The sequence below is a fragment of the Marmota monax genome, unplaced genomic scaffold (genome assembly GCF_021218885.2).
Source record: "Marmota monax isolate L192 unplaced genomic scaffold, Marmota_monax_Labrador192_F-V1.1 WCK01_AAM20220418_F8-fsc00036, whole genome shotgun sequence".
Taxonomy (NCBI): domain Eukaryota; kingdom Metazoa; phylum Chordata; class Mammalia; order Rodentia; family Sciuridae; genus Marmota; species Marmota monax.
This window is the reverse complement of record NW_026694491.1, coordinates 341982-394074: the sequence shown is the minus strand read 5'-3', so window position 1 is coordinate 394074 and position 52093 is coordinate 341982. Positions and strand designations below refer to the sequence as shown.

At 38.8% G+C, this 52093-nt stretch overlaps 1 protein-coding gene across 1 annotated transcript; it reads left to right on the top strand.

Annotated features, from left to right (window-relative positions):
- The first annotated feature begins 959 nt into the window (after positions 1–959).
- Positions 960–48821, top strand: Slc17a8 (solute carrier family 17 member 8). The gene is made up of 12 exons (XM_046419361.2): positions 960–1310; positions 16628–16880; positions 22725–22843; positions 24855–24969; positions 27436–27523; positions 36015–36101; positions 36461–36600; positions 36732–36881; positions 37860–37992; positions 39389–39499; positions 45270–45397; positions 47097–48821. Exons 1-12 carry the CDS (start codon positions 1210–1212, stop codon positions 47439–47441), a joined length of 1770 nt encoding a protein of 589 aa, XP_046275317.1. The 5' UTR covers positions 960–1209; the 3' UTR covers positions 47442–48821.
- Positions 48822–52093: the final 3272 nt, after the last annotated feature.

The window sequence follows — 52093 nt, the reverse complement described above, 5'->3', positions numbered from 1 at the left end:
AGGTTACCAGTCAGGTCTTGCCAGAGCCAAGGACAGGAGATTTGCAGGTGCAGGGGAGGGACACCTCACCTTGTCTATGAGGCTTTGAAGAGGAAGCGATATTTCTGTGAGACTTGAAAATCTCCAGAGGCTACCCAGGGGAAGGGGGAAGAGGGTTCACCAAGGCAGGGGTATAGCTTAAGAAACCTGAGAGGCAACAGGGAACTTGCTAAGTTCAATGAAGTTGTGCTACTGAGAGCAGAGGGACAAGAAAAAAGGCTTAGGGTTCCATGGAGGGGCCTTAGGTGCTATGAGAAGGGTTTATTTATAAGGAGGACAATGAGGAGCCAATGCTTAATTCTAAGCAGATCTCAGATCTCTCAATCACATGGTCTAATGGCATCTGTGTGCCACACCTTGAGAGAATCTGCTCTGTTAATGAGGAGCAAATAAATGTCCCCTAGATGGTTGTGGCTTGGGGTTTGCATTCACCCTACTCAAGTGCAAGTGCTCCTCCAGAGACCACATCCATGCTAGTGCCCGGCTGAGAACAGTTTCACAGCTCCCACAAGGAGAATAAAAGTCACGAAGTGGTGGCTGGGAGCCTGTCTGCAGTGCCAGACTTCAGAAAAGCAGAGGACTTTTAAATGTTTCATAAACTTCACTGTGGGTGCCTGCTCTGGCTGAGAGCCCATTAATAAGCCTGGGTGGCGGAGGGGCAGGTGTCGTGCTGGTTACTATAACATTACCTGGGGAAGGATCACTCGGAGAGAGCCACAGGCAAGCTGGAGAGAAGCAGGAGGGGCCGGAGCCCAACCACAGATGCTGCTGCCCGTCTGGGGACCCCTTGTAGGCTGGAGCCCACGTTAGCTTCTCCAGCTGCAGCTAGGGAGGGAGAGAGGCTGCGCTCAGTTTGAGTGGCTGCCTGAGACAGCGGCCACAGGCTGCTGCTGAGCTTGTAGCTTTTGCAAGGAGCTGAATTCCTAGCTAGAAACCCCTGGGCCTCCTTTTTTTTTTTTAATTGTGGAGGGAGAGGAGAGGGTTGTCTCTGCTCGGAGAATCTGGGTTGGCTTTCATCTTCTTTTTTGATTTTAAGTAGTTCCCTCTATGAGAACTGACTTCCAGGTGTTCATCAAGTGAAACAGTGCTCCGTACGCTAGAAATGAGAAAGAATGACAGTTTCTGAGACTGACTATTATTAACGGCTCATAGGTGCCCCCGCAATTCAAAATGCCTTTTAAAGTATTTGATACCTTCAAAGAAAAAATTTTGAAACCTGGAAAGGAAGGAGTGAAGAATGCTGTGGGAGATTCGCTGGGGATTTTACAAAGGTAAAGTTTGAATGTAAACTTTAGGTTTATTTCTGAGTAGCATCACAGTGCCAACTTTGTATCATGTTTATAAACCACATTTTAATGAGGAGGAGATGGGTCAGATTTGATGGCTTCTGGACCCCTCTTCTAGAATCAATATTCTGTGCCAGAAAGGGAGTGTGGGAGATGCATGAAAAGTATTGGGTTGAATTAGGAAATATCAAGACAAGTATTGTTTATCCAGCAGGATTAGCACTTACTGGTAATGGTAATGTTACATATGGTATGTTTGGCATTGAATTAGGGAGACAATATTTCGTGTTAATTCAGTGGTAATAACAATTGTAAATTATGCTTTGAGCTGAAATACATTGTTTTCCACTTTGGTTTTCACTATACATGAAAATTAAATATTTATGATTTTGTTAGCTTGTTATAGAAAATATGTAAAGTGGTTCCTGATTGTATAGTTTTCAAAGAGAAAGACAGTTACACAGTAGTTTGAAGAAGGTCACTTAAAAGATTTAATATTCATTAAAGCAGAAGATCTTACATGTAGCAGTGGGAAATGTTCAGTACTATCATATAACTGAATGAGATTTTAGTCCATACCCAAAGTAAATATTTTTAAAGGAAAATATATTATTATTGGCAGGAGCATTTTCCATAAGTGGGTGAATTGATGTGACATTTTAATTTGTTAAATTTTATGGATGTAGTAAATGTCATCTCAGGTTTTATAGATGAATTAATCAGTAGTCCTTATGTGTAAAGTAGAATGACTCCTTCATCTCTTTGATATAAGTATATGTGAGAAGTACCCTTTATAAGCTTTTTATGTGTTTGAGTAATTATTTCTAATCCTGGTGAAGGAAAATGTCACTGGGCATTTCCTTTTAACTTTTCTATGTTCTCTCTTAAATTTAAAAACTTTTACATTTAAAGGATTATTTCTCAGCAACCTATTTCTGAGATTGTATGTTTTGTGTTTTATAACATACATGCTCCTGTTGGAGTTAAATATTTCACTGTATCACTCTTGATGAGCTTTGGTAAGAAGAGAATGACGTTGGGTTCATTAGACTTTAGTAATTAAAAACAAAAAGACTTTGATCAGCTATGCAGAATTATCACATAGAGGTGAAAACCTCGCTCAGTGACTGCACCACAAACCAATCAAATATAGAAGATGATTATAATAACATTTTTTAAAAGAGTGCTTTATCCTTCTGTTGAACACTCCCCAGGTAACATCTTATTGTGTGGCTTTCACTTGATTAGAAATGCAAAAAGAAGGCACAATGGCTTAATTGGCTTATTCAAACAATGACAAAGGAATCTGGCAGAGTCAGGAATAAAAACCATGATTTGCCAAACAAACCCCCAAAACAAAAATATTTAGTAATTTTCTTTTGAAACTGCAGTTTAATTGTTTTTCTTTGAAGTTTAATTACTTTTTTAAATAGGAGATTTACCTAAGCACTGGTTTTACTATGTTTGTTTAGATAATACACACCAAGATCTCTGTTTACCAAATAGATTTGCTTAGGGATATAACAAAATTAGTAATTTCCAAGTTGTGTGACCTCAGCCCAAAATCGAGCTATGTGTCTAGGCTCTTTGAGCAGTTTCCTCTGAATTGCATCACAGGACAATAAAAGAAGTGACTAGCAAAATGCTTGAGGCAGAGAAGGCACTGAACACTAAATGAAGGCTAGATATTGTCTTTGCTGTAGTAATTATGGAATGACTTTAGAGAAAAACAAAGCTGAACCAGAATCTTTTCTTTCAGTAATCTCTAGGTAGAAATTATCAGCTGAGGAAGGAAAATTAGACATTACTTAACTGACCATCCAAGTTGATCCTCAGTTCTAGTGGTATTTTAGCAGAACACCACAATTCGCTGTACCCTGCATTTGGTGTGAATTTTAAGTCTTTAAGATAATTACATGCAAAGTGCCCTGCCAAGTGGGATTTTCCACTTTACCTCTTTGATTTTCACATAAGATCAGTTGACAGAATCCAATGTTCAAAACAAACAAATCACCACCACCACCACCACCAACAACAACAACATCAGCAACAACAACAACAACAAAAACCCAAAAAGAACTGTTTCCTGATTTGTATGGGGTGATTACAGTCAGGCATTGTTAGCTTTCCTGGAGAAAAGTCATTGATAAGAAGCAGTTGAACAAGGAATCAGCTAAAGGCCCAGTAATAGTTCAGAAGTATAGGATAATATTCCAAAGTGTAGTATTAGAATACATAGATGACACAGAAGGCATTGAACCTGGAAATGAATGCCCATAAATGGACTTGCAGGTTTGTTCAACTTCAATGACAATATGGATAAATTTTGATTGCTTATGTGTGAAAAATAATAATGGCAAAAACATAGCATAATACAGACACTGTAATCCATTTAATTCTGTTAAAAACCCACAAAGACAGGACTATTATAATTTTATAGATGAGGAAACCAAGATACAGAGAGGTTAAGTAACTTGTGCAAGGTCACGGGGCTTGTAAACCGCAGAGCTGGGTTTCAAACCAGATGTTCTATGCCCATATTTTTGTTTTTAGTTTATTTTTCATTGACAAATAATAATTGCATATATTTATGGAATAGAGTGATAATTTGATACAATGTTAAATGATGAAATCAGGACAATTAGCATTTCCATCTCCTTAAACATTTTTAATGTCTTTGTATTAGAGTCTTTGAATTCCTCTCCTCTAGCTCTTAAAAAAACATACATATATATATGTGTGTGTGTGTATATATATATATATATATATATATATATATATATATATATATATATATATATATATATATATATTTGTTGTTGTTGTTGTAGATGGACACAATACCTTCATTTTATTTATTTATTTTTGTATGGTGCTGAGGATCAAACCCAGTGCCTCACACGTGCCAGGCAAGTGCTCTACCACTGAGCCATAACCCCAGCCCTCTCGCCTCTAATTCTTTATAAATATGTACTAAGTTGTTGTAAACTGTGACCCCCTACTGTGCTGTAGAATACTAGAATTGATTCCTCCTATCTAATGTATTTTGGTACTGGTTATCCAACTCTATTTCCCCTTTCCCTTCCCTTCCTAGCTTCTAGTGACTATTGTTCTCCCCTGTACTTCTGTGAAATCAATTTCAAGCTTCTGCATATGAGTGACATCATGTGGCATTCGTCTTTTGGTGCCTGGTTCGTTTATTTATAATGTCTTCCAGTTCCATCCACATTGCTGCAAATATCTATGCCTGTATTCTTCATTTCCATCATACTACCTCTCTAATCAAGTGTCTTTCCTCTTTCCATTTTGAGATTAAATTACTTGTTTAGGTTCAGGGAGTTACTTGGACTGCATTATAGCAGCCACTGCTAAACCTGGTGGGCTTTTCTTCTAATTGAAGAAACATTACCATTGAAGCCTTTCCTCAAGGAAGGCCAAGATGGAGTCTGATCTCTTTAAAGTATGATGGTCTTCCCTTTAAAGAGATGGAGCTAGTCCTCACATTGTGTTGGCCCTCCGCATTCAGCAGTTGTGTGTTAAAACCTCCCCATGGTTTCCCACTTCACTCTGACTTAAAGCCAGTGTCCTTTTATCTGGTCTGTAGGACTTTGAGAAGTCTCTGACTTCATCTCTGACAGTCTTTTCCTGCTTCGCTCCACTTTGTACTCATTTTTCCTCACTCTTATTGAAACTCCCCACACCCGTGTCTGATTGGGAACCTGTGTATAGCCTTCATCTCTGACACCATGGTTACTTCATTGCTGAGTCTGCTGCTGTCGCCACTGGGTGGCTAAGGACAGAATTGGCTAACCTCAACTGGCCAAGTCAGCCTGTCCATGTGTTGTGTAGTATCTCTTTCAAGTGGACACTGTGTGGCCTATGTTGCTGTGCAACCTAAAGATCTCACACTTTATGTCCATTCTTACTGGTTGATCCACGTGTTTCTTCCCCAGAACTCCTTCTCAGTCTTCCAATATTACCCTTTATAGACTCTGTCGTGCCAGCTAAGCCATCACCACTGCCTACGAATCCACACCTATAATTATCTTGTAATGTTTCCCTTTCTATACAAAATAGATGGTCAGGTGACTGCTCAAAACTCTACCTGTTGGAAAGATGTCTCTTTATGGCTTTCTTTAAAGGCTACCCCTGAGTGGGGTTTTCATGCAGCAGCAGTCCATTTTAACTGGTTCTGACTTACCAAACTGATCATCTGTGAACACACTCAGTTTTTTTTTCTTTTCACTTCGTCATTTGGTCAAAGGTGTGAACTGATGGAGAGTCATTGGTACAGAGTCATTGGTGCAAGAGTTAAAGGTCACCTGGGAGTCTATACCCTCTGACGTAGGCTTTGTGATGCTCTATTGCCCTGCTTGTGTTTGACCCCAGATGTACCACTTCCATTTTGTAATGTGCATTATGACTTGGTAGGTTTGACGGTACCTAGCTCATGATAGGTAGTTTTGGCAACATGATCTTTTGATAGTCTATGGTCAGATGCTCCAACTTTACCAGGGTTCAGTAACATGCCAGGAGTTATGTTTTGTATGTTGGGTATTGCTCTACTATAGATGGCATGGCCTTGTTCCAGAATTTATGCTATGTTTCTTCTATTAGGTTTTACCAGAAACCTCAAGTGGTGTTTTTTCCTATACAGATTCCTGTATACCAGAAGTATGCTAGATAGCATGGCCCTAGTGGCAAGATTGCTCTTACTTCAGCCTGGACATGCTGAGGAACACTTTCTTTTTTTTTGGGTACCGGGGATTGAACTCAGGGACACGTGACCACTGAGCCACATCCCAGCCCTATTTTGTATTTTATTTAGAGACAGGGTCTCACTGAGTTGCTTAGTACCTTGCTATTATTGAGACTGACTTTGAACTTGTGATCCTCCTGCCTCAGCCTCCCGAGCTGCTGGGATTATAGGCTTGTGCCACTGTGCCCAGCCAGGAACACTTTCTTGCTTTTGGATCTCATTAATAAAAACTAGCAGCCTTTAATGTCACGGAACAAATGGGTTACAATATTATTTCTTTCTTTTTTTTTTTTTTACAATATTATTTCTAAATGTTGGAAATAATTAGTTATTTCTAAATTTACTGCTTCCCAAACTCAAGTATACCAAGTATCATGCTTCCATCTTAGTGGTGGAAAGTACAAAGAGCAGTGACTTTTCCTTTACTTTATTTCTTAAAAATTTTTTTATATATATATTTTTAGTTATAGACGGACATAATACCTTTATTTTTATGTGGTGCTGAGGATTGAACCCAGTGCCTCACACATGCTAGGCAAGGGTTCTACCTCTGGGCCACAACCCTAAACCCAACTTTTCCTTTACTTTGGAGGAAATGACCCAAACCATTAGGCTTCTCTCTGGAACTTGTTTTTTTACTGAGACATCAAGAGACTTGTTACTTTTTGCTTATGAGGTCTAAACAACATGTTGGTCACCATAGATCAGTGTGATGTTCTGCAAAAGGTCCAGAAGATCTCTCTGACTATAATAGAGAACAATACCATGAATATATATAAGCATTATTCATAATAATGCTGGTATAAACTTCTGATTCTCTTTCATAATGAATATGAAAAGAATGCACTACACGAGATCTAGAGAGGCAAGCTATATACCGAAGTTTGTGGTAGTCCACTATCATCCGCCATGATAAATTTTTTTTGTAGGAGACAGACTGGTGAATTAAATGGAAATATAATGAGGACTACCACTTCTTGCAACCTTTAAGCTTCTAAAACTTAAGCTAATCTCTGTCATTCTGTCTAATGTGACCCTGTTTTTGATTTATCATCTCACCCAGCGATGGCAGTTTCAAGGATTTCCCTTTGGCTTTTTGTACTACAACAGCTCTTATTAAGTTAAGGAACCAATATAAGGTTCCCCCCCACACACACACAAATGCTAAGTGCCTCCATTCTAATTATGTATGTGTAAATTATACCTGGGGAAATGACCCCTGGGTAGGTCCTTGGACTAAGTGAACACACTTTGATATAGACTTGGGCCAGGCCCATTTATTGCTTAACCCTTATGAACCCCATTCTAACAAGAGGGACATGATGGTGCTGTGGACCCCGGATTACCAACATCAACTTGCCCCTTTACCCAACAGTCTTAAAAAAAAAAATCAAGGTATTCCTTTTTATCCACTATATGTTTTCCAATGGCTATAGATTTCTTTGGGGAAAGGGCTGAGAGAACCCTTCTACATGCCCTTCTGTGGATTACAGTTTTCCTTTGTCATGGAGACCCAGTTTCTTCAATCAATGAATTCTGGTCTAGAACCTCAGCAAGACAGTGTGACTTTCCATTGGTATAACCAACCTTAGCCTATATCTCCTACTTCAATTCTTGAAACTTTTCTCATTATATATAAGCAACATCCTTGTTGGCTGCTCATTTATTTTGTCCTAAGAGCATCATGTCATCTGTGAGATTCCACTGGATCAGGATCCCAATTGTCACTGCACATCTGCTGCCCTTGCCTAGGATAGTGAAGTGCCTCTACTGGCCTCTTGTGTTCCAGGATCCTATTAACTCAGTTGCCACTAGTTTTACCATGAAACCCATCTTGCGGAAGACAGCAGCCTCTGATCTACCCAGTGTGGCTGGTGCCCCATCACCACAACATTCCTTATTATCTTAGTAAAGGGAGTATCAAGCCGAGTAGATCATGACCTGATTTCATTGTGTCCCCACTTCAGGTGTTCACTTAAAGGGGGAAGTCACTGACAGTCAAATCTACTTTGAGATGTGGTCATCTCATTTATGGAGCCACAGGAAACCCTCAAGTTATTTTTTAAATAATGTTATAGCGGCTATAGCCTGTATTTCTGAGCAAAATGCAATAATGACTAGAAATCAGTATGCAATTGCATTTCAAAAAGTAATCAGATTCTCTTGATGTGTATTTTGTTTATGCTTTTAGGAGCCACATTAGCAAGTTACTAGATCCATTTTTCTAGCCTTTGCCAGGATGTTAAATTTTGTGTCATGGGACAATCAATGCTTCCAGATTAGTTTCCCAGGGATGCTGTAACAAGGTGCCACAAACTGGGTGTCTTAAAACATGAGAAATTTATTTTCTCAGAATTCTGGAGGTTCAAAGTCCAAAATCAAGGTATTTACAGGGAAATGCTCTCTCTGAAGGAGATATCATCCTTGCCTCTTCCTACTTTCTGAGATTGCTGGTAATCCTTGACATTTCTTGACTTGTAGATGTGTCAATCAAATCCCCATCTTTTTTTTTTTAATAAAAAAGAACAAATAAAAAGTTTTTTTATTTGTTCTTTTTTAGTTATACATGACAGTAGGATATAATATGTACTTCTGTGAAGTGTCTGTTCAGTTCCTTTGTCCATTGACTTATTGGGTTATTTTTGTGTGTGTGTTTGTGTTTAGTTTTTTGAATTCTTTATATATCCTGGAGATTAATGCACTATCTGAGGTGCAAGTGCGAAGATTTTTTCCCATTCTGTAGGCACTCGCTTCATGTTCTTGCAAATCCCTGTTTTTATTGTTACATGGACTTCTCTCCTATGTCTCTGTGTCTGTGCTCAAATTCCTCTCTTCTTACAGGGACACCAGTCATTCTAATCTAGTGCAACCTCATTTTAATAAGATTATATCCACAAAGATTACATTTCCAAATAAGGTCCAAGTCACAGATATTATGGGTTAGGATCTCAACATATCTTTTTGGAGGACATGATTTAATCTGCTTCTCCATATTAACAAACTATCCTGCTATGGTTTTGAATGTGTCCCTGAAGTCTTCAGGTGTTAAAATATAATCCTCATTGTGAGGTATTAAGAGGGTATAAATTTAATCTGACTATGGTATTTAGTCTTTCAGAGGTGTTCACTATAAATAAAGTCCTTAGTGTGGAGCCAGGTGGCTTTATAAGAAGAGGGAGAGAGACCAGACAGAGAATGATCAGGTGGCTTTATAAGAAGAGGGAGAGAGACCAGACAGAGAATGATCAGGTGGATTTATAAGAAGAGGGAGAGAGACCAGACAGAGAGATATACAGACATGAATGCACATTCCCTATGTCTTGCAATGTGATGTCTTGGACTTTGCCAGTAGAAGACCATCATCTGATGTGACCCCTTGACCTTGGACCTCCAGAACCAGAAGCTTAACTAAACCTCTTTCTTTATAGCTCAGACATTTTGTGGTATCATGTTATTGGCAATAGAAAACAGACTAAGACATTTCCATTATCCAACTGTACTACTTCACCTCTCCCAAATCCAGTACATTCAGAATTCAGTCCCAGGCATACGTTCCAGCTTCTAAAATGTCAGTCACATCCTCCTCTGATCCATGGTAATTGGTCTGATGGCTAGAAGGGAAGGTGGAAAATAGATCCTGAAGAGCTCCAGAAGCTATGAATAGTCCACCTTCTCCTCCAGTGACCTGCTCACAGTCCTCATTGCCAGCCAGCTAGTGAGCATCAAACTGAGATCTCATTTTGGAGTCTGTTTCCAAGGACTCCTCACCTAAGGGTTTAGTGCAAGAATCAAGATCCAGGATCTCTGAGCTTTTAAACCCTCATCCTTTCTTCTAGCCTGGGGGAGGACACACACACACACACACACACGCATGTATGCATATACACAGATTAAACCCAGGACCTTGTTCATGCTAAGTACATGCTCTATTACTAAGTTACACCCCAGTCCTAACTTTCTGTTTTTAAGTCTTGCTCAAGCTCACCATCCTTCTGCTTCAGCTTCCTAAGTAGCTGGGATTATAGACATTCATCAAGTGCCTTTTTTTTTTTTGAGATGGTGTCTCCCTGTGTTGCCTAGGCTGATCTCAAACTCCTAGCCTCCAGTGATCCTCCTGCCTCAGTCACCTGAGTAGCTGGAACTATAGATGTGTGTCACCATGACTGTCTCTATTTTCTTGACTAAAGTTTATTTTTGGCTTCTCCCAACTTTTCCCAGATATTTTTATAATAACCAAATTCTGAAGTACTTCTTAAAGCTTAGTGCAATGGCCATAGGTTCAATACAGAAGGAGTGAAGCACGTCCTAGTGTATTTTGACATAGATATATTTTATATATTAACAAACAGAAATAGTCTGCACCTCTACAAAGAAGTATGTTATATTGAAGTTGTCAATTGTAATCAACACAGCCCACTTTAGCTAAAGTGGTATGCAGTTTAGGAGAGCTTGTTAGGAAACACTCAAGACTCCCTGGGAGGACCAGTCTGGATGCTCTACTTCCAGGAAAAAAAAAAAAAAAAGCAGAAAGCATATTATATATCATCCCACTGGATTGTTCTGGGTAAAATTCAGCTGCCTCCACTGGCAGCTCTTAAGTACTGATTATACTTATGATTTATTTCAGAAATTCAGCCACAGCAGTCATGGAGTTGCTTCTACTATTGCATTTACCGCCATTTGCATTGCTATTTCTCCTGCACACTGTATCCTCTTGTTCCTTCTTTCCACATCTGAAACTCACGCAAGCATTTCTGATTGATAGAGTCCACCTCTTTTTTTTTTTTTTTTTTTTTTTTGCACTGGGGACTGAACCCAGAGGTGCTTAACAACTGAACCACATCCCTATCCCTTTTTAATTTAAGGACTAAGTTCTTAAGTTCTAAGTTGCTGAAGCTGACTTTGAACTCACAATCCTCCTGCCTTAGTCTCCCAAACTGCTGGGATTACAAGTGTTCACCACCATGCCTGGCCAGAGTTCACCTCTTAATTCTGCACTTCAATTCAAGAAATCTAGGAAAAGTAATTTTATCTCTGTTGTTCAGGCAAGATTTCATATCTCAAGATGAAGTTAAAACATTGGAGAGGGGCTTGGGATATGGCTCAAGTGGTAGCGTGCTCACCTGGCATGCGTGAGGCACTGGATTTGATCCTCAGCACCACATAAAAATAAAATAAAGATATTGTGTTCACCTAAAAAACTAAAAGATAAACATTAAAAAAAACATTGGAGAGCTACAAATGATGATTGTCTACTACATAGTTTTCTCTTCATCTAATTTGGTAGAAATTAGTTTTAAATATAAGTTAAGAAGCTTAGTTGTTTTATTATATAATATTTTATTTTTTAAAAATTTATTTTTATAGAATACATTTTCTCATTAGCAATTCCCACAGTAGAAAAATAATTTATCATTTATAGTTTTATATTTGTAGACAGATTAATTAATTAGGACAAGTAAAACACATCTCTACTCATGAATTAATAGCCTTTCCCTTTGTCCATTATTCCTCAAGACAAACACAGAAGCATGATCCTATATTGATTATAATAAAGGTGAATTGTCTTTAAGAGATTCAAAATTAAAAGGGGGAAAGTTCATATGTAAAGTTTGGTTATACTGGGAGTCTTGTAAGCTAGGAGACACCCCCTTGACGCACCAGAATGCAGAATTCAGTCTCATAGTTTCTTGGATATTCATTTCCTCTCAAACCTTCTGCTCAACAATTAGATTCCAGAATAACCATGTGATTAGGAGAAGGTTTGTCCCCCAGTGGACTTATCTCATATTTCTTCCTTATTGTGTGCTGAATGGCATGATGGAGCAGAGGTGAAGAGGCACACAGTTCTGAAGGTTGGCACTTCCACAGCATAGCAGCAGCTTTGCAGATTCCCATATCATGACTGTCGAAAGCTCAGCAAAGGTTAAAGTGCCAAAAGACCTGCCTTGACAGCTTTCTGCAATGCATCCCCATGAACATAGTAATAACAACTTGTCCAAGGCTCCTGTGACTCTGGAGAGTGAGGGTTGCAGCCAGAGTAGTCCATTGCAGAGCAAGGATTCAAATATGCAGCTGGAAGCTGGCCCAGGAGCAGAACACAGGCAACCTTCTTGCTAGTCCAGTGGAGAGATGCAGCCTTGGAACCAGAATGGTGGCTTGAAGACAGGTGAATGTGCTGTGTTCCACACTGCCCTAGGATGTGGGTCGGTCCTGGAGAAAAGCTGAAACATGAGTAGGTCTGGCCCCTGGGGTCTGGATGAATAGAGCTGGACCTCTTTGAGCCACTGCAGAGAACACTTGGTCTCCAAGAGAACTGCCATCTTGCTCTTGAGCAAAATCTTAGTTTTAACTATAAGAAGAACAACAGTGCAAGTATAATATGAAATGGGAATTCAGTTCAGTGTAGGGGTGACTAGAGGGAGTGGTGAGGACTGTGGTAAATGGGAATGCCAATTATTCCATGAGAGTGTGGATCTAATAATTCCAGGTCTTCACATTTTTCAGAAGAAGGTAAAAATTCCAGGTTAAACACCACACACACACACACACACACACACACACACAAACAACACCACACACACACACACACAAACAACACCACACACACACACACAGCCCTCCTGAATTTTCAACTGGCAATTTAATCCAAATTAGAAAAAAAACCCTTACTCATACATCATATAATATAAACAAAACATGTCTGTGGGCCAGATGTGGCTATAGAGCTGTCGGTTTGTCACCTATGAATTTTGGAAATAAAAAACACAAACCAAGAGACTAAGTCTTTTTCTCTGCTGTCCATCTTATCCTTCCCTGCTGAGGCAAGGAGCACCAACTCTTTTTACATGAGGGGACAGGAAAGATTACCAGGAGGAAAACAAGACCAGCATAGGCTAATGCTCCAAAATCTGCAAAACTGCACTGGGTGTGAGGCTGGACCTTAATGTAATAGGATTGGTGCCCTTATGAGAGGAGGAAATTTGGATTACAAGAGACACTGAAGATGCATGTGCATAGAAGAAAGGCCATCTGAGTGGGAAGGCGGCCATTTGCAAGCCAAGGTTGGGGGCCTGTTTTAGTCAGCTTCTGTTTTGCTGTGACCAAAATATCTGACAAGAGCAACTTAGAAGAGGGAAAGTTTATTTGGGGCTAGCAATTTCAGAGTCTCAGTCCACTGAGGTGAGGAAGAGCATCATGGTGGAAGGGCCCAGTGGAGGAAAACTCCTCACCATATGGTGGGGTCAGGAAGCAGGGGGTGGAGGAACCTAAACTTAAATATAGTATATAATATACAATAAAAAGTAATGATAAGAATAATAAAGTTATATTATAAAATAATAAGATTAATATTATATATGTGAATACACACACACACACACACACACACACACACTCTAGTTTATGATTTCCAATCCATTTTAACTCACCTGTGCCAATTTCATTGAAGTAATCACAGAATGAAAACTTGGAACTTAATGGGTTAAGCTTCCCAGACTGTAGTATTTTTGTTATGGCAAACAGTATTCTAATTTGCCTTCTGAAAGGGTCACAGTTACTTCAAAGTTGTTTTTCACATGATCACTGAGTTGCTATGTTTTTGGAGAAAGGAAGAAAATTGAAAGATGAAATTGAAGACATTGAATAGCTTCTCCATTCTAGGTACTCTGAGGTTTTCTGGTTTTGTTTAGAACTGTCAAGTTTTTTTTTTAATGTATAGTATCTCCCTTGATTATCAAAACAGTCTTAAGAAGATTTATCTATATCTTATAGCTCAGAATCCCATAACACATATAATACATAAATAAGTGAAAGAATTTTAAAAACTCACAGAATTATCTGCAAGTTCTGCTCACTTTGTGCTCCAAATGTGGACCTTATTAATTGCAAAACAAAACCTCCTCCACAATTGGTGGAAATGTTTGGATTATAAGTAAATAGTTCTATAAATGCTCAAATGTAAATGATAAATATTGTATTTATCGTATGGATGACAGATTGTGAGATTCAGAAAGGCCAAGTTACTTGACCAAAGTCACACAACTAGTATGTAAGTGGCAGAGCTGACAATCACATCCAGGTTATCTGATTGCCTAAAGCTTGTTAGCATATGTAAAACAATCAGACTCACGGTAACAGAGGCTTGCTGGACAGGAGAACAGTGGGCATGTACTGCCCTAGTACGTGAAGGACCAGCAACCCACAATCTGCAGTTTTCTATACTTGGAAAAATAATGATGGATGTCACCCTGGAAAGAATGAAGATTCTCAGATCTAAAAGTGTGAGGGCAGGCACAGTCAGAGAAAACCAAATGGGGTAAATAGCTATTAGGGATAATTAAAGTCCTCCACTTTCTTAAGAAAGGAGTTTTTTTTTTTTTTTTTAATTCTTAGGTAACTTTCTTTCCTCTCCCCAATTCTTTCTGTAAAGTTTGTTTCTGGGCAGAGATGAATAGACCCTTACCCCGTCTCTTTAAGTGCTCAAGTCAGGAGTGACATCTGGAATCAACCCACATTTCCATTCAGTCAAAGGAAGATTCCTTGTGTCCAGGTACTGTGCTGAACACTGGGAATGAAGATGGGTGGGAGATGGCTCCTGCCTCAGCAGGCTCATGACCCACTGGGTGGGGGAGCTCTTCATTAAAGTCTATGTATGTGAATCATCAGATCTGCTCCCTACCTACTATGCTGATGAAAACCAAACTCTCCAACTTACATGGTAAGTACTCTAACCAAGGAATGCATAATACCCAGAGGTGGCTGGGGATGCAGGACAGTGGTCAAGCCAGTGTTCGAGAGTCCCTGGGCTCCATCTCTAGCTCCACAAAAACAATGAATGAAACAACCCAAAGGAAACACCAGGGGTGGTACAGATTATAATATTTGTTAATGCCCACTCACTTTTCATGGTAATATTTTACTCTTTGTAGTACAGTATCATTCAATCTTAAGAACAACTCTTAAGATAAATATTGTATTTATTGTATGGATAACAAATTGTGAGATTCAGAAAGGCCAAGTTACTTGACCAAAGTCACACAACTGGTATGTAAGTGGCAGAGTTGACAGTTACATCCAGGTTACTGATTGCCTAAAGCCCTGTTTCATCACACAATGTGAAGTTATTCTCAATCTTCTTCTCTGAGCTTGCCTATAAAATAAATGTTCCACGGTTATTATTATTATTATTCTGATGGTTGAACCAAGGGCCTTGCATATGCCAGAAAAGCACTCTACCACTCTGAGCTACACCCCAAACCCTCCTACAATTTTAGGGTTTTAAAAACAAATCCAATCTACTTGGAGGGCCCTGCCTGGTGGAAATTAAATTTTGGTCAATTTTGGAGCTTCCCTTCCTGCTGCACCCAGGAGGTCCCTCTCATTGTTGATTGGCATTTCTCCTGATCTCATAGTCCTTTGAAGTGTTGGCTTGGCTGTCACTTTGGAGATTCCTGTGCTTTTCTCACCATTCTCTCCCCCTCCCCCAGCTCCAGTTCCCATACTGTTGTGTTATCCCTCTGGAAAGTCTCAGGACATCTAAGATGGTGCCATGTTGAGAGATGCTTGTGTTAGTTCAAGTCCTCTAGGAAGTGGACAGGAAAACAGATACACAAGGGGTTTATTGAGGGGAAAATGGGGAAGGAGCTGGAGGAGGCTGGGACAGCATCCAGACTGCATGCTATCTGTGCAGGAAACAGGAAAGGAGGAAAGTAGGAGCATTTCAGACTAGACAACTAGATGTTTTGGCAAGGTCAATGGAGAATCCTGGAGCCAGTCACCTGTCAGAAGAGTCCTGCCTCTTCCAGGAAAGGACCTGCCTTATGTCCCTGTTGGGCTCAATCCTTGTCAGAAAGCAGCCTGTGAAAAGTGTGGCCGTGTGCCAAAGCCAAAGCCATAGTGGAATCAGAGCACAGCAGCTGGGGCTGTCTTCAGTTAAACTCCTCAGAGCCCCAGAGTGCCTGAAAATCTCAGTCTTCATTCTTCTTCATCTAAAGCATCTTCATGCTTATAGAGATGCTGAGCTTCTGACTGCTAACAATTATATTAAGAGCAATAATCCTAGAATTTACCATTTATGAATGTAAAGTTCTTTCATGTGATGCATTTACATGCATCAGTCAGTAAATAGCCCTATGAGATAGCCAGTCTGATTAGCCCATTTTAGAGATGAGGACTATTATGGCTGAATTGTCCCCATCCCCTGCTGCCACTTCCCCAATTCGTATGTTGAAATTCTAATCCAGTACTTCAGAATATGATTGTGTTTGGAGATAGGACATTTAAAGAGATCATTCAGTTAAAATGAGGTCATGAAGGGAGGCCATCATCCATGTGACTGGGTACTTGTAAGAAGAGGAAATTTGAACACAGGGACATACAGAGGAAAGATGTTGTAAATAGGTATAGGGAGAAATGGCCATCTCCACGCCAAGGAGAATGGCCTCAGGTTTTTCTTGTTACAATTTTTTCTTTTTGCTTAGTACACCTCCCTCACCCCCTCTAATTCTGGCTTTTCTTCTCTGTCCATTGTTTTCTAATGTAGAAAAATTGATGGGACCAATGAGGAAGAAGATAACATTGAACTGAATGAAGAAGGCAGGCCTGTGCAGGCATCCAGGCCACGCCCTCCGCTCTGTGACTGCCATTGCTGTGGCATCCCTAAGCGTTACATCATCGCCATCATGAGTGGGCTGGGATTCTGCATCTCCTTTGGGATTCGGTGTAATCTTGGAGTTGCCATTGTAGAAATGGTCAACAACAGCACTGTATATGTGGATGGAAAACCAGAAATACAGGTCAGTATCTATATCTCACAGGACATTTTTTTTTTTTTTGCTCATAGCTGTGCAAATGAAAGTAAGCACTGTCACTCATTCATTGATATGGCAAAAGTGTAGCGTGACTACCATGCACTGGACACTGTGTGGTGATGGGGAAAGTCTGGTGAGCCTCAGCTGGGCCCTTATCCTTACAGAGACAGACAGTAAGTGATGATAGTTTGGGATTCTAGGGGCTAAGTTCAGCAAACACAGGATCCTTGAGCTCATCTAGCTCAGACTTTGATATCATGAAAGAATTCCCAGAGAAAAGTGATGGTTGGACCAGACAGAGAGTTTTGGTGGGGTGGAAGAAAAAGGAATATCATAAGGGAGAAAGAAACAGTTGGAAACAGAGCAGACAGGCTATGATTTAGGAACTGAGACCTGAGCATTTCAATTTTCTGTGCCATGATTCCCTTTGGCAACCTGGTAATAGCTTACGAATATTTTGTCAAAGATAATGTGTTAAATTCTTAACATCAAATGCAAAGGATGAGCTGGGGATGTGACTCAATGGTAGAATTCTTGCCTGCCATGCCTGAGCCCTGGGTTCGATCCACAGCATGCTCATGTGCACACACACACACAAAGTGCGAAGGATTAAAAAGGAAGTCAATTATGTTAAAATATACATATCAAAATATTAAAAAATCAAATTGGTGATACAGAGACGTGTGGGCTCCTTTATTAACATATCAGATGAAAAAAATCTAGCAATGGTTCTACAATTGCTGCAATTTTAAGTTTGAAGTATAAACAATAGTTTGGGATAGTGGCAACAATCAGTATGAACATACTAGTTTATGACTTATAGTAACAGAGTCACTACAGAAAAAATACTATAGACGGTTTTCTGCACTCAATTGCAGAAAAGCCTAAATTTTAGTTAGCAGTTAGTGAAAATTAAGATGCCAACTTTTCCCCATCCAAGTTCACAGATCTATACGATTCCATCTACAGGATGAGAATTCTCAATAAGAAGGCAGAGCACTAAGAGATGGAGATAGCAAAGTCAATAGGGATCAGTTCATACAAGGCCTGATAATGAGGTAGAGAGTCATGGATGGGCTAAAGGGGAGAGGCAACCAAACCCATGCTCCAGGATGATCATTGCCCAGCGGAAGGAGGCTGGGTACAAGTGAGACAAGAGTGGAGGCTGGGGAGCAGTTCAGAGGCTGTTGTAGTCATAAGCAAGCATACTATGGTGTGATTTAATAAAATTGTTTTATGATTCATTGAAACATAAAATCTGGTTTATTAAGAAGGTTATGGGAGAAAAATACCAAATTAAAATATATGGCCACCAGCATCCAATAAATATATATTTCATTGAACAGAATACATACCCTGAAATGGAGATGTGTTTGCAGAGAGGCATCTAATAGTTCTCTGGTCCCCACCTGTATTTGGAGAAACGTTTAGATTAGAGTTTCCCAGACTGGGAATTCATTGCTTTGCTGGCTGTGCTTTGAAGAAGGTGTTGCCTGTACTGTTTTGTGTCCTATGCAACTGTGCAGGATGGGGACATGAGATGCAGTCTTTCTTGGACTGACTTGATGGCAGAATACTCTTTCATGTGATATCTATTAGCATCATCTGGAACAGTCTCCTGCCAAGTGCTGGCTTGGGAAAATTTGATGTCAGTCCATTAAAAACAGGTCTTCAGTTGGCTTGCAGTCTTTTTTTTTAAACTAAGAGATTATTCTGCCAGAGGAAAACAGCACCATGGAGATTCTTGTAGTTTCTTTTTGATGCCACAGCTGAATCTGTCCTAAAAAGATATCCTGCCTTTTGGGGGGGGATGGTGCCAGGGTTGGGATAGAGGTGGAGGAGCATATCATGAATTTTTAAAATAAAGAATGATGTATATTAGTGAGGTTTCAGATGGGTATCACATGCATTCTTTCAGCCTTTTGTGAGCAAGGCCAGCTAATTAAAACTTATCTGCTGAGACCCAGATCAAAATGAGATTGTTTTGCATTTGTTTGTTGCCTGAAAAGACAGGCCGAGGTCAATAGAATCTGCTTTGAGGCATATAGAAAAGACATTTTGATAAACCCAAGGAACAATGCTAGTGTGTGCTCTCTAGTTTCTAAGGTTTTGCCTTCTGGAGTCTTAGAGGAACTGATTAAGATCTAAAATGTGCTTTACATGACTTTCTCTGGCCTCAAGAGTGGGAGTTCAGTAGCATTTCAGAAGCTCTAGTGTAACTCCTATTTGTATCAGGCAATTTCTCTCTGGTCCAAATAGAACAAAGCTTAGATATCTGCTGAGTATGTCCAACCGAATGACAAAGTGCTTTGGCTGGTATTTTTGTTTGTCTGTTTGTTTTATTTTATGGGGTGAAAAACTAGATATTTTGCACTAAGAAATGTTGCAATCCTCATTTGAGAGAGAGAGAGAGAGAGAGGGTGGGGGAATGGGGGTGGGGAGAGGTAGTATGAATACATTGGTCTTCCAAATAATTATGTGGCATGTGTTCTATAAGTGGCATAAAGGGTGATTTTTTAGCTCATATGTGGATAATAATTTTTTAGTTTAATAATTATGTGTTAGGATTGGAGGTGCAACTCAGTGGTTAGTGCTTAGTGTGCTCAAGTGTGCTCAAGGCCCTAGGTTCAATCCCCAGTAACCCCCCCCCCCCAAAAAAAAATGTTAAAACACGTGGAGTACTAAGAATAGTATCTGGCATATGGTAAGCAAAAAAATGACTGAAGGTTGAGAAACCTTGTGATTATTTTGCAATACCTTCAGGAAAGTCCAAAGTCCTTCCCATCGATCACAAGTCTTATAAGATTAAGAGGATGGGCTTTGGAATTGGCCAGACCTTTTTAAATTGATTGCTATTATTAGTTCTGGGGTCTTGAGCAAGTTGCCCTTGTGTCCTGGTCAGGGATTGCTGGTTGAAAAGAACACAAGTACAGGGAGACCAGGTCAGGTTCAAAAGGGGGTTATTGAAGGGCTGAGGGGGATTCTCATGAAAGAGAAGTGCAGGAAGCAGGTTGGTTATGGCTGTTTGTGTGGTCTGTGTCATGTTCAGGAGGGGCCCAGCCTGAAGAGGGGCTGATATACTCCATCCAGGGGAGAGAAAAGCAGATTAGCTGAGTCTCGGCTATGGTTTAGCTCTCTCTATTCTGACCTCCCCATCAGCCATGCTGGTCAGCAGGGGAGAAGTCCCTGGAGGAGAGGCAGAATCCTCTTAGGAGGAGACAGGAACTAGTATTTCTAGCAATTTTTTGCTAACCCTCGTCCACCTTATTGTGAGATGGAAATAAAAGGACTCCTTTGAAGATCAAATGAGATAATTTAATATTTAACTCATTGGATCTTAAATACCTGTATCAGTCTCCCTATAACAAATTTCCGTAAACCTGATAGCTTAAAACAGCAGAAATTTATCCTCTTATAGTTTGTGGAGACCAGAAGTCTGGAATCAAAGTGTCGACAGGGCCTCACTTCCTCTGATGTCTCTAGCAGGGACTCCTTCCTTGACTCTTCCAGCTTCTGGTGGCTCCAAGAATTCCTTGGTTTGTGACTTTCACTCCATTCTCTCCCTCCATCTTCACATGGCCTTTTCCTCTCTCTGTGTCTTCTCTTCAGATTCAAATCTCCCTCTGCCTTTCTCTTATAAGGATACTTGTCATTGGACTTAGGGCTCAGCTAGATAATCCAGAATATTTTATTTTAAGGTCTTTGACTTTCCACATCTGTGAAGACGAGTTTTCTGAATAAGGTAGCATTGACATCTACCAGGGCTTTCATGTGGATATCTTTTGGGGACCATTTTTCAGCCTACCACAGTACTTGACAAAGTGCTTGGATTATTATAGTAATGGTTCATACAATTTATACTTTAAAATATTCCATTGTGATAAGAATGCTTACTGTGAGAGCTACTCTCTTAATAAATTGTAAGTGTCCATTATTGTTGCTTGTAAGTACGGTATTGTACAGCAGCTCTCTAGAGCCTTTTTTATCTTGCTTGACTGAAACTTTCTGCCCACTGGTTAGTAACTTCCCATTTCTCTCCAGCCCCTGACAACCACCATCACACTTTGATTCAGTGAATTTGACTCTTTCAGATGCTTCATGTGAATGGAATAAAATGGTATTCTTCTGTGACTGTCGTATTTCCTGTAGTACATCCAAGTTGTTGGACATTATTGAATTTCCTTCTTTTTTAAAAGCTGAATTGGGCTGGGGATGTGGCTCAAGCGGTAGCACGCTCGCCTGGCATGCGTGCGGCCCGGGTTCGATCCTCAGCACCACATACAAACAAAGATGTTGTGTCCGCCGAAAACTGAAAAATAAACATTAAAAAATTCTCTCTCTCTCGCTCTCTTTAAAAACAAAAAGCTGAATTGTATTTTATTAAATGTATACACCACATTTTCTTTATTCATCTCTCATCAGTCACTCTGTCATTTCCATATCTTGGCTATTGTGAATATTGCTTCAGTGGAGATGAGAGTGCAGATATCTTTGGGGTCCAGATTTTAATTTTCTTGGGTAAATACCTGTGGGAGGCCATCCTCCCACGTGATTTGAGTTACCTCCCTGGCTGGGTGAGAGGCACTTAGTCACAGCTGTGTCAGAGCTTTCTCACCCAGCCAGGGAGGTAACTCAAATCACATGTGAGGATGGCCTCCCACAAATACCCAGAAGCACAATTGCTGTATCATATTTTTAGTTCTATTTTTAATTTTTGAGGAGACTCCATATTGTTTTCTATAGTGGTCACACTATCCTATATTCCCACAGGCAGTAAGTGTTCCAGTTTCTCCACATCCTTACTAGTGCATGTCATCATCCTTTCTTAAAAAAAAAATTTTATATATATATATATATATATATTACTTGTAGATGGACACAATACCTTTATTTTATTTATTTATTTTTATGTGGGACTGAGGATTGAACCCAGTGCCTCACATGTACCAGGCAAGCGCTCTACTACTGAGCCCCAACCCCAGCCCCCATCTTTCTTTTGATAATGGCCATCAAGACAGGTATGAGCTAATATCTCATTATAGTTTTGACTTGTATTTCCCTGATGATTGGTGGCATTTAGCATCTTTTCATATAGATGTATGGCCATCTGCATGTCTTCCTTGGAGAAATGTCTGTTTAAGCCCTTGGTCCACCATTATGATTTAATGAGACTCAAATAATGATAAAAATTCTTGGTAGGCCCAAGTGCCCATTTTAGGTATCATTGCTTTCAGAGAAGCATTATCCACTTAGAGAGAAAGGCATGAGAAAGGAGTGAGGTGATTGACAGCAGCTGGGTGAAGCAGGTAGAATGGCTTTTATTATCCTCATTAAGAAATGAGAGACTTAAGACTTTGATTCCCTTTATGCTATCACTGAACTAATATCTGAATAATCTACTAAATAACCCAGTAATCCTAGAACTGATTTTTTGTTTTCTTCACAAGCTATTTTATTTTATATTTAGCACTCATCACTATTTGGTATGTGTACGTATATATCTAATTTATATATGTAATACACATACATACAGATAATACACCTATGTATTTATATATATGTGTACACACACACACACACACACGTATGTATGCAAGTAATTTGCACAGACCTCTCCTTTCTTGCACTAGAAGGCAAGATTCATTAGAGAAAGGACTCTCATTGCTATCACTTCTGTATCCAAAATGGGCAAGATGCCTTCTAGAGAGTCTTTGTGGAATAAAAGAAGGAAAGAAGGACTTCATGGGATCTTTATGTAGGATCATCAGTGAAAAATGGTGGTCAGTTGTTTTCTTACAAACGCAAGCGTATCTGATTTCTCATTTGCAGATGGCACAGTTTAACTGGGATCCAGAGACAGTGGGCCTTATCCATGGATCTTTTTTCTGGGGTTATATTGTGACACAAATTCCTGGCGGGTTCATTTCAAACAAGTTTGCAGCTAACAGGTAAGACCGATGTGAGTGCTGCACAGGTTATAACATGGCTTTGTACTTTAAAAAAGTTTCATAGTTGGTTCTCTGTTTTGGGGTGCAGAATGAAAAACAGGAATTATCTAGATAGATGCAGTTCATAGATATTGATCCCAAATGATCCTCTTAATTGTCTCTTTCAATTAACTTTTTGACAAATGTACTTTACCGTGCAACTCATTGATTATGTAGTAAAGAGAACAATTAGCTCTGAGTCTTGAAGAAATGGTTCCTGGCCTCTCATCTGGTTCACCAAGTTATCTCTGTTGAGTTGCTTTCTCTCCCTCTCTGGGCCTCAATTATCTCAAATGGAAACATTGGACTAAATTGTGTTTTATTTCCCTTTGACCAGTGATGTTCTATGATCCTATGTACTTATGTTAATATTGCCCAGTACCATAAAGTTTCTGTTATGTGAGTGTCAAGGACTTGCCTCTAGACTTCCAGATGTTTTTAAGACTCTATGGGAGTTGTTTGAGCAATTAAGTGTTTTTTTTCCAGTTGTTCATGGACCTTTATTTATTTTTTTAAATTTATTTGTGGGGTTGAGAATTAAATCGAGTGCCTCACACATGCTAGGCAAGCAATTTATCACTGAGCCACAACCCCAGCCCCAAATTAAATGTTTAATTACAGAATTAGATGTCTTAATAAGCAGTGAGTTCTCTGTCACTTAGAGCTATTCAAGCAGAGGAAGACAACCACTTGGGGGAGATGTTGTGGAGTATATCATGTCTCAGAAAAGTACAAATATCTCTAGGCCCCTTTTGATGTATTTCTCATATGCCAAACTTTGAAATACAACTCATTAGATGATTGTGAAATCAACATAGTGATTTACCAATGAGCATTCTTTTAAAAAGAGAGAGAAATAGAAAAGAAGATAATAATAATAAACAGAATAGAACATATCTGAGTGCATTGCATATAAGAATAGGTATTGATGTTTGAGAAACTTGTTGCAGTTACATTTGTGTGTGTAAGTGTAGACTGGGCTGCAGTATAAAATATATTTTAAGAGTTAAGATGAAAAATTTGGGCTGGGCTTGTGGCTCAGTGGTAGAGCGCTTGCCTGGCATATGTGAGGCACTGGGTTCGACTCTCAGCACCATGTAAAAATAAATAAACAAAATAAAGTCATTGTGTCCATCTACAACTAAAAAAAATTCAAAAAAGATCAAAAATTTGAAAGTTATTATCATAAGATTTAAATATGAATGACTTACATGTGTCAGGCAAGCGCTCTTAGCTAATTTGTAGGTTTTATTTATTGTTTATGTATTGTATTATTCTTAAAAATGTGTCAAATATTGGCTGCTATGAGCTACCCAGTTACTGCTTGCATCTCTGCCCTAAAAAGAAATTACACATAATTTGATTTTCCAGCTTGTAAAAAGAGTTGAAGCTTCGCTAATATGTGGCAGAAGGGAAGAAAACCTTCCTGCTCTTTTTTGCCAGGACACCCTGGGCCAGGCAGGGAGATAGCAAGTGGTACTGGCAGGAAATAGGGGCTAAGACAAGCACCTAGCTTGTCTTGTGCTGGGCTGGTCAGGGTAGGATGCTTCTTGGATAGTCAGTGTCCCCTCATGGTATACTGAAAGCAGTGTGGGAAGTATTAGGGAAAAACCCGAAGAGGCAGAAGCCATAGTAATAGGAAGGGTCACTAGGGTGGAACCAGGAAGATTGGTGGGTCTTTGGCAAGTTCACTTCAACCTAGTCATTTTGCAACTTTCCAGGCAGGATATTTCTGTGCTGCTGCCATAAATGTATCCATAATTGGTCCACAGGCTGGAGCATGGGAATCAAAGCAACCAAGGAGTCTAGCTTTGGGTACCCAAGACACTAACACACCATCTATTTCTTTGTATTTATTTCTCTTAATTTCCATAAGGCTCTTTCATGAGCTGTTGGAGTGGTTGCTGATGTTTAACTGAAGTGCCTCAGCTATTACTAGCCTGCCCAATAACCCGGTGCTTTGATCCCCTAGGGTTTTTGGAGCTGCCATCTTCTTAACATCAACTTTGAACATGTTCATTCCTTCTGCGGCCAGAGTGCACTACGGCTGTGTCATGTGTGTCAGAATTTTGCAGGGTCTAGTGGAGGTAGGAGATATACTCTCCTTACTATTTTTTTTGGGGGGGAGCGGGGGTACTGGGGATTGACACTCGGCCACTGAGCCACATCCACAACCCTATTTTGTTTTTTATTTAGAGACAGGGTCTCACTGAGTTGCTTAGTGCCTCGCCACCACTGAGACTGGCTTTGAACTTGTGATCCTCCTGCCTTAGCCTCCTGACCCACTGGGATTACAGGGGTGCACCACTGCTCCTGACTTCCTTATGCTTTTTGATATTGCTAAAGACAGCATGGTCCTTTAGAAAATTTGGTTTTACTCAGTTTTCCTATCTCCTACTTCTCCTGCTCTCTGGTAATGGTTGTAGTTATGAATATTTTAATTAAAATGCTTTGTGCACCTTCACATTTATACATAATAAAGGATTATTCATTCCGTAGTGATCTTAGAGATAACCTAATCTAATCCCCTTCATTTTTTTAAAATATTTTTTTAGTTGTCCATGGACCTTTATTTTATTTATTGATATGTGGTGCTGAGAATCCAACCTAGTGCCCCACACATGCTAGGCAAGCGCTCTGCCACTGAGCCACAACCCCAGCCCCCTTTCATTCTAATAGATGATGAAACTGAAGCCCTAAACCCACAGTTCACATAGCAAGAGCTCTTTCCTTTAGTGAAGGCATTGTAAATGCATTTATTAATCAATCTGTAAATTTCTGTTGGATGCAGTGGCATGCACCTATAATCCCAGCAACTCCAGAGGAAGATTCCAAGTTTGAGGGCAGCCTCAGCAACTTAAGACTTTCAGCAACTTAGTGAGAGACTGTCTCAAAAATTAAAAAGGGCTGGGGATGTAACTCAGTGTAGAATGCCCCATGTCCCTGGGTTCAATCCCCAGTACTGACAAAATTAAAAAAGAAAAAAGCCTCTGTAAATTTCTAAGGTGTAGTCTGATGTGAAGATATAATTCAGTGGAGGAAGCAGCATCATTTAGAACTGCAAGGTAAATATTTTGAGGTTTGCAGTCCATATGGTGACGCTTGCAACTACTTGATGCTGCCATTATTGCACAAAAGAGCCCCAGATATTGTAGAAACAAATGGGGAGGATTGTGTTCCAGTAACATTTTGGATCCTGAAATTTGATTTTCACATGATTTGTGTGTGCCATGCATCTTCTTTTAATTTTTTTCTTAAGGACTTTAAAATGTAAAAATCTTGTACAAAAACAAATGGTGGGTCAAATTGGGTCATATTTACTAACTCCTGATGAATAGCAACATTTTCCAAACTCCGACATTCACCTCTATCTAACCTTTGTCATATCCATGTATGACTTGTCTTACTGTTTGCCCATTGTTATTGCCTAGATCAACTCTCTTCAAAAATAAAACAAAAGCCCTTAGTCTACACAACAGTATCTTTGAAATTATGGGTTTGAGGTTGTTATTTATATTTTTGTCTAAAGCATATTAGAATATATATGTAACTATTATAACTAAGATGTATATTATTATTGCATCTCAAATCCAGTTCTAGTCCCATTCTAGTCCCACTGGAGGGATATAGGCCATACTTTGGGAAACACTGAAGTGGTAGAAAGAATGCAACATTAGCAGCCATGAAGACAAAGATCTAGAAGACACTTAATGTCTTTTAGCTTCAGATTCTGGGTCTTAAAATGAGGGAAATTGGGGCTGGGCCTGTAGCTCAGAGGTAGAGCACTTGCCTAGCATGCATGAAGCACTGGGTTTGATCCTCAGCACCACGTAAAAATAAAACAAAGGTATTGTGTCTACTCACACCTAAAAAATAAATGTTTAAAAAAATCCTTGTTAAAAGTTATCAAATGGCATTCCTCATTAAAATAAAATACTTTTTAAACAATGAGGGGAATTGACAGTGGAAGTCACTTCCAACACTGAAATTCTTTAATAATATCAAATATAAAGACTTCCTTCCAACTGTCCACCATGCTTGCATTGAATTGTGTTTGAATTTCAGTATCTGTGTTATAAGTCAAAATAACTGTATTATGCTATTTAGTGGCTTTTCAATCTGTTTGAACTTCTATAATAAAATGCCATAAACAATAGAAATTTATTTCTCATGGTTGGGATGTCTAAGTATCAGGCAAATTCAGCAGATTCCGTGCCCATTTCCTGGACCACAAATAGTCATCTTCTCTCTGTGTCCTCATGTACAGAAAGGGCAACGGTGCTCTCTGGAGTCTCATATAGGGGCATCAATCCTATTCCTGAGGACTATCCTCATGCCCTAATCACCTCCCAGAGGTCCATTTCCAACTGGGGACCATCATACTGGGGATTACCTTTCCACATAGGCATTTGATGGGGGATACAAACTTCAATCTATAGCAGTGTGTCTATACTGGGTTTTTATACTATAGCCTGTGTGAAGAGGCAGCATCCATGCTTTAAACACAGAAATTGGAGTCAAACTTAATAATCTGTCTTCAATCTTTCTACTAGGGTGTGACCTACCCAGCCTGCCATGGGATGTGGAGCAAGTGGGCACCACCTTTGGAGAGAAGTCGGCTGGCCACTACTTCCTTTTGTGGTAAGGATCTTAGAATCTCAGCACGTTTCATTTAGAAATGCTTTTTGACTCCAAGTAACTGAAACCCTGCTAAGACCTTAAATAGAGTCTACTCTTTTCACCAAGAGAATTCCAAAGGCGAGTGGTTGCTGGTGTTGGTTCTGGGGCTCAAATGATCCATCAAGTCATAGACAGATTCTGACTTCTGCTCTGCAGTCCTTAGAGTGATCATTTTTTTATTCTCAGGCTTGCTCCATGTGGCGCTTTCATCAGGAAGTCAAAACCTTTTGCAAACCTCCCTACCCTACTTTTGCTCAGGTGTCATGCTTTCCTATGTGCAGAGAAGGTTAGGAAAGCAAGAGTCTATTTTTCCCACCTTTACAGTAGAGAAGGAGAAGAAAGACGGTGTTAGAAGTGGTTGTTGAACTAGCCAACAAATGACATTTGCCAAGGATGAAAATAGAAGAGATGGGATAATTAAGCCTCCCACTTTTCTTCTTTTTACATTGAAACTAAAGCCCAAGACTTGCTCCCTGTCACACAGATGCTCCATTGAGGAGGTGGAATGAGACCACCTGACTCTAGGTATGGAACTTTCCTTACTTCACACTACTACCATGTATGGGTTTCACATAGGTATTTAAATTACTTGTTGCCATTATATTCCTGATATAAATGAAGTGGACCTCATTCATCTTACCTCAGCGTAGACTAGTGGCCCCAAGTCATGATAGGACTTTAATTCCTGGGGCTCCAAACCTCACCTTGCTAAGTCTGCCTTACTCTAAGCCACCCCTTTGGGATTGACCCTTCTGGTATCACTGGGAGGACTCAGTGTTCTGAGGGGTTTTACCTAGGTATTGATCAACAGGAAATGGACAGCATATGCTGCTGCCATCAACACAGTTGTAAAGTGTATGTTTTTTGCCTCTTAGGGTGTAAAATTTGCTATATGGCCCAAGCGGTTAGGATTGGAACTTAGGTTGGTCTTATTTTTTTTGTTTTGTTTTGTTTGCTTTCTTCCTCCCCCCACTCTTTTTTAAAATAACTATTATTTTTATTGATTCATTATAGTATAATCATTAAAATAAATACCATGAGAGGTGACAGTCTTTTTTTAAAAAAAAAAACAATTTCTACTCGGTGTGGTGGTGCATACCTATAATCTCAGTGACTCAGAAGGCTGGGGCAGGAGGATCACAAATTTGAGGGCTGCCTGGGCAACTTAGAAAGATCCTCAGCAACTTAGGGAGACCCTGTCTCAAAATAAAAAACCAAAAGGAGGGCTAGGTTGTTGCTTAGTGGTAGAGCACTTGCCTAGCATGTGTGAGGCACTGGGTTTGGTTCTCGGCATTGTGTATGAATAAATAAATAAAGGCCCCATCGACAATTAAAAAAAAAAGTCATTGGATTCATAAAAATAGAAAAGCATTCCCAATATATATATATTTTTTTTTAAAAAAGGACTGGGTGTGTAGCTCTGTGGTAAAGGGCTCCGTATTCAATCCCCAGTATAAACAAACCAACCAGTTTATGCCTATGAAAGAATCACTTGCTGTAAGAAAAGTTGCTTTTACATACTATATTTGGAATACATTTTAGTCATATAATCATTTTAGGAACTTTTACTCTTAAATTCCTAGTTTTTATTCTAGGAAGATATGGTTCTAGTTTAGAGTGGGAAGATTTGGCCATAGACTCCTGGTTGTTGCTCCAGCCTAAGTAGATCTCTCTGCTTTGTTGATATTCAGATTCCTTATGTAGGAATCAAAGTCCTTTTCCTCAAAGAGCTAGTATCATACAATCCCTGAGTTCTTATTTTACTGTCTTTGTCCATATGAGCCAATCTACTCTCAGCATGATTCCAAATACTAGTTTTATTTTTTTCATAATTAAAGAATTTATTCTGGAAGCTGTTAACTCTTCCTCTTTAAACCTCCTTAGTATTTCCTAGCATAGTTTAGCTGGCTTCCTTAGCTGCTGTAAAGATAGTTTGGTGTGTGAGTAGCTGTTCTAATTGGTCTGTCTGTGCTGGGGTTGCAGCTCAGAGGTAAAGTACTTGCCTAGCATGTTTGAAGACCTGGGTTGATTCTCAGCATCTCAAAACAAACAAGCAAACAAACACAAACAAAAGAGCCCAAAGTGGTCAGTTTGTGGAGAGAAATTCCTGGAGGGGCTTCCTTAGTCCTCCTCTTGCTCCACCTCTCTTCTCTGATTTTTCAAGCTCAGATGCCTTCGTAAGACAAACTAACCTGCACTTCTTCCTCTTTATTTCTGTGAGTGTTTTCATTTATCACATCCTCACTCTTTATTTCCTTTAAAGAATAATATCAGTAAAGTGTTTGTTGGGAATTTGGTATGAACTATTCAACAATGTCCCTGTGTAGTGCCTCATTTGGAATTGCATGGACAGCTGTCTTACATCTTTAGCCTTTCTTATCTTTAGAAGCCATCTCTGGCCTCTTGTTTGTAGTTCAAGAACATCTCCACCCTACTACTGAACTTATACCACCCCTAGAGGAGTATAAGACTCCACCCCTGCTGACCTTGTGGATTATTGGAATCTTGACCTTGCTTTCTTTGGATGGTTGGTTTGTTAAGGTCTTTCATTTTGATTTTCCCAGCAAAATGAAAATGACTCCCAGCCACTCCCCATTCTTAGTATGTTTTTATGACCCTAATAGGGCTGATTTAAGAAATGGCCTGAATCTCAAGGAAAGTTATCTGATCAAAGTCACTGGCCTTATTACATTTCTCAGTTAAGGTGTGGCACTATTAAAGAACATCCGCAGGAACTGTCAGTAGAAGGAAACCCAGGGTTGGGGTTCATTAGTTTTTCATCAAAAGATTTTGGAGTGAGAAGAGAACTCTAGGAAACATCTAGTCACACTTCATTGTTTGACAGCTGAAAAAAACCGAAAATGAGGCTCAGTGAGGAAAATAAGATTGGAATCCTCATAGTAAATGGGGAAGAATTGGGGACTGTCCCCACCCCCAAGTCTGCTACTCCCCCTCCCCATGCCACTCAATGGTCTTTGGGGACCTTCTCTACAGTGAGCACACAAGGAAGCCAAGTGCATTCTGCGGCCAGGGTGGCCTGCAGGCGCCATATAAAGGCTGAGTGCTGTTAGGGAAATGCTCAAGGAGCTGACATTGGAGCCCTGTCTGAAAGGAAAGAGAAGAGTTGGATAGCCAGGGAAGAATGTCAAGTTGTAGTTTTCCCAATGACAGACTCCTCCTTACAATGAGGAATTATTGGGCTTTTTTGGGTAGAGGCAAGACTGAATTATTACAGGTGAAGGTTTCAGAGTCCCACAGAAAAGCACTTACATCTGTGTGACCTCAGGCAATTTACTCCACCTTCCCTAGGCTTGTTTTCTCTTATAAAATGGAAATATTGGCACCCAAGTCATCAAGCTGAAGGGCTGAATAAAATCATGGGGACAGGGTACTCAGAAGAGTACTCAGCACACAGAAAGCACTCAATGCCTCATAGTTGCTCTTGGTTATTCCTGACCCTCCCTGTCCCAGGCATGCCTTGGTATCACCTACCCCCTCCCAGCATATCGGCCTGGGATAGAAGACCACCTTCTCCACACACACAGTCAGAGCAGCAGCCTTTTTCTGACATACATACTGAAGTGCTTTCCTTATCGGCTTGAAGAATTCTGAGGTTAAAAAAAAAAGTGCAGTTATTCTGTACATGACAAAAGCCATAACAGTTGGCATTTGTGTAAGTATTTATTTATTTATTGTACTGCAGGGGATGGAACCCAGAGCCACTCTACCATTAAGCCACATCTTTTGCCCTTTTTATTATTTATTTATTTTTTAATATTTATTTTTTAGCTTTAGTGGACACAATACCTTTATTTTATTTTTCTGTGGTGCTGAGGATCAAGCCCAGTGCCTTACGCATGCCAGGCGAGTGCGCTACTATTTGAGCATATCCCCAGCCCCAATTTTTTAAATTTTGAAACAGGGTCTTGCTAAAGTTGTTCAGGCTGGTCTTGAACTTGTGATTCTTTTGTGTCAACTTTCCCAGTTGCTGGGATTATAGGCATGTGCTACTGCATCTGGTTTATATAACCCTTTATTTAAAAAAAATTTATTTGTTCTTTTTAGTTACACATGACAATAGAATATATTTTGACATATCATACATACATACGTGGAGTATAACTTCCCATTCTATTAAAAAAATTATTTCAGATGTTGATGGACCTTTATTTTATTTATTTATTTATATGTAAGTGCTGAGAATTGAACCCAGTGCTTCACACTTGCTAGACAAGCACTCTACCACTGAGCCACAACCCCAGCCCCTAACTTCCCATTCTTGTGGTTGTACATGATGTGGAGTTACACAAATATGAACACATATATGTTCATATATATATGAACATAGGAATGTTATGTCCAATTTATTGTACTGTCTTTCCCATTCCTGTCCCCTCCTGGTTTTCCCCCAATTCCCCTCCAAACCAGTGAACTTCCACTCCTCCCTCCTCTTGACCCCCATTGTGAGTCAGCATCCACATGTCAGAGAGAACATTCAGCCTTTGGTTTTTTTTTTTTTAAATATTTTTTTCTAGGTGTAGATGGACACAACACAATACCTTTATTTTTATGTGGTGCTGAGGATCGAACCTGGGTCCCGCCCGTGCTAGGCGAGCGCTCTACCACTGAGCCACAATCCCAGCCCAGCAACCTTTGGTTTTTTAGGATTGGTTTATTTCACTTAGCATGATAGTCTTCAGTTCCATTCATTTAATGCCATCATTTCATTCTTCTTTATGGCTGAGTAATATACAATTGTGTATATGTATCAGGTTTTTTTTATCCATTCATTTGTTTAAGGGAATCTAGTTTTGTTCCTTAGTTTAGCTCTTGTGAATTGAGCTGCTATAAACATTGATGTGGCTGCATTACTATAGTATGATGATTTTAAGTCTTTTGGGTATAAACCATGGAGTGGGGATAACTGGGTCAAATGGTGGTTCCATTCCAAGTTTTCTGAGGAAAATCTATACTGCTTTCCAGGATGGGGAAATTTGTCAATGTATGAGTGAATCAACAATGTATGAGTGAATCTTTTCCCCTACATCCTTGCCAACATTTATTGTTACTTATATTCTTGATAATTGCCATTCTGATTGGAGTGAGATGACATCTCAGTGTAGTTTTGATTTGCATTTCTCTAATTGCTAGAGATGTTGAACATTTTTTTCATATATTTTTTGACCAGTTGTATTTATTTTTCTATGAAGTGTCTGTTCAATTCCTCTGCCTATTTATTGATTGGGTTATTTGTTTTTTTGGTGTTAAGTTTTTTAAGTTCTCTGTATATCCTGGAGATTAATGCTGTGTCTGAAGTGCAGGTGGTAAAATTTTTCTCCCATTTTTAGGCTGTTCTTCATGTTCTTGATTGTTTCCTTTGCTGTGAAGAAGCTTTTTAGTTTGATACATCCCATTTATTGATTCTTGATTTCACTTCTTGTACTTTAGGAGTCTTGTTGAGGAATTCAGTTCCTAAGCCAACACGATGGAGATTTGGGCCTACTTTTTCTTCAAGTAGGCACAGGGTCTTTGGTCTAATTCCTAGGTCCTTGATCCACTTTGAGTTTTGTGTAGAATGAGAGATAGAGGTCTAATTTCATCCTAGTACATATGGATTTCCAGTTTTCCATTTGTTGAAGAGGCTATCTTTTCTTCAATGTATAATTATGGTGCCTTTGTTAAGTATGAGATAACTGCATTTTTGTGGGTTTGTCTCTGTGTCTTCTGTTCTATTCCATTGGTCTTCATGTCTGCCAATTCCATGCCATTTTTGTTACTATAGCTTTGTAGTATAATTTAAGGTCTGGTATTGTGATGCCTCCTGATTCACTTTTCTCACTGAGGATTACTTTGGCTATTCTGGTCCTCTTATTTTTTCAAATGAATTTTATATCTGCTTTCTCTATTTCTATGAAAAACATCATCGAATCATCGGAACCTTAATAGGAATTTCATTAAATCTGTATAGCACTTTTGGTAGTATGGCATTGTGACAATATTACTTTTGCCTATCTAAGAACATGGGGGGTTTTTCTATCTTTTAAGGTCTTCTTCAATTTCTTTCTTTAGTATTCTATAGTTTTTATTGTAAAGGTCTTTCTCCTCTCTTGTTAGATTGATTCCCCAATATTTTATTTTTTTCTAGGCTATTGTGAGTGGGATAGTTCTCCTTATTTCTCTTTCAGTTGTTTTATCACTGAGGTATAGGAACATAATTGATTTATGGGTGTTAATTTTATATCGTGCTCCTTTGCTGAATTCATTTATGAGTTCTACAAGTTTTCTGGTAGCGTTTTGGGGGTCTTCTAAATATAGATTCATGTCGTTGTCAAATAGAAATAGTTTGAGTTCTTCTTTTCCTATTTTTATCCCTTTAATATCTTTCTTTTGTCTAAGTGCTCTGGCTAGAGTTTCCAGGACTATGTTGAATCAAAGAGGCCATCCCTGTTTTGTTCCAGTTTTTTAGAGGGAATTCTTTCAGTTTTTGTCCATTTAGAATGATGTTGGACTTGAGTTTAGCTTATATAGTGTTTATGTAACCCTTTATAGCTTACAAAGCATCTCATATACATAGTTTAGTTTACCCTCAAATCAACCTCATAAGACAGATATTTCATTCCTATTTTATTTGTGAATGACTCTTTCAACTTCCTTGGGTATAGTATTAATGATTCCAGATTCCATGTTGGGCCTTTCTTAGAAAGTCAGGCCAGTTCAGAAAGATATGGTTTAATCCATTTCTCTGGAAGATCCCCCACTTCCCATTTCCTAAAAATCTTCTTTAGCATTGGATTCTGGAATGTGGAATTTCCTTACATGATGCTTATTTTTATGAAGCAAGAATTTCTCATCCAAGGCCCAGGGAGAGTTTCAGATAGTAATTTTTCAATTCAGTTAGTATTTGTTGGGAGTTTGCAGGGGTAGTGTTTTCTTTCCAGATGTCCTGTAGCTGTAGAAGACAGGTGCTCCACTTCCCTGCCTGTAGCCCTTATTATCTTGTCTAGATATCTTATTATTTTACCTTACATAGGTAACTATTTACAAAGTTAAGTATTTACAAAGTGAGAAATGTAAAAGGACAAAATTACAACAATTTAAATATCTTTTTTTTTCTGGTACTGGGGATTGAATCTAGGGAGGCTTTACCTGTGAGCTATATTCCCAGTCCTTTTTATTTAGAGACAATTCTTGCTAAATTTCCCAGGGTAGCCTCCATCTTGCAATTCTATCTCAGCCTTACAAGTTGCTGGAATTACAGATGGACACCTGGCTAGCTTAAGGATCTTAATTGGCTTTATTTTTGATTGTAGAATCAGCAGCAGTTCATTTCAGAAAATAAAATGATTATTTCAAATGGCTTGAACAGAAGAGGTTGATTTTATGGACAGAAAAGGTCTGAAATAAGCAGAAACAAAGAACAAAAAGCAGACTGATCATTTCAAAGTTACTTTCCTTGAAGGACAGTAGGGACAAATACATAGAACAATAAAAAATATCTGGCTAACATCAGGTTACCTTTTTTGTCTAAATATTAAGACATGGAGAACTCCATTATGCCAATTAAACTGGCCTGTTTGGGATATTGGCTGTTCTCTCATTTCTCCTGGTTTCCTGAAAAGTCAGATAAGGGGCTGGGACTGTAGCTCGGTGGCAGACTGTTTACCTAGTACATGTGAGGCATAGGGTTTGATCCTCAGCACCACATTGAAAACAAACGAATAAATAAATAAAATATAGGTAAACACCAAAAAAGAAAAGTTAGATAAATAGTTTAATTTTGGATTGGTGAAACTTTAGCATGAGTAACTTCATTTTGATTTTTAGTCTGGTCTGTTGGGGTCCAGTGCAAGAACCTCATCCAAAATAATGGCCTCCTATAATTTTTATTCCACAGAAATAAACTTTCAAAATGTATCTACTTGGGAAGTGAATGGAGACAAGAGCCTTCCTGCCATCCTGGAATTCAACTGTTTCTTTTTCTTTTTTTAAACATCAAGTCTATAAAAAAACATAATCCTTTTAATAGTTCAGTGTCTCTTATTTAAGGATGGAGGTGAGAATCCTCCCAGCTGTGAACTCTACAAGGCAGGTTCCATATGTTCTTTCGCTTACTATCTTCAGCACCCAATATTGTGCCTGTTTACATTTAAAAAATTTCTCCTAGATTTTTCTCATCTTCTGATTCCATTCTCTCATGTCCTTCTACTTTGTGGCACCTGAGAAATCTTGGTATAATCCCTGGATGGTCCCTGGGTGAAGCTCAAGGGTATCCTGGTAGCCTTCCTTTCCTGGGAGTCCTGTTTTAGGCACACTGGGAGTTAGCCTGGCTCGTCCCACAGAGGCAGTCAGACCCAGGCTCAGTTTGATTTGTCCTGAGCTTTGTCACATGAAAATGGGTTGAGAAGGTTTGCATGGTGACTGGTCAATTTCCCTCCATCTTTTCTGGTTCCAGGCTCCTATGCGGGTGCAGTGATTGCCATGCCTCTGGCTGGGGTATTGGTGCAGTACATTGGATGGGCCTCTGTCTTTTATATTTATGGTGAGTGGTTTGTCATTATGTGTTCACACCATGACTCATGAAGATGGCGCTTAATTCTAGAAAGGTTTGGCTAAGAGTTTATTATATGAAAATAGAGGTCACTAAGACCAATTTATTACATAAAAGGAACACTTATTTTTTTAGTTTAATTTAATACTTTTATTAAACTTGTTTTTTTTTAACTAGTAGAACATTATTTTTCTTTAAATACCTGTAAACAACAACAGGAAAATATAACAAAATAATTTCTCTTAGCTGAAAAATTCTTATTGTAATTTTGGAATATTTTAAAAATTGAAAAATTGAGAGAAGGAAGACAATTAGACTATATCATCAAGCCTTCTGTTTTTTAACTGCAGGTATGCTTGGAATTATCTGGTACATGTTCTGGCTGTTGCAGGCCTATGAGTGCCCTGCAGCTCACCCCACAATATCCAATGAGGAGAAGACATATATAGAGACAAGCATTGGAGAAGGTGCCAACTTGGCCAGTCTAAATGTAAGTCTAAATGGAAAGATAAAGTCTTGCCTCTTTCATATGGATATTTCTCTTAGTAATTGTGTCATACTCTTAAAAAAATAAGATGCCAATATTTTCATGAAAAATCTCATAATATTTTCACTCTTTAGAAATTTAATACACCATGGAAAAGATTTTTCACATCATTGCCGGTTTATGCAATCATTGTGGCAAATTTTTGTAGAAGCTGGACCTTTTATCTACTCTTAATAAGTCAGCCTGCTTATTTTGAAGAGGTCTTTGGATTTGCAATAAGTAAGGTAAACACACATATGCTTCAAATATTCTTGAACTTTAACTCCCTTGATTCTGAGAATATATTTGTATGATAAAATAATTAAATTGCTGATTATAACTCATAACTGGTCTGTGACATCTAATAACTTGGAGGTCAGACAAGTTATATATTCAGTGCATGGTATATTGGATATTTAATTTTTTCTTAGGATCAGAGCTGTATTTTTTTTTTTTTCTTTTTTTGGTGGTGCTGAGGATTGAACCCAGGGCCTTGTGCATGCGAGGCAAGCACCCTACCAACTGAGCTATGTCCCCAGCCAGGATCAGAGCTGTATTAAGCTGCTTGTAAAAATTTTATTTGTACCTAATTTCAAGGCGTTTTTGAAGTTAACTCAATGTATTTTAAGGATAAAAAGATGTGCTTTCTTTTCTCCCTATAAACTACTCCATAGAAAGAACCTTAAAAGTTCATTTTCAGATGCTCTTCTCTCCATAGTGCTGGCAGTAGCAGTAATAACAATTGCTTGGGATGGTTTAGAAAGAATGTCCTTCAGTGTCCCCAGCCACTTTCATTAGGCTGTTTACAGGGAGGGAAGATTTTGATGGTGAAACAAACTATCATCATAAAAGAAAAAAATCTTCTTCCTACAGGGAAGAAGCAAGAGCCTAGCAGAGGTCTATGTCTGCATAGCTATGGGTACTATGGAAGAACTAGTAGAGTCACCAAATGGTGGCTGCCACCAGTGAGCACTTACTCTGTGCCAAGTGGTCTGCCTTTTAAGTACCGATCCCTGTGCTGGCTGCTGGGGCCTCTGTGATGAATAAGAGTCATCATCATGTTCAAAATCATTCACTTGTTCGTTGTGTTTATTCTGACATTCAGACCATCCTGGATCCCACATTAAATGACTAAATTTGGTGGAGGCTGTGGGGCAGTGGAATGAGGGGGAGCAGGAAATGACAGATGCATCTCTTAGAAGAAATGTGCTTTTTTCTTCCAGGTGGGTCTCTTGTCGGCAGTCCCACACATGGTGATGACAATCGTTGTGCCTATTGGAGGGCAATTGGCTGATTATTTAAGAAGCAGGAAAATTTTGACCACAACTGCTGTCAGAAAGATCATGAACTGTGGAGGTACTGTAGAAGTTGGTAGATATTTTTGAGGACAAACCCATAGATTTTTATGTGAAAGCAGAGGAAAGAAGAGAAATTCAAGATGATTCTCAAGTTTCTGCATTGGGCTTTTGGTATCCATTTGTTGAACAGTGCCCATCCACCTCACATATGCAATTGCATTTCGTCTCCCAGTATGCTACAAGGTTATATTATTATCTCCATTTTTTTTTCCAGTGAGGAATTGAAGAGGTGAAGTAACTTGTCCAGGATTACACAATCAGTGATTCTGAGGTGGAACTGAATGCCAATCTCATCTGACTTTTATAATCTGGGTCCTAAACACGAATATTAGTAGATTAATTTAGAGAAGGAAAACAAAGAACCTATTGGTGGTGGTTGCTTCATTTTTCATAGGAGTAAAAAAGTAGGGGAACTGAGACGTGGTTTGGGTATGTTGCCTTTGATGTAACTGTAGGTCAGTGGTGTGGAGATGTCTAGCATCAGCAGTCTCCAGAATGAAGCATCGCTGATTGTCTCCCCGTTTCCAGGGCACTTCACATACTGCAAATGGTATTTATTTGTCTGCTGTGGGCTGACTTTTTTTTTATGAGAAGAAATTTCTTCATAATTTTCTCATCCATTTTTATTGTGCTGGACTCACTTATTTTGAATGAAAGGAACAGAAAGTACTTTTGTCCTGCTGTGTTTTTATGCAAATATCTAAGATTTGGTGAAGAATTTTGCTTTCTCTGTTACAAGCAGTCAGGCCCTGATTTTTATTTCAGATATTTATCTACTACAGCTTTCTGGCCATTTCTGGCAATAAATATTAATATTGTTGTGTGATTTTAATTTTATTTTTTTGTGCTATTGGGGATTGAACTCAGGGCTTCACACTTGCTAGGCAAGCACTCTATCCCTGAGGTACACTCCTCCCCCTATTTAAAAAAAAATATTTTGAGACAGGATCTTGCTAAATTGCCTGGGCTGGCCTTGAATTCATAGTCCTCCTGCCTTAGCCACCTGAACAACCGTGATCACAAATGTACAGCACTATGTCCATTTTGTCATGTTATTTTTATGTGGGAGGCCATAACCTATGTAGTCAAACAAAGAATCAGTAAAAGCATGTAGAAGAGTTTTAGTATTTAGAAAGAGTATGTACAACTACTCATGAAGTGACTAATAACATTCTGCATCCCAGGAACATCACTGGAACCATTTGGTGTTCAATGTGCACCAAGATAATGTTATCAAGTTCACAGACTATCCCATCTGGGTAATAGCATTGTGCTAGAACGTATGGAGCAAAACCTAGGCCCATGGAAATATGGATTCATTCTTATTTGATAAATTAATAACCTCTAGCTGACATGAAAATGACACTCCCCCCCCCCACTGTTTCCATTTGCAGGTTTTGGCATGGAGGCAACCTTGCTCCTGGTGGTTGGCTTTTCCCACACCAAAGGGGTGGCTATCTCCTTTCTGGTGCTTGCTGTAGGATTTAGTGGCTTTGCCATTTCAGGTAAAGTATCCTTAGTGTGTCTGAATCTTGTCTTAGGAGGAAGGAAAGACAGGCCATTGTAGCCCCCTCCTTCAGTAGCCAGGCCACTCTGAGGAACAGGGCCACTTCACTGCCTAGAGAGTCTGTCTAATGGGAGACATTATAAGATGACTGGGATGGACTTAGACATCTATTTAAGCTGGGGTTGTCCCTACTTACTCTGCCCTGGAAAAAGTCACAAATGCAGGTGACTTCCTTGAGGCACAAGCAGAGACCTACTTTTTTTTTTTTTTTTTAAGGAAGCTTCCTTAGATTTTAGAAAATGAAGGCTCCATTTTCTAAATGGAAGTCTGGGGAGGGAAGGGGACTTTCAGGACAGGTGGAGCAGGTAGGAATAGTAATGATGATATGAGCTGACCTTGATGAAGCATATTCAAAACTCTTCATGTGTATTAAGCCCTATCATTCCCACAACTACCCTAGGGGTATCAGTGCTATTAGGATCCCCATTTTACAGGGGCAGAAATCAATCTACTGTAAGTGAGAAGCCAGTGTGCAACCATGTCATATCTAATAGACTTCAGAAGCTCCCCGTGCAAAACTGGATGGGAAAGCAAAATTTAGTTGTTTGTCTAATTTTTAAATATCGCAATAAAAATTGTACCAAAAATTTCATATAATTGCATCTATCTCACAGCATTGTGAAGCAAGTAGTGGTATCAATATTTTACTGATTTTTCATTATTTTACTGATATTTAACAAAAACTCAGAAAAACTGGGAACTTTTCTAATGCCATATGGTTGGTGAAAAAAGGACAGAAACACAGTTAGTTATACCTGTCATCTGTCTATATTTTTCTCATTATCTCAGCCTATCTTTAATATCAAATAGAGTGGTAATGTGCTAGAACAAAAAAAGATGGAACTTTTGGTCTAAACTACTCTAAAATAGGGGCTTGAGATATCTATGAAATGTAAATAGAGCTAATGAATAAATTGGGAAGAAATGTCTACTTTCAAAGTAGTTTGTATCTAGGAATTTGGGTTTGGACCTGGGTGTGAGACCATCCTTAACTACTTATCACTTTAAAAGAAAAATTTGCTAAATTATTTAAGTTCTCATCCAGAGATTGGAGAGAGACAACCACAACTTCATGGGATTTTTGGGAGGATGGATGGAGATCTTTGATGCATTCCCCCACACTTTCTACTAGGTAGGCACTGCTCTCAGCAGTGGAGTGATACAGTGAACAAATCAAACATTCTGTCCTCAGAAAGTTAACATTCAAGTGGAAATAAGGTATTTGAAGCCCTTAGCACAGCATCAGGGGCAGAACAAAATTTTAAGTATTCACTGTTGCTATTGCTATATTATTATGCACACTAACCCTTGCTTACCAAACTTTAGAAACTACCCTAAGATCTTGCAGAATTCAGATGCTGATTTGGTAGGTCCAGAGTGGGGCCTGAGGTCTGTATTTCCAACAAGCCGCAGTGATGCTGATAGCATCCTCTGAGTAGCCAGGATAGAGCAGTCATGACTTTCTTCCAGTAGGATGTTGAGGGACACCTTCCCTTGATAACTCTGTGATGTAAAAGAGATTCATATCCTGTCTTCAGAGATATTGAAACGTTCAGGTTCATATTACTTCCTTTCCTTTGGATTGCCAATTAAGTCACAATCAGAAGGTGAGAAACCCAACGCCCCCCAATCACAGCTGCTGCCATTTTTTTAAAAAACACTTCATGCTTGCCACTTTTTCTTTCCTCCTTCTTCTTTTTGTTTTGTTGGGGGAGGGGGTGCTAGGTACTGAACCCGGGGATGCTTAATCACAGAGCCACATCCCCAGCCCTTTTTATTTTGAGACAAGTTCTCATTAAGTTGCCTAGGGCCTTGCTAAATTGCTGAGGCTGGCCTTGAACTTGCAATCCTCCTTCCTCAGTCTCCCTAGTTGCTGGGATTATGGCATGCTTGCCACTTTTAAAGCACGAGCTCTCATTTAATCCCCATCACAACCTTATGATAAGGGAATTGCTATGTCCATTTTACTGGTGAGGATATTGAAGCTCAGAAAGGTAATTTAATTTACCTAAATATGTTGAGTAGCTTAACTTAAAATAAAGGTCTATCTGACTCAACAATGACACTGTGGGAGTGACTGTATCCATGAGGGTGATAGTTCCTAAGGATCTGCTGTCTGCAAAATTTGCAAGGAATAGATAAGGATTCTGGGGAAGACTGGCACAATTCGGGAGCTGATTATACACAAGACAATCTTAATAGGTGAGGCTAGAAAGATGCTAAGCCCGAGTGACGGCCACTTTGGGAGATGTTCTGTGTAGAAAATACAGACGCTCCCAATTTCTCATTTGCTACAAAAATCTATCAATATCTCAGTTTCTTGATGATTGCCCCCACACCCAGAACACTAGGATTGTGGAGCAATCATCAAGAAACTGAGATATTGTCACATTATCTTTAGCTGAACACAGATGCCTAGGCTTTGTATCAGAATATAATACTAGACAATCATTAATTGCTTTTTATCTCTGGGTTCTTTTCTAATAAAGTATTTATCGCATTCAAATGAACTGTAAGATTAATTAATCTTGCAGCTGTTTTATATTCTGACTTGCTGGCACTTTGATCTGAAAGAGAAGGTATGTTTATTACAGAAATGGTTTTCTCAAAAATGTTCCATGAATGGAGGTAGGAAAAAAGCAGCCAAACAATATGCAAGATTAGGAAAAAAAAATGTTTGTTTTAAATCTTATTTCCAGGTTCTTTGTACAGAAAGAGAATTAAAAAACAAACAAACAAGGGAAACAAAGATATGAATAAACAAAATTACAACCCCTTGCTATAATTTCAGTAACTGAAATTAGTTATTAATTAAACAAATACTTAGGGAGTGGCTACTCTATGCCAGATGCTTTTCTAGTGCAGGGGAGGTAGTGGTAAATAAGACAGATGGCTAACAACCTATCAAGAGTATAGGTGTTGGCTCTCACCTCTGGGTAGCAGGTATTCAACATGCATTCAAACATATGAAAGTGTTTTATCAAGGGGCTAAAAGCATGCAATGGAGGAAGGATAGCATCTTCAACAAATGGTGCTGGGAAAACTGGAAATCCATATGCAACAAAATGAAACTGAATCCCTTTCTCTCGCCATGCACAAAAGTGAATTCAAAATGGATCAAGGAGCTTGATATCAAATCAGAGACACGCCGTCTGATAGAAGAAAAAGTTGGCTACGATCTACATACTGTGGGGTCGGGCTCCAAATTCCTCAATAGGACACCCATAGCACAAAAGTTAATAACTAGAATCAACAAATGGGACTTACTCAAACTAAAAAGTTTTTTCTCAGCAAAAGAAACAATAAGAGAGGTAAATAGGGAGCCTACATCCTGGGAACAAATCTTTACTCCTCACACTTCAGATAGAGCCCTAATATCCAGAGTATACAAAGAACTCAAAAAATTAGACAATAAGATAACAAATAACCCAATCAACAAATGGGCCAAGGACCTGAACAGACACTTCTCAGAGGAGGACATACAATCAATCAACAAGTACATGAAAAAATGCTCACCATCTCTAGCAGTCAGAGAAATGCAAATCAAAACCACCCTAAGATACCATCTCACTCCAGTTAGATTGGCAGCCATTATGAAGTCAAACAGCAACAAGTGCTGGCGAGGATGTGGGGAAAAGGGTACACTTGTACATTGCTGGTGGGACTGCAAATTGGTGTGGCCAATTTGGAAAGCAGTATGGAGATTTCTTGGAAAGCTGGGAATGGAGCCACCATTTAACCCAGCTATTCCCCTTCTCGGTCTATTCCCTAAAGACCTAAAAAGTGCATGCTACAGGGACACTGCTACATCGATGTTCATAGCAGCACAATTCACAATAGCAAGACTGTGGAACCAACCTAGATGCCCTTCAATAGACGAATGGATAAAAAAATGTGGCATTTATACACAATGGAGTATTACTCTGCATTAAAAAATGACAAAATCATAGAATTTGCAGGGAAATGGATGGCATTAGAGCAGATTATGCTAAGTGAAGCTAGCCAATCCCTAAAAAACAAATGCCAAATGTCTTCTTTGATATAAGGAGAGTAACTAAGAACAGAGTAGGGACGAAGAGCATGAGAAGAAGATTAACATTAAACAGGGATGAGAGGTGGGAGGGAAAGGGAGAGAGAAGGGAAATTGCATGGAAATGGAAGGAGACCCTCAGGGTTATACAAAAGTACATACAAGAGGAAGTGAGGGGAAAGGGAAAAATAATATAAGGGGGAGAAATGAATGACAGTAGAGGGGGTAGAGAGAGAAGAGGGGAGGGGAGGGGAGGGGGGATAGTAGAGGATAGGAAAGGCAGCAGAACACAACAGACACTACTATGGCAATATGTAAATCAATGGATGTGTAACTGATGTGATTCTGCAATCTGTATACGGGGTAAAAATGGGAGTTCATAACCCACTTGAATCAAAGTGTGAAATATGATATATCAAGAAATTTGTAATGTTTTGAACAACCAACAATAAAAAATTAAAAAAAACAAAAAAAAAGAAAAAAAGAAAAAGAACCACAAAATAAAAAAAAAAAGAAAGTGTTTTATCAGTTATAGAAGGTTCATGCATTTAATTTAAGACTCAAAAATGTATGGGAATAACTACCCCCAATTTATAGATGAGGAAACTTAGGTTCAGGAAGTTTAAATCCTTAGACTCGGGTTGCACCTCAGAGCTGACGTCTGACTGACTCTGAAATGCACCCTTGGGCTGTATTGGCAAAGTTGATTTCCACTGCCTCAAGCCTTGTTCATAGCTCTGCCTTTCCTTCCTTCACTGGTTTCCCCTTCCTTCTACTCATTCTTTTCTCCTGACAAATGAATTCTACAGTGAGGTGTTGGCAACATATTATCTTACCTCCTATTTTACCACTTTCACCACTTTTGATAGAAGACCCCAGAGACAGGGAAATGCTTAGCAATGACAGTGGAAGCAGCAGTGGTGATGGTGGTTACAATAGCTCAGCTCTTTTCTAAGGGCTCCCAAATACCCGTTTCTCTTGAGTCTCAGGCCACAGTATCTTTAGGAGGTGAATCACAAGACCACCAACTTTACTGATGAGGATCCTCATCTTTAGTGATGAGAGAACTAAGGTAAAAATGCACTTGATTATGAGGTGGAAATAAAATTCAAATCCGAAATGCACAGACTCCAAATCAAGTAGGTGTGTGAAAGTGTTTTTATCAATTAGAGAGGGCTCTGCTAATGTTTATGCAAATGTTTATTATTTAAAAAACAAAAACCAAAACCCAGCCTTTCCTGTAAGCTGCATGGACATGAAGGCAGACTTACCTACAGGGCCTTTTAGGAGTGAGTCTGGGGATAGGAGGGGGCATATTACAGAGTAAGGTTGGATTCTACAAATTTGATTGTTTACTCTGAAAAGATGTGGTGCAGGCTTTGGCTTTTCAGGATTCCCTAAACACTATGTTTTGGAGTTCCAGATCTACAGGACACACATGCTGCAATTCTCCCCATCCAGAACCCAAGCAGACATTGCTAGTAGTAGCATGTTTAACTGTTTTGTGCAGACACAGCCTGGCAGTGCTAAACTGAGGCCTCTTGGTAGAGGGCCCATTAGTCATATACTAGAGGGTATCTAGTGGATTGATGAGAATTGGGGCACAACAAGTGTTTCTCAAAGGATATCTGAAATCCCGTTCTTGACTCTGATTTTGAGGTTTTTGGCTTCACTGTAGGTTTTAACGTCAACCACCTCGACATTGCTCCCCGCTATGCCAGCATTCTCATGGGGATCTCAAATGGAGTGGGAACCCTCTCTGGAATGGTCTGTCCCCTCATTGTTGGTGCAATGACCAAGCACAAGGTAATGAATGGTCTCCTTCGTGGTTATGGGTTACAGTAGAAGTGCTGCAAAACTTGAGATCTCAAGGCCCTACCTGAGCCTGTAAATGTAAATACATGTGTCCTTAACCTTGATGAAGTTGCTGAACCACTTCTTCCTCTTCTTTCCTCCTCCTCCTATTTCTTATATCATTACTTGATGCCACCAGGACTGATTGTTGTTTGGTTCCATGTTTTCTCAACTAAGAAATAAAGGTGTAGGGGACAGGGATGAAGGTCACAGAGACCACTGAGAGACCCAAAGAAGAAATTGAGGCCATCAACTCAGGATAAATGAGTTACCAAGATTGTTTTATAATTTGAAGTGATTAAACTTTATAGGTTATTTCCATCTATTGCCTAGTGTGTTCTAGCATAAGAATATTAGTGCTGCTCTACTTCCTTGTTCAGAAGCAAAATAAACAAGACATTAATGATCCTTCCTAAGAACCTTCAAGGGTGTGGCACTCAGTCTTTATTGAGCCTTTGTGTATTTACACTAGCATGGGAGGTACAGAGAGATCCTGCAACCCATCCAGAGTTCAACCACAGGCCACTTGATTTCTGTATCTCTATCGGGAAAAAAATTTCAGGATCCACTTTTTATAATCAGGAATTATTTACTGCTATGGGGTTTTGGCCTATTTTCTTAGTCAAATTGCTTATTACAAATATGACTTCAGATATTCTTCCGTCTTCTTTGAGAAGAAAGTGTGAGGTAACTTTCCTTGCTTGTTGACAAAAAAGGAAGATGGAATTTGGAGATAGCCAGAGAATCCATGTCCCCCCCCCACCACCACCTTTTTTTTTAAAAGAAGGAATTTTTTTAAACACCTTTATTCTATTTATTTATTTGTATATGGTGCTGAGGATCAAACCCAGGGCCTCACATGTGCTAGGCAAGCACTCTACCGCTGAGCTATTGCCCCAGCCCCATGTTTCCCCTTTTTGTTCATGAGATGATAAGATCGGTAACACGCCTATCAATCTAAGTTATTATTTTCCGCTTACTTTAAATACTATCCTTCCCAACTTTTGCAGGACTGGATATGAAATCCAGGGCCTTGTGCATGCAAGGCAAGCACTCTACTGCTGATCTATACCCAAGTTCCTATTTTTTGATTTACTACTTTTTACGTAGAAAATATGATTATAAATAAGCTACTGATCATAAAGGTTGAACACTTCAATGGCTCAAATATTGTTTACCCAACAGTAAGCCAGAAAGAGATTTCTGATATTTAAAATCGTTGGGTCCTAAAGCAAGTGTGGCTTAGTCTACTATGACAGAGGAAAGCACATTTGTATGTTTAGGAGAGCTATGCAATGGTGCAGCATGCATTTTTGCATGTCATTTATTTTAAAAATGTATTTTTTAAATTCAAAATCACATTCATTCTAGTCTTTTTTTAAAGTTTGTGATGGACCTTTATTTTATGTATTTATATATGCAGTGCTGAGAATTGAACCCAGTGCCTCACACATGCTAGGCAAGTGCTCCTCCACTGAGCCACAACCCCAACTCTCATTATAGTCTTAATGCAGCGTCTGACCATGTCCTCCTAAGAAGCACAGTGTTGCCTTGGGTTTGGCAGGTAGTTTTGTCTCAGTGAAGGCCTTCAGAACACACTGCTAAATCTCTGTTTTTGGTGAAAACATTAATTGCATTTTGTTCCATTTAGACCCGGGAGGAATGGCAGAATGTGTTCCTCATCGCTGCACTGGTGCACTATAGTGGTGTGATCTTCTATGGCATCTTTGCTTCTGGGGAGAAACAGGATTGGGCTGACCCAGAGTCTCTCTGTGAGGAGAAATGTGGAATCATTGACCAAGATGAATTAGCTGAGGAGACAGAACTCAACCACGAGACTTTTGTGAGTCCCAGAAAGAAGATATCTTATGGCGCCACCACTCAAAATTGTGAATTCCAGAAGAAGGAACACAGAGGACAGAGAGATATGACCCTCGAGGAGGGAGAACTGACGTCCTACCAGAACGAAGAGGGAAACTTCTCAGATATATCCTAATATCTGAGAGGTGCTTCTGTCTTTTCCTCACTTAGAACCATAAAGTATCCATACTTATTGCCTTCCTCAGAGCCCAGCTTGCCAGAGGGCCACATATGGGGACACTTGAGGTAGGAGGGGAAAGGAAGAAGATTAAATAGCAATGTAAAAAAGAAAATATTATTCTGCAATGACATGAATATAGAGTTTGTTCTCAGTTGATAAAATAGTTTAATACATATATATTTGGATTGGCAGTTGACCCTTTTCTCAAAGAACTGAACTTATGTGAAAAGGAATGACTAGAAGAATAAGGAAGACAATATCTTTTTGTTCAAAGAAACATGGAAGGAAATGGGGGTGTTTGATCAAGAGGAGAGTAAATGATAGTTGCTACCACATCTCAGATGGCAGCCATGCAGAGGAGGGTTTCTTATTTCTAATTCAGGGTACCATTCTTAGAGGCCCTCTGTTGTGCCAGGTGCTTTATAAACATTTTTATTTAATCTCCATGTATTGATAACACACATTTATTATCTCCGTTTTACAACTAAGGAAACTAAAGCAACAAGACATTAACTTGCCCAAGGTCATCTGGCCAGGGCTAGTGCTGAGATTGGCAAAGCCCAAAATGAGTGGCAGTTGTACGAAAGAAGATTTCAGCTCAGAATAGGGAAGACATTATTAGTAATGAAAATTAGAAATGGAATGAAATGTCTTGTGGGTAATTCTCTTTGGGGTAGGTGTGGGGGATGGGAGTGGCAGAGGGAATTCAAACATTAAATGACTGTCTGGACTCTAAGAAACTTAGGGTCCTATATTAATTGAAGAACCCAACCATTTTATAAATTCACAGGTTTTTAAAATATTCAGGGTCACAAATTATATGAGAGATTCAAATTAGTAAAGTGGAAAAAAAAAAAAAAGCTAAGCAAGAGAGCCAAATTTCTAGGAATCCAATAGTTAGCATGGCTGAAAAGAAATAAACAAGGGGTTGACTATTAAATTTTAACCCTTTGTAATATCAAGAATGTGGTTAAATAATGTTTCAAATTACAAATCTTTAAGACATTTAATAGTTTCAGATGTAGGTTTGTGCATTTTATTAGATAAAATTGTCTTGAAAGAATCTTCTGTTTTAAAAAATATGTCTTTAGCCTTTTCCTGCTTGTGATTATATTAAGAAGTTTAATTAAATTGTACAAAATTATGGTGGAACTTTTCATAATAACTTTCTTTGGAATGATATGCAGGGAAGCCACAACAATATAGCAGTAGTTCTACAGGGAAATACTACAATGAAAAAAACTGAGACAATTAAACCTGTGTTGAAAAACTCATCTTTGATTGCATCAGGCAATAACGTGGGTACTCTCTACATATATTTAAAAATGTAATGTGGCATGTAAAAGATTATTTAAAAATAAAATTATTTTCCTGTTCATTGATTTTGAAAATTTTATTATTTTTGGAAGAAAAGTTTAATATCACGAAAAAAAGATAGACTTTCTTGTAGTATATTGTAGTAAAGTATTTTTTCCCATATATATTTCTGTTGCCTAGTTGTATCTGTGGAATTATAATGTATTTTATAAAAAGAATAATATTAGAACTAACAAAAACAAAACAAAACAAGAATAATCTTGGATAAAAAAAAAGAATTGCCAGAATTTCCATTAAATAATATTCTTTATATCATTGGTATATAATTTATAAGATATCTTTAAATCTCTTTAAGGAATTAATCCATGTAAGCCCCTTTTAGAATATAAAAGTTCTCATTAAATACCAAACATTATTGATATCATCTTTTAACCTTTTTGGGGAATTTTTCAGTCATAAAGAAAGCATCCTATGTCACTTTCATTCATCAGACACAGAGTTTATTGTGAAAATTGTCCTGTTTCTTAAGTAAAAAATTTATAGTAGCCAGTGGATTATTTTTTTTGTGTTAATAAAACAAAATAACTAAATATACCACACACAAAAAACCTTTAAGATAAGCTTTGATGTAATATTACAGATTATAATAGAAAATTGTGTTTATTCCATCATTTGAAGTTAGTTTCATATGTAGAAATACCACATTTGTCTTTGTACATTTTGCTGCAAACATCCATTTGTAGAGCAACACTTGGAGGTGGAGTATAGATTCTAGCAGGAAGGAAAGACCTGAGAGTGTTGAATTCTTGAGATAGGAAAGTCTTGATTGACTTTTCCAAACAATAAAAGTTTTGGATGATCATGAAAATCATGACAAAAATAATAGTTATTCAAGAAATAATGAACCAGTGTTATTCTTGCTTGTATGTTAAATTCAACAAGTAAAAATTGGAGTCTGCTATTTCTGCTTCATACTACCTCCTTCCAACCCCAACAGACCCATTCTTCCTTCTCTGTTTTTATCTCACCCTTTCATATAAGCCAGAACTCTCAGAGTTTATCTTTGACTTAAAAAGAACAGTTTCCGCCTTTCTTTTCTCTGCCAAGTTCACATAATAAAACTTTCTTTTTTTTTTGGGGGGGGGTGGTCACCAGGGATTGAATTTAGGGGCATTCAACCACTAAACCATATCCCAGCCCTATTTTGTATTTTATTTAGAGACAGGGTCTCACTGAATTGCTTAGCACCTCATCATTTCTGAGGCTGCTTTAAACTTCTGATCCTCCTGCCTCAGCCTCCCTAGTGGCTGCGATTACAGGAGTGCACCACTGCGCCTCTCTGCCTAACTTTCAATCTGTAGATCCATGTCTTACACCAGCTTTGGATAATTCTCAGTATTGTCTCTTTTTCCCCCTCTCTACCTCTATTGAGCTGTTATCTCTTAAGATACTTCTTTTGCTTCATTCCCTCTATACTCTCTAGGAGTCTCTGACCATCTCCTCTGTATTTTCTAGCCTTGCCTTTTTATATGTAATTCTGATTTATTTTTTAGTTCTTTCTTTCTTTAGCAAGTTCTTTTTTTATTACACATATAGAGCACAATTTTTCATATCTTTTTATATAAAGTATGTTCATGCCAATTCATGTCTTTATACATGTACTTTGTTGTTTTTTTTTGCATTACAATTCTTATTACACATATATACCACAATTTTTCAAATCTCTGTTTGTATATAAAGTAAGTTGACTAGCAAGTTCTAATCTGATAAAAATTCATCCAATGCTTTCTTAATTTCAGTTATTGCATTTTCAGTTTTAGAATTTTTGTTGCTTCTTCTTTTATTTCTGCTGAGTCTTCTTAAAAGTATTTCCAAGGTGGGACTGGTGGTGTACACCCATAATCCCAGCAACCAGGGAGACTAAGGCAGGAGGATTGCAAATTCACGAGTAGCCTCAGCAATTTTTCAAGGCCCTGAGTAACTTATTGAGTTACTCAAAATAAAAACTAGAAAGGGCTAGGGGAGTAGCTAAGTGTTAGAGAACTTCTGGGTTCAATCATCAGTATAAATAAATAAATAAATATTTACAGTTTTTTTTTGTAAAAATTTCGACCTTGTATTTAGTAAGCTAAAGTTTTAAATTCAGATCAGTGCCAATATGTGGAAGCCATGTAATTGTTCCTATTTTCTGTTGATTTTGCTGGTTCTTGCTCATATAATCTTATCTGGGCCGATGCCTTGTTTTCTTTATTGTATTAGACATTGTATTTGGAAAGTTGCTTGAAGAATAATTTTTAGCTTAAAACAATACCCCCTGCTTTTTCCTCCAGGAAAGTTTTGTTTGTTTCTTCCAGGAGCCTGAGCCCATTAGCTATATGGGATCACCTTAGTCCAGTTTCAGGGCCTGAGATATTCTGGGCCACCTGATGATTAGAAGCTGGGCTGCAAGCTGTGTGAAGGCTCTTTTACTTCCAATTCATCCTCTCCTACAGGACAGCACTTCAGGGTTCCAATTCACACTATTGTGTTCTTACCAGTGTCCAACTGTGTTCCCTTCCATACCAGGCCATCAAACATACTGCTCAGCTATCAAACACTGACTTTGCTGGAATTAACAAATGCTCCTAGGAGAAAAGTATCCTCAAATGTCAAGCTCACTTCTCTGGATTTTCATCTTTTCTTGGTTGGTCAGATGGCAAGCTGATAATTTTTCACTACCATGTTGTTTTTCCAATGCTTTCAAGCAGATTGTTAAAATGTTTTGTTCAACTTTCCTAGTGGGAAGGTTGTCTGAATTACCTGGTATGTCATCAGTGGACATTGAAATCTCTTTTATTTTGTCTTCACAAGTTATTTTAAACAACTGTATTTTCCTGGGGATAATATAGCAATAAATTAAACCCCAAATCTCAGTGATTTAATACAGCAGATATTTAGTTCTCTCTTGTATTCCAAATTGAGGTAAGTTGGGTTGGGGTGGAGTGGAGGCTTGTTCTAGATGGTCACTTATGTATAGAGGATATATTTTTCCCCACTTACCATTTTGTAGCTCTCTATTTGTAACATGACGACTGGCCTCACCGTGAAGGTAAAAGGAGAAGGCACTCTGGGTCTTCAGTGCTTTTCTCTGAAATGATACCATAATTTTTGGTTCCAGACAAAGGCCTGCACTAGACACATAACCCCAATCTAACTCCAAGGGTGGCTAGAGGATAAAGAGGAATATGTAGATTATCAATTTAGCACTAATTACACCCACCTTCAGCCTTGATTCAGGGACTTAGAAATTC

Coding starts and splice junctions, on each gene's coding strand:
- Slc17a8 (XM_046419361.2), top strand. CDS start 1,210: ATGCCTTTTAAAGTATTTGATACCTTCAAAGAAAAAATTTTGAAACCT. Junction 27,524..36,014: donor GGCCACTACTTCCTTTTGTG/GTAAGGATCTTA, acceptor TTCTGGTTCCAG/GCTCCTATGCGGGTGCAGTG. Junction 45,398..47,096: donor GTGCAATGACCAAGCACAAG/GTAATGAATGGT, acceptor TGTTCCATTTAG/ACCCGGGAGGAATGGCAGAA.